General features: G+C 46.8%; 2 long non-coding RNA genes across 2 annotated transcripts; both read right to left on the bottom strand.

Moving 5' to 3' along the window:
• Positions 1–34,786: 34,786 nt before the first annotated feature.
• LOC144168442 (uncharacterized) lies at positions 34,787–37,582 on the bottom strand. Its single transcript, XR_013322181.1, has 3 exons — positions 37,513–37,582; positions 36,640–36,705; positions 34,787–34,892 (listed from the first exon to the last, which is right to left on the bottom strand). It is a non-coding gene; the product is annotated as an uncharacterized LOC144168442 (long non-coding RNA).
• Positions 37,583–37,648: 66 nt separating this feature from the next.
• Positions 37,649–38,006, bottom strand: LOC144168435 (uncharacterized). Its single transcript, XR_013322180.1, has 3 exons — positions 37,938–38,006; positions 37,794–37,859; positions 37,649–37,718 (listed from the first exon to the last, which is right to left on the bottom strand). It is a non-coding gene; the product is annotated as an uncharacterized LOC144168435 (long non-coding RNA).
• Positions 38,007–72,089: the final 34,083 nt, after the last annotated feature.

Raw genomic sequence — 72,089 nt, 5'->3', positions numbered from 1 at the left:
AGACCGCGCGTGCCGTGCTTTAGGGATCAAGGCTAGCGTGTGAATACTTCTTTTTCTTCATTGTTTGCTGATTTTGCTCTCGTGTTGCACATGTTAACTGAGTAAACAGTGCTTTGGCAGGCTGACGTGCGGAAACATTTCCGTCTTTTCTTTTAAAATTTGATCCACGCTCGAGGACTTTGCAGGTCACAATTTAACCCGACAATATATTTAGATAAAAGCCCGAGCCCGGCCCCTGCCCGACAGAATTTAATACAATAAGCCTGAGCCTGCCAGACTGTTATTAAATATCAGTCCGCGTACGACAGCCTGAACGTGAGCCCGAAAACGTTTGCTGTTTCCAACCTAAAAACGTAAGCATTGAGCGAGTAAATTGAATTAATTTTTTTAAAAAGCTGGACCGAGCTCCGTACAACATAAATATTCTGACAAAGAAGATGAATTTTAGAGAATATCGGCAAAATATTTTTTAACGGTGCCGTAGCGACTTCTCTACTTTCACTTATTTTATTTTCATTTAACCTAAACGATCAATAAGCAAACTTTTTGGTATCAGCAATTGAGAATCTGCCATACATGACTCCCGGGCCTCAGACACTGCATGCATGCTGCCACGGCCCGAAAAAAAATTTGTAGAAGCCCTAGCACGGCCCAGGCCCGAAAAAATGCGTGCGATATGGTTGCTGCTGCAGCCATATCGCGTATCCGAAAGTTGGACGGAGCTCCGATTTTCTCAGGCCGACAACGTAGATAAAGAGGATTTCATAAAGCGAGTTTTAGCTGACCATTTTTCACGGTCCGCTCCGCTCCGATAGTCAAAAATGTGACATAAAATGAGGCACAAAAGAAAAACTGGGTGCAGGCGAGATGCTGCAGTTAACAAGAGTGACAAAGAACACCAACATAGAAATCTGAACCTGAAAGCAAATGGCAACTGTGAGAATAAAATAAACGAATGACAAGACTGGAACCTGATTATAAAATCAGATACATGACCATTGTTACAACAAAAAGCCTATTAGGAGGACTTATCACGAACCACCTCGTTTCGTGTAGGTGTCGGGCCCAATCTGCAGATGGGCGAGGCAGGCAGCAGCCACTGTTGCAGGCAGCGCCTTTTCTGCAGTCTCTGGGCCACTGAAACATTGAAATGTATGTTAGGGCTAATCGTTTCCCAGTGAATAGTTAACATACCTTTCTGCCTTTTTCGTGAGCCTTGGGGCCTTTCTTGCCTTGGTAACTGCTGTCCTAAGGAAAAGAAAATAAGATCTAATCAATACTGCAAGGGATTTGAGCTATCTGCAACCAAGAGAGAAGTGTATTCCACTTTTAAAAGTAAAATGTATAAATAAGTACTGCACAATACTACTGCCCATTTATTATATTATAAGCTTACCATCCGGCAGAAGTGGACGGCACTGACCGCAGCCCAGTGCTCATTAGCACAGACTCTGAACTGTTCCGGCTGTATAAAAAGAGAGACATTCTTTTTTTTCACCACGGCACAGTGGAGATACATCTGGCTTGAAACACATCGCAAGCGGTAATTTCGACTGTGCAGTTACCCGTGAGCTTGTTCTGGGCTAGCTGGCTGGAGGAGGACACTCGGCAACTCCGTGACCTGCTCAAGGGAGCCATCACTGTCATCGGATTCCACAACTTCAAGGTCCAAAGCAGCGATGACATCCTCCTCTTCCATTTCAGTCGGTTTTCTGTAGCAATGCACAAAATAACTTATAACCTATATTGACTTCGCTGACTCTTCTCCCGCCTTCAAGAGGCCTTATATTTTCCTACTGGCGTACCAGTCACGAAGCGTCGCATGTGCGCTTGTGCAGCGCTTGTGTGAAGCGACCTTTGACTTGGAGCTAGATACAGTGTACAAACTAACCAATTAAAGAAAGTCCCATTCTTCCATTCACAAACGTGTCCTGGCTTCGTTTCAGCTGAGCGAACGAATTGCGACGACCCGTCGGCGGCCGGCGGACGAAACGCTGGGCCGACTGACTCTGTTGCAGAAGTTCGGCGAGCCGTGCAGTAGCGCAGCCAATTGCGAGCTCGGCTCCTCGCGACGTCACACGAAAACGCCGCAGAAAATGGGCGAGCGTAAAGAGAGGAGGACAGCATTTTCGAATTAATTTTTCTACTAAATAAAATCGCGTAAACGCGCCCAGAGTGGTCGTAACATGGCCTGGGGACTCCGGACTACAATTGGCGCAAGTAATCCCGCAATGTTTACATATCACTTCAGTGTCCCTTTAACGCGCCGACGCATCGCAGGCAATGAGGCGCGCCGTAGTGGAGGGCTCCGGATTAATTTTGACCACCTGGGGATCTTTAACGTGCGCCGAAAGATATCTTGGACATAAGGGATGAAAAAACACCACGTTCTACCACACCACCTAGTACAAAGTCAACAAGGCTGCGCCTAATATCGCGCAAAACAGTCCTGAACAACCTTCTGACAGCTGGATTAATTTGGTTGGCAACCGGATTAAATTGGTTGGCACTTGGATTAAATTCACTGGCACATGGATTACATTAGACGGCACTTGGAATTAATTGGCTGGCGCCTGGATTAAATTGTATGGCAATCGGATTAAATTGAGCAGGAAAACCTGCAGATCAGTGTACACACGAAGCATTTCTTCAAAAGCATTAGTTGATTTTTGTGCTCAGCCATGCATTAGAGGGCACTTGTGTCAACATTCGTGGTTGCAGGCGACTGTAGCGTCGGCCTCTTGCGCACCGTGTCACTTTCGTTGACAGCTGCAGTTTCATTCTCCAGTGATGCGAAGTTCTTGAGGGCAAGGAGCGCTACCGCATAACGTGAGCGCGATGAAATAATGGATCTGCTAACACCACGGCCAAGAATCATGTTGAAACGAGGCAGACGACGCTGTACGGTGTTTTTTTCTGCAAGGTGCAGGCGCAGTGCACATGCGCAGGCACAGCGGCACAGACATGGCAGTTTCTAGTGTTGCCAAGCAAAGAAATTGCCTGGTAGAATTTTCAGTGAATGCCATCTATATGCTCCCCAGGGAAGCAGAGTTGCATGTCTGATTATTACGAGCCGCCATGCCGCCGTTTCCACTATGGCAGGAAAACCCACTTTCAGTGCTGTGCACAAAACTTTCTATAGCTGCACCCTATGCTTCCTGCTGCTACGGGTGTGACCCTAGGCCACAGTCGATAGTGGGCCACATCTTTGGTGACTTGCTCCGCTTTGCCAATATTCGGCTTACCACAACCCACAAGGTAAGCAATAAACTGATATTCTCAACATTTATGAGTGCATTCATATTTAAAGGATTTTCGCCCTAATGTCTGCCTAATAAAAATACATGAACCATGCAGAAGACATAAAACTCCGCTAGCGAACAACTGTGACGAACAGTCACTAACATCTATAAAGAACTGACTCGAGAGATTCAAGTTGGGAGTCAGGTGACCCAAGATTTTGTGAGCGTGCTCTCTTCTGATCACATGATTAGCTCGAGTGACTGCGTAGCTGCTTGTTGGTTTACTTTCCATTAAGTGTGTGCATGTGCGTGCGTGCATGCACGCATGTGTACGTGCATGTGTGTTCGTGCATGCGCGCGCTTGTTAACTAAACAGAAGTTGCGCCTTAGGGCGCAACTACTTTTTCGCGCAAAAACAGCCTACTGCCGCAGCGTACTAAAGCAGGAAATGTTTGCTTTTTTTCCACACAGAAGCAGCCAGCCTCTGGATGAAGTTTCTTCCTAAGTCTGCTATCCATAGCCTCTTTTGCGCAGCAGCAGTAATGGCTTGACAGCAACACCTGATATTGAAGCACTGAATAAGTAGTGCCATAATTTGACTTGATTGCCATCAAGAAAATGCGCTCGCCATAATGGGAAACTGCTAGAATGCAAACATGAGACAGGCACAAGACTGATCTGAATCCACCGCCCGATTCGGTGCGTGAGACCTGAAGGTACAACGAACTATTGAGACTTAGATGAGATCGGCTTCAGCGAAATTGGTACTTGACGTCTCAGCGAGCTTGGAGCTCAGTTTGGTAGCGACAGCTTCACCTTGGCGGCATTTGGCTGTAGTGAAAGCTTCGAGATCGCGGATGCACCGCTGGAGACAAAAAAGGACATTTTGTGGACAGCTTCACAAGGATTGACGTTAAGGACTGGAAAACAAATTGTTACTAAGATGGTAGATTGATTGTTCGGCGTGCGTACAGCACCGAACTTATGGCCAGATAGGAACGTTGTGGGGGTGGGAGTATGTTGAATCTCCCAATGGTTATGAGCCAGTCATTACCATTGTCATCATGAAAGCACTCCTGTCATTAAAGTGATCGTCCCTGTAACGGGCAGCCATGGCTCTGGTCTCGCTTTCGTCATTCTAACATTACAGTGGATGCTGTGCAGCTACATGTCTGCATCAAGTCAGAAAATAGTTTAAAGTTCAGAGCTAAAGTCATCTCATTTTTTATAAAAGACTTCTCACTAAATGAACAAGACTTCAACCAATCAATAAAGAAGTATTTTCACCCTCCTGTGCTTTCATCAGTTAATACGGTGGGGAAACGTTTTTTAGCAGAAGATATTGAGATGTCCATAATAGGGGGCCGCATAAACGCGAGTGCTCCCCTGATTTTGCTATCACTCATGTTTATATATAGCCAAGCCTTGTCAAGCTTAACACAGTCGGGAGGTTATTTTTTTAATGCATAAACATTCCTTGCCCAGTACCCCTGAGCACCAACTGTCTAATGCCATGCATGAGCACAGAAATGTTTAATTTGAGAAGTTCACACATTTAATCGTTATAATATTGAGATAACTGGTCAAAAAAGATTGAAAAATTGAACTAACAAAATTAAAAATGTCTACATAATCCACTGCACTCCCACTACTAATGCGAAAGAACAAAGTATTGACCAAAACAAAAAGAAAAAACTGAAAAAGCACCATTGCACAATGCCTTGTATATGAACAAAAATGCATTTTTCGCAAACTCAAGACACTGAATCCATTGTTAAAAAAAAGAAAACATCCCCCTCGCGAGGGGCACGATCAAATGCAGAGCATTTCTGCGGGGGGGGGGGGGGGGGCGCCTGCAAGTCATATGGATTACGTATTGGTTGTTGTTGTTGTAATTGTTGTCTTCCAGCGTAGACATTGTCGATGAAGTCGATGGTAAAACGTGCCGTGAACCCCGGCCGCGGCTATGACGCAACGTGGAGCGGCTATGACGCAACGTGGCGCGGCTATGACGCAACACAATCCAACACAATCCACTTTAATCCAGTCAAATCCAAATCCAAGCCAATCCAATCGAATCCAATCCAATGCCCCTCGCGAGAGAGTGTTATAGCGCCGAAATCGCCACCACGCGAACGCGTGATGCTGACGTCACGATCACGCCACAGATGTTAGCGACCGCAGCGCGCTTAAACGCATGTCGTTTAAGCGCGCTGCGGTCGCTAACATCTGTGGCGTGATCGTGACGTCAGCATCACGCGTTCGCGTGGTGGCGATTTCGGCGCTATAACACACTCTCGCGAGGGGCATTGGATTGGATTCGATTGGATTGGCTTGGATTTGGATTGGATTGGATTAAAGTGGATTGTGTTGGATTGTGTTGCGTCATAGCCGCGCCACGTTGCGTCATAGCCGCTCCACGTTGCGTCATAGCCGCGGCCGGGGTTCACGGCACGTTTTACCATCGACTTCATCGACAATGTCTACGCTGGAAGACAACAATTACAACAACAACAACCAATACGTAATCCATACGACTTGCAGGCGCCCCCCCCCCCCGCAGAAATGCTCTGCATTTGATCGTGCCCCTCGCAAGGGGGATGTTTTACTAACCTCTACTGCTGCCCAATTCACAGTTTGGTGCACAGCGCCACTGACGACAGCGGATTGCACGGGAAACACGAGAGAAAAAAAAATTTTTTTCTCTTATGCTTAAGCCGAATTGATCATCTTTGCTTTTTTGCAAGAGCGAGAGTGACCGATATAGAGAGTGTGCATGAAGATCTTATATTTCTTCCTCCTTTGCCGCGCCAGCGCCCTGGCACTTGAACCGCGGCGAAGCGTCAGAATCAGAAAAACGTTTGCTCCAGTAAAAACAAACACGGCCCAATAAAATTTGGAAAGAAATAAGAACATGTGAACTGAATATTGAATTTATAAATAAATAGTAAAGAATAATGTTCAATGTCGGAGTTTAACGCACTGAGGCTACACCTGGGCTAGGAAGCGCACCGCAGTGGAGTATTATTTTGACCACCTGGAAATCTCGGCGCACAGTCTTTTTTCGCTTTTCGCCTGCATCTAAAAAGCTGCCACCGCGGCTTTTTTCTTTATTGCGTAATCCCCCACGACAGGTACGTTAAAGAATACATTCGTCCAATTATAAGATGACGCTATCGAGTAAGCTGCAGAGGAGCAGAAAAGGCGCCTGCAGGAGTAGAAAAGAGCTACCCGCTCCTCCCCTCAATTCACTGCCACACTAGCAAATTCCCTTGTGTGAGTTAGGGCATTCAGGAAGGTGCACAACCTGGACAATCCCTGAACATGCTGCATGCAGCCAGCACATCCTACGTATCGCTTTGTGCAAGGAAGACGACCAGGCAACCATAACATCAACAAGATGTGAATACATTTTTTTGTGAATTCCTGGACAAGTATATTATGATTTATTCCATTTGTGTAATTCACTTGCATTGCCCCTTTCATTTGTAAATTTTTTATCATTGTTTTCGCGAACAATGTTTGTAATTGTTCATACCGGCGATATGTTTTTGTCTGTGGTCGGCGCCTGTCGTTGCCCAAGCTGGCCGAGGAACCCTCAAGCCGTCGCTCAATGGCTTGTACCTCGGACACCTTAAACTCCCATTGGAAACATCCCCCTCGCGAGGGGCACGATCAAATGCAGAGCATTTTTGCGGGGGGGGGCGCGCCTGCAAGTCGTATGGATTACGTATTGGTTGTTGTTGTTGTAATTGTTGTCTTCCAGCGTAGACATTGTCGATGAAGCCGATGGTGAAACGTGCCGTGAACCCCCTGCCGCGGCTATGACGCAACGTGGAGCGGCTATGACGCAACGTGGCGTGGCTATGACGCAACACAATCCACTTTAATCCAATCCAATCCAAGTCCAAGCCAATCCAAGCCAATCCAATCGAATCCAATCCAATGCCCCTCGCGAGAGAGTGTTATAGCGCCGAAATCGCCACCACGCGAACGCGTGATGCTGACTTCACGATCACGCCACAGATGTTAGCGACCGCAGCGCGCGCGAACGACATATGTGGTTTAGCGCGAACCGACCGCGGCGAGAGAGCGCGATGCGAGCGCCCCACCTGTTCTTGCGCGCGAACCTAACGCGGCGAGAGAGGGTGTTGCGCACGTCCCCACCTGTTGTGCGCCCGAACCGAACGCGGCGAGAGAGGGCGTTGCGAGCCGAGAGAAGGCGAGGAGGACGCGGGGGAGAGGGCGCACCTGTGGCCGACGGTTGAATGAGTCAAGGATATAAGGCACGTTCGTAACCTTCCGTTCTGTGTCGGCTTTGTGGCTCAGTTGGTAGAGTTCCGTGCACCTTGCGTTGCACCCGCAGAGTCGTGGGATCGAAACCTGGCGCCGGCAAATATTATTTTTTTATATAGTGTAGGGGGAGCGATGCGGACGCGGACTACGGACGCCAACGCGGGTGACGTCGTGAGTTACTGAAATGCTCTGCATTTAAAACGAAACAGAAGAAGTTACAACAGGAATCCACATGCAACAACCAGTCACAGCTACTTATAAATGAAAACTCAAAATGCAGAGGAGTAGTGCCACAGGAATGGTTATACATTAGTACACAATCAGAATTTATGTACATTTTCTTGCCCCTTTCAACACTTGATAAACCGGGTGGATGCCCTTTCACGGTTTATTGAAGCGTGCCATTTGGTGTGCTACCACAATGTCCTTGTCTTGCCACAGCTGAGTCAGCTCAGGCGTGATGGCAGGCAGAACTTTGCTTGGAGCCTCGGCAAATGTGGGTACAACTCCCAGAGCTGAAGCACTTTGTTATGGGGACTTGTAAGGAAACAGGATGCTTCTCTCAGGGAGGCAGCAAATCGAGCGGTTCCACCTTTACTTGTCGGATTGTGACTCCACAACCAAGTAACTTAAGATGATGATCATGTACAGATGACGATTATAATGGTTATGTACAGGTGAGCGATTGCCCACATTGGTGGACGGTGGATAGGCACAGTCTACGACAGTTCCACGATGCACTGAAGTCCATGAGGTGCATGAGTAAGTACACGAGTAAGTAATATGTAATAAACAGAAACAACAATTTTATGAGTGGATTGACGCGTGAATTGCGCTCTTTCAGGTCGTGTAATACATGCGCGCTGTGGCACATCAGATGAAGACCAAGTTGCCTTTTCTTGTGTTTGTTGAATGCTGGGTTCAGATATTATAAGGCGTACCTTCTGCCTGCATGGCAGTGTCATATTATCTATGCTAAAGGGGCCATGAAGACCGCATGCAGGCACCTTGGTTTGATTAAAGTTATTTGGTGTTTCATAGTGCCCTCAGCACTTGCCTGGCAGCAAACGACAGTTTATTCACGATGAAATGTAACAATTTAGGCTGAAATTTCAATTGTCCCACTGCACTGCATGTTTCGCTACACCAGTGGTGATGTATGACAGGATGGGACTTAGATTGTATACTTAGTATGTTTACTCCATGCAATGGCCAAACACTGCTATCTGACAGGAACTGTAACTGAGACTGACCGGGGGCCATGTGTAACGTTCGTGCAGGCAGCACCAGAATCTACTTCAAAGGTCAAAGGCTTATCGTTGATTGGCACGTTCACTATGAACTTCGGCACATTTGCGGCGTCCAGCATGTTGTTGAAATCGTGCGTCGTCGGCGTGCCTGAGCCTGTGACGTCGGAGTCACGTGTGGCAAAGGGCGTCCGCAGAACGTTTTGCAAGGGGGGGGGCATCTATTAGCTGGGGGGAAAGGGGGGGTGCGGTTGGATAGCACCAAAAAGGCTCTATTTGTGGTTTAAACTACGCATATGAAACAAAAATTGCAAACAGGAAATTAGAACTATAGTTGGAGAATATACGTTGGGTATATTATTACTGAACAAAGAAATAAAGTTAAAGAAAATGCGAAAAGTTATTGTCACTTCGTGAAGAAGAGTGGGCAGTCTCGCTGTGTGAGGGTTCTCCATGCCAACTGATCATCAGCACACAGCACAATACGTTCACAAACATACAACTGCACTCCGTCAATCTTCCTTGAATAGCAGCTGCAGATGCCTCGGATTTTTCTTGGCAAATTATGAGATGGCATGTGTGATGAAGTCATTCTTATATGTTTGATTACACGCTCTCGGTGCACACTCATCATACAAAGGCCGTCCAGCCTGTCATTTGTCATTGTCGACTGTAGCCAACTTTTCACTCTCCTCATTGTACTGAAGGAGCGTTCGACAGTGCATGTGGTAACTGGCAAGGCCAGTGCTACCTCAATGGCTTTTGCGACAGCGGGAAAGAATAATTTGGCCTGAAGCAAAAGTTCGCCGTAAGTTATTTGTGAGAGGTCCTCCGTTTTGTTGCGCCACATTTCGTACCAAGAGATGCCTTCTCCCTTGAAGTTTTCAATGCTGTAAAAGCCTTGGAGTTCTCCAGCAATGGCATGAAATTCCACACAGCTCAAAATGCTTCATTTTTGCTGGATGCAGCTGGAGAAGGCTGCATAAATATAGAGTTTAGAAAAAGAAAACGCCAAAACTTTCAGAATTTTTCGCTATCTTCAATAGCCAGTACATGCAGTCTGTTTCACTGCCGTGACATGACCGACAATGTTAGTGCAATGTTGACTCGCAGTCCGGAAGCGCGTTCCATACGGATATGCAGGACCTGAGTGCGCTAATCATTTGAGTAGCGTGGCTTGTTAGGTTAGTTGGTTCACGTACATAATTAAAAAAAAACTTTGCCCTATAGGACGGGACAAACGAGAGAACATCGGTGTTGTTCTCTCCTCTCTTTCGTCCTTCAGGGCAAAGTTATTTTAATTATGGGCCAACCAAGCTGTGCAGCTTTTTTGTATTGCATAAAATATCCTAAACTCCAGGAGGGGGCAGTTGCCCCCCCTTCCGGATGCCCATGCGTGTGGCACATGTTGTGGTAGCTCCACGTTGTGGTTTCTGTGCGAGTCTTCTGCGTCTCTGTGCTTCTTGATGCAAGCCTCTTCAATGTGTCTGCATTTCTTTCAACAGCTGCAGGAGGAAGTCTGGAACTTGCAGGTATCCAGGCTGTGCTGTGCATCCCATCACCAACAGCACTGAGTGTTCCTGTGTTTCGGTTGCTTTTTTGAGACGTAATGATTCCTTGCTGGGGAACCCGTTGCGCTTGCCTTGTTCAAGTATATAGCTAGGGAACTGCTTGTCTTGTGCACATCTCCGAACTTTGCCATTACTTTTTTACGGTCTTTTGCAGCGCTTTCTGCTCGTAACGCGAATTTGTAGGCCTTCTTGAATGTCAGGCCTCGTTCAGAGAATAGACGTTGTATGTTCTCATTCCTTAGGCCACAAACAAAACAATCTCGGAGCATCACGTCCAGAGGCAGGAATATAGTGTTTGTTGTCTGGTCTGAGCCCAACCCAAAACTGCATTCTGGCGCAAGTTGCTTCAGTGCCGTAATGTAGGCAGTCGGGGTATTTCCCTGTTCTTGATTCTGACGTCAAAATTGTGCTCGACAGTAGAGCTCCGATGGCTGTGGGTCGAAGTGAGCTTTCAGGGCGCCCACAATCTCTTCAGAACTGACTTCTGTGGGCTGCTTGGGCTGTAGAAGGGTGCGGACGAGGTCATAGATCTCTCTCCCACACAACGTTAGCCGGTGTTTTTTTCTTGGATGTGTCTATAACGCCCGTAGCCTCGAAGAAAAAGTTCAGGTGGCCGTGCCATGATTTCCACAAACCTGGTCTGCTGCCAACACTGGAATGCAGGGGAAGTCAGACGTTGCCATGGTGTGCGTAGCGCAGCCTTTGTCACTGTGCAGTGATGTAGCCGCTTTACTTAATGTGCACTACTAACATCAACATCATAATTACGTATATATACTACCCCTGTCACACGAGCACTTTCATTCCGGATTGAAGTGAAGCGTGCTCAAAGCACCGCCGCTGCTACATGGCTTGTTTCGACCGATCTAGAAGTTGCACCGGTTGCACGTGACTCACGTACGCCAGACGGCACTAAAAATGTACTTCGCGGCCAGTGTCTGGTAACTTTGCGCTAGTTGGTCGTGCTTTGCGCGCTCATACTTATAGGGAACTATATACATGATACTGCACGCTTATTTGGGTAAAGTTATTTGATACAATTTGCGGCGTTAGTTGAAGTTGTCACCTTCTCTGCCATTACTCCGCGGGGACTAGAGTACCGTATTTACTCGCGTAATGAACCCTCCCCCCACCTGTCTTCCTGAGAATTTACGTTTTTGTCACTTTGAATAAAAAATGCAAGGGGAATATGTTTTTATCACAGCATAGTTGCTGATCTCTCAGACCACCACAGTAACTTGATATCACACTACATTATGCGCAGAAATGCTAAAACCACATTCCAACAAAAAGAAATCGCAACAGTAGCAAAAGACGTGAGCGCGAATGCCGTGGCTCGCAATTTAAAAATTGCGTGCTTGCAGAGCGCCACCTGCTGAACGCAAAACAAACCTTCTTGCGCTGTAAAAATGTTCCTGCGTGTGAACAAAGCAGGAAACGTATTCCGCACTCCTTCCTTGCTCTTTGTTGCTATGGCTGGTTCTGGCGGCATGCGAACAAAGCACTAAACGTACTCCGCACTCCTGTGCTCTTGAGGTTCCGCGATTTCGCCATTACGCTCGTGGTTTTGTTGTTCAGCTGTGTTCGGACCACGGAGAAAGAAGTATTTCAGGAGGGGAATCTGCTGGGCTTAGGACAGCACGGGCGGGTGGCGCGTTAATGTCACTGTCTGGCGATGAGTAAATGCAGCTTGCGGAGCAGAACAACAGAAGGCGCGTCAAGCGCGTTGCCATAGTTTACATGTTCTTCTACGGACGCAATGCACAAAAATCGTAATATGATCGAATATATCGTGAAAATTGCCAGATTTCTTTCGGTAAAATAAATAAATAGAAGTGCTGGGCATTTTAGCAGCAACTATTAACTCTTTCACGACGGCGCCATAGGCAATCTGAAGCTGGCGTCCGATGATTTTAAATCTCCCGCAAAATCTGAAACCCGCGCTCCACAGACAACTATCGTCATCTGGTGTGTTCATTGGCAACTTCTCTTTCAATTTCTGTTTCGTTTGTTTATGTGCGTAGCAAGACAAATTTGAACCGAAGGCGAAGGGAGGGAGGAGGAAAAATGGCGTCGGGTTCGCGCCGCGCTCCGCACAGTCCGACTGCTGTACCAGGCACTTCGGCAGCTCCTGCTGTCGATTTTTTTTATTCCAGCAGCAGTGAGGGGTCAAGCAATGATGTGGGATCTTCAGATTTTAGTTAGGACGACGAAGCTCCGGTTCAGGTGCCTCGCACTTCAACAAGCGCTGGCAGGTAATTTCGTTGTAACTCCGCGCTGTATTTATAAACGAAACGTACTTCTTATCTGATGACTGCGGTTTTGATTTGGTGTTTAGGGTCTCGACAACGTACGGCCAGGATATTTTGCCAAATGCACAGCGCCATATCGCGCTATCACCTTCAAAATAACCTGGCGCTCGTGTCAGATCAGCGCTGCAGCGTTCAGGTGCGACGCTTGTCGAGAGCGCTCGATTTTTTTTTCTTATTTTTTACCACCGAACTGATAAAGATTTTGTGTGAGAACACAAGAGTATACCGTAATTACCAGATTCTAACGCGCTCCCGATTCTAACGCGCACCCGATTTTCCTGACAAAAAACCGAAAAAACTTGCACCTCCGATTGTAACGCGCACGGAACTGTGCGAGCAAGAAAAACGAATGCGAGAGAAACGGGTGATTTATTTCCCGAAGTAATCTCACTCATCCCTCTCCTCGTCGCTCTGCGCTGACCACAACATCTCGTCCTCGATGCCGTCAAGCACGTTCGCGATGCCACACTTCATAACGAACGTTCAACCATGGTCGATGGGATCGTGGCCCACGCCTTGCACGCCCATCCCGCGAGCTTCTCCAGAGACGCACGCTTCAGCCGACCGCTCGTTTTGAACGCGTGAGAGCCGCTGCTGCCATTGCTGTTATCAAGCGCGCAAGTGGAACGATTTGACGATTTGTGTGAATGCCGATAGAAAAGCCTAGGCGCCTATGCTTCCTGCGTCTGAAAAATCGTTGCTAAAAGCTTTAGCGCCATCTTGACATGGTGATGGCGATGGGTGGGACGAAATTTCCGCTGTTTCGGTTTCGGCTTCGTATCCGATTCTAACGCGCATGCAATTTTTCGACCTATTTTTCCGGAAAAAAAAGTGCGCGTTAGAATCGGGTGCTTGAATGCACATTTGGATGCACATTGGACTTGGTTGCACATTTTACGGAGACTCATTCACCCTTTAGTGCCCTCGCGGCGTGGTACAGCCGTCAGTTGCGCTAGGTTGACGGGCCCTCAAAAATCCAAAACTTGGTGTACACTGTTGATTTATATATTGAATCATAGCCAAGGAACGTAGGAACAATTTGTATATCTTAAAATACCTGAAATAATTTTTAGTCTTGGTAAAAGCGCCGATTTGTGTTTTTCGTATACTTTTCTTGGGGGCTTTTTTCTGATTACTTGACGAATAAACTGTATGTAATTGTACCTTTAACAAAACTGCTGCTTTGTGTAAGGAAGAGCAATCTATAAGCTACAATTTCATGCATAGCAAGGTTACGTGTGTCCAGTAGCTCAAGAGAAAAAAAACGTTTTTGTGGAAGCACCTAAAATCGGCCCTTTTTCCGCCGTAACGAAAGAGTTAATAAATACTCCCCTAGTTACAAGCCGATCCGTGCTTGAAACGAAGCACTAGAAGGAATCCCGGAGCAGACGACGTCTGCCGACACCGCCTTCCCGCCACGAGTGGTTCACTCACCGCTCCCGCGGGCAGGTTCTGAGATTTGCGCGCTCTTTTCATGTTGCACAGGCAGGGCGGCGAAGTTAGGACAGTCTGAATATGAACTAATGGCACAGAGGATAAGAACCATCATTCACTGGAACTAATCATACCTAGATTCTCAAGCACAGGTTTCTTTTTGTGGGTTTCGCGTTCTAGAAAAATCAAAGTCCCTTCGTCTTATGACAACGATGTTTGATATGCGAAGATTTCTTCCACCGACCACAATGAAACTTCAGTCGCGCGAAGGATTCGTCGGCGTCGTCTGCGGCCTGCCCACGACGACAGCCGGATATGCACTGTCTGACCTTGAACCGGCCTGCCTTTTCCCTTTGGCGCCTCGCGACAGAGGGCTTGTCGGTGCCGTGCCCGGCGCCGTGACTTTATCGCGCCGCCGGAGCAAGCCCTGTTGCGCCTCCTGAATAATTCTTGCTCCGTGGTTCCGACCTTTTTTTGTGCTCCTAGTGCGCACCGTGCGATGGGCCAGTACAGGAGCTACACAGCCGGATTTAAAATGAAGGTGGTGGAGCATGCATTGATGCACATGGAAACCGCGCGGCTGGGAGGCACTTCGTGTACGCTACGGGCGAAAATGAGGTTTTTGGACGGGGAACAGGGTTGGCCGTGTGGTTCGTGGGTCCAAAGAAGGAAAGTTTCCCGGTGTCGGAAAAGAAGTTTTGGAGTTTCTTGACGGCACACAAGACGGTGCGCTGTGGGCCAACAACAAATGTGAGGCGGGAAGCGACTTTAGCAAGGAGGACAGCTCCATGGCGAGTAGGGACCCACTAGCATGTTGCGAATAAAAAAGAAATTTGATTATGTAATTATCTATGTTTTTTTTACAAAAATGGCAAGGCTCTGACAGTGCTTCTCTTAGCAACTTTATTGTGTGAAATTTCAACCTTTCAAACTGTTGCAATTTTTTCTCGCATAATGAACCCCACTCCCCCCCCCCCCCCCCAAATTCGTGCCAAATTTTCTGGAAAAAAGTGGGTTCATTACACGAGTAAATACGGTATCACCGCTTTCGTCTGATTGCGCTTGGAACTCTTATCACGCTTGAGAAACCAGGATTGAGTTCGAGCGGGATCGGCCTAGATCGCGATTCAAACTTCCTTGTAGCAGCGCCCGATCCGCATTGAGCTCGATCTGGATCGGCTTAGTGCCCGTGTGACAGGGGTATAACATGATTTTTTTAGCTTAACACTGAAAGCATGCTGGTTTGTATTAGTAATTGCCGTTTTGCTCTTGTAATGTTTAGTCAGCATTACAGAACTAAGTATAGATGATATTCACTGCAAAGCTTTGCTGTTGTGATGGTAAATCGACATTCATCACGCTTTCGTGTGCTGCCGGACGAGAACGGACGCGACAGAGACATTGTAAAGAGGGAAAAAGAAAATAATATGTTTCTCTGTCCGACTAGTCCTGAGTTATTGGAGGAAGAAAACAAAATACATCGGCATTTCACATCAGTCTCACATGACAAGTGACCCCAAAAGACAGTTCGGCAATTCTTGAGCTACTGGATATTCTCCCCACACCAACGTTCCTCGCGAGTAGGGTTCAGGAATATTAAAGGTGTCATCTCACGGTCAGGTCCCGACGCTTTCTCAGGTTTCTCGTCGTCAGTTGATGTGGCCGTCGAAGTGAGCGAGGGCAGGGGTGGCACGACTGCTGCGACTGGATCGTCGCCGGCACACGGCTGCTCTACCGTGTGTGGCGCCTGCCACGGGACAGTGCGCCGATGTCTGCTTCCACCTCAGCTCGAGGACCATGTCCCACGAGTGACCCTGGAGATGAGCACCCCGGTAGCGTCGGCCAAGGCCCCGCACTCGGCAATTGCACCCTGACAGGAGCCGCTCGGCAGGCCGCCTCTTGGTCCTGGGCCAGGCCACCAGAACCGGATAAGGTAGGCACGCCCTGTCCGAAGGCCCGCAGCAGGAACGACGGCAGGAGCTCTTCCTCTGGAACGTCGCCCAGCCCGTGACTTGGTGGCACGAGATCCTTGATCCTTGGCATTGGTAAATTATGGTGGTACCCACACCATTATGTCCCCTAATGGTCCCATTATGGTCGATCTCACGGACTGCAGCAGCGGTGTGGGTTTGCCTTTCACAGGGTGCGTAGTTTCTTTTTAATCGAACTATTTAAATTATTTTATAGGTATGCACATCCACTTCTTCGTAATGCAACACACAAAATAAATGAAAAAAAAATTCCCCCGCACCTCCCCGAAGGGAATCGTGCAGAAATGCGAACGCATTGGGTGCACCGATGAGTGTGTTGCGAGTAATGGCGTAATTAATGACGAGAGTGTGAACGTAATCATTTATTCATCAGCACCTGTTTGTGTTATCGTTGTACCTGACGGCCACAATCACTGGCCTTCTGATCGCTAAAGTGCACAGTCAAAGGGTCTTTGAGAAGCATACGCGCGTCACAGTTTCGCGTAAAGACAAGATCAATGCAACTCCAGTGAATGGTAGTGGGGCACGTGTCGAAGCCGGCAGAGAGACAATGCATAGAGTGCCTGGTCTGCATGTACTCGACCAGCCACTCGCCACTCTTCTTGCGCACGTCAACGTTGAAGTCGCCAACCAAGACTATGGAATCAGTGGGTTTGGAGCGCACGCGCACACTTTTCATAGCCGCGTCCAGCTGCGCGGCAACGGCGTCTCGAGCGAGGTTGGGCTAGGGGCGAGGAGGAGCGCGGAGAGATAACACCTGCGGGCGCACGCCGACGGAGCACGACAACCCCCGACTAAGAAATGCATTCGTATTTACGAGGACGACGATGACGAAGGCAGAACTACGAGGCGCGCGCTCACGTGCGCTCGCGCTGGAGGAATGCAGGCGCACGCCGGCCAACGGAGCAAGACAACCCCCGGCTAATAAATGCATTCGCATTTAAAAGACTGGAATGACAAAATAAGACCTCTTGCCGCAGGCGCAATGCCAGTTTTGCGCACGTATGTAGCCCATACCAAGAACAAAGTTGACATTGCTCAAAACAAGGTTTTTGACAGACACAATTATTAATTGATTAGGAGTAGTAAAAGGAATGCTTTTTCATGTAAATTCATCAATGGTACGTGTGGCGAATGCGCGCTGTAATAACGTTGAGAATGCTATTAATATATCCAGGTCCTTGTGGAAAAAGTATATGTAGTTATGTCATGTGCATTTACTGTTTTCTCATTTTTTTATCACATTTGGCCAACCAGACCATCTAACAAACTGTCCTCATCATCAACTCATACCCCTTATCTATGCCCCGTGGCAAAAGAAACGCTCTAAAAAATAAAAGAAAGAAGCCCGCGCGTGCCGTGCTTTAGGGATCAAGGCTAGCGTGTGAATACTTCTTTTTCTTCATTGTTTGCTGATTTTGCTCTCGTGTTGCACATGTTAACTGAGTAAACAGTGCTTTGGCAGGCTGACGTGCGGAAACATTTCCGTCTTTTCTTTTAAAATTTGATCCACGCTCGAGGACTTTGCAGGTCACAATTTAACCCGACAATATATTTAGATAAAAGCCCGAGCCCGGCCCCTGCCCGACAGAATTTAATACAATAAGCCTGAGCCTGCCAGACTGTTATTAAATATCAGTCCGCGTACGACAGCCTGAACGTGAGCCCTAAAACGTTTGCTGTTTCCAACCTAAAAACGTAAGCATTGAGCGAGTAAATTGAATTAATTTTTTAAAAAAGCTGGACCGAGCTCCGTACAACATAAATATTCTGACAAAGAAGATGAATTTTAGAGAATATCGGCAAAATATTTTATAACGGTGCCGTAGCGACTTCTCTACTTTCACTTATTTTATTTTCATTTAACCTAAACGATCAATAAGCAAACTTTTTGGTATCAGCAATTGAGAATCTGCCATACATGACTCCCGGGCCTCAGACACTGCATGCATGCTGCCACGGCCCGAAAAAAATTTTGTAGAAGCCCTAGCACGGCCCAGGCCCGAAAAAATGCGTGCGATATGGTTGCTGCTGCAGCCATATCGCGTATCCGAAAGTTGGACGGAGCTCCGATTTTCTCAGGCCGACAACGTAGATAAAGAGGAGTTCATAAAGCGAGTTTTAGCTGACCATTTTTCACGGTCCGCTCCGCTCCGATAGTCAAAAATGTGACATAAAATGAGGCACAAAAGAAAAACTGGGTGCAGGCGAGATGCTGCAGTTAACAAGAGTGACAAAGAACACCAACATAGAAATCTGAACCTGAAAGCAAATGGCAACTGTGAGAATAAAATAAACGAATGACAAGACTGGAACCTGATTATAAAATCAGATACATGACCATTGTTACAACAAAAAGCCTATTAGGAGGACTTATCACGAACCACCTCGTTTCGTGTAGGTGTCGGGCCCAATCTGCAGATGGGCGAGGCAGGCAGCAGCCACTGTTGCAGGCAGCGCCTTTTCTGCAGTCTCTGGGCCACTGAAACATTGAAATGTATGTTAGGGCTAATCGTTTCCCAGTGAATAGTTGACATACCTTTCTGCCTTTTTCGTGAGCCTTGGGGCCTTTCTTGCCTTGGTAACTGCTGTCCTAAGGAAAAGAAAATAAGATCTAATCAATACTGCAAGGGATTTGAGCTATCTGCAACCAAGAGAGAAGTGTATTCCACTTTTAAAAGTAAAATGTATAAATAAGTACTGCACAATACTACTGCCCATTTATTATATTATAAGCTTACCCTCCGGCAGAAGTGGACGGCACTGACCGCAGCCCAGTGCTCATTAGCACAGACTCTGAACTGTTCCGGCTGTATAAAAAGAGAGACATTCTTTTTTTTCACCACGGCACAGTGGAGATACATCTGGCTTGAAACACATCGCAAGCGGTAATTTCGACTGTGCAGTTACCCGTGAGCTTGTTCTGGGCTAGCTGGCTGGAGGAGGACACTCGGCAACTCCGTGACCTGCTCAAGGAAGCCATCACTGTCATCGGATTCCACAACTTCAAGGTCCAAAGCAGCGATGACATCCTCCTCTTCCATTTCAGTCGGTTTTCTGTAGCAATGCACAAAATAACTTATTCCAGTATGGTACAATTGCAGCAAGCACGTGAGGCACTATCAATTGCAGTTGATAATAAAGTTAGTTGGTATCAACTAGACGTGGCTGTGTAGCAGAATTTCACGAAAAGGCCAATTGTGCCTTGAATGTTGAGATGCCTTTTATCCAAATCAGCTGTCAAACCTTTAACTGTGTAGGAATTTAAAGACAATGTATGCAGTCTCTAGCAGAAATGAATTTTTGTGTGCAATTTGCATGGCAATATTTTCTACTGTCCTTTTCCTTGTCATCAACCTTTATTGTGCTGCGCACTGTTCTCGGTGTGCTCTGTGTATTGAACATGTACTTGTATATACCATGTGCGTGCTTTGATAGTCATGTAAGCACCCAAATGTACGGTACCTAAGGAATTCAAAGATGATGTGTGCGACCTCTAGCAGCCATGAGCTTTTTTAATTCATTGTTTTGAAAATTCTGAGCTCTTTTTTTCGCCTTTTGTTGTGTTACGTACACTCAGGATTGTGGGCAGTTTGCAATTCTGTTTTGTAGCACGTGTTTTCTCTATTCTTATTTTTCCAGGTTCCACACTGTTTTCGGTGCGCTTTGTGCAATAACACATAACTGAAATGTCCATGTAAGTGCATTGATGATAGCCTTGTATAAACACTGAAATGGTGTACGATATCTGAAATAAAATATCCTGCCCCTGGCTTGGCCAGAATTTCTTCAAGCCTGCTACAATTATCTGTGTTTCCATTTATGCAACCATAACAAAATAAGAAAGCCGCAGTACACAACTTTAACACTCCATATATCCAAGGTGCTGCATTGGAGGGAACAACTGTACTTGTAAACTATATTGCAAACATAGTACAGCATGTTGTTGGGCTAGTTGGTGCAGCATCATGAAAGTAGAAAAAACTGCGCGTAAAAGACAGGACCGTGACAAGTAGACAGGACAAGCGCTTGTCCTGTCTACTTGTCACGGTCCTGTCTTTTACGCGCAGTTTTTTCTACTTTCATAATGCAAACATATCTTGTTACTCACTGTTGTGATTTGCTGAACGTGATGTTGGAGCACGTACTGTAACAGAAGTTTTGAAATTTTAGTAAGTTGCAAAGTAAGTGTCTTTCTGTGTACTAAAGCAACACACATTTGACAGAAAACAAATGCGATCTTCTGTTTAGGACAAGTACATTTTTATGCATGGACACAACATGGACACAACATTAATTTCTTTTCCTTAAATTGTTGCTGCATAAATTGTTCCTCGTGCACTATTTTTCGTTGGCAATATGCAACTCCAACAGCGGCTGGAAAAAAAATGTGAAGCTTACGCTGGTCTGTCCGAAATTTCCATTATTGAGACCATTTGCTTAAAATATCGCCATTTCACTTTTTTAATGTCTTTGGCTCCTGACCCACTCTTGTGGTTGGCCTTCTCCAGCTGCGCTTTAACTCTTGTATACGTATCTTTCAGGTTCTTGAATTTCTTTGCCACATCGGCACCTGTGAGAAAGAGTTAAAATTTTAATTGTTTCCTCTTTCAGACATGCAGAAAGCAAAGCCACGCACGCAGCTATCAGGAATACAGTCTATCACCAGGTGGCACACAAAAAAACCCTTAAATTTGTTATAATTTCAATATTCCATAATTTCACTTCCGCAAGGCACTCCTTCAGAATTGCAATCGATTTGCATGTACAGACGGCGGGTCTCGCACATTAACGTAATTTTTAATGAAAAGGCCATAGTAAAAAAAAATACAATTGGCCAGGGGCGACACAGCAGCTTGGCGCTGCAGATCTGTAGAGACGAAATTTCGAAACGAGACGTCTGCACAATAATTTCTTTGTGCGCGGAACCCACTGTGCCCCGCTGGCGCGAAGACACCCGCATACGACAGCTGTCAGAACAAATAGAACACTCGAAATAAATTCACCAAGAGAGAATCTACAAAAAAAAAAAAACTCCTGGTGTCGTTTCGCAACTGCAACTGATCAGTCTGTCTTGATTTTACCAGGTCGGGTAGGGGGGTGATTTGGCAACGCCTCCGAGGACCTTGCCAAAAAAATAAAGACACTGCCGAAGAGCATACTCATATGCCGTACCTCGTTGGGTAGGGGGCCTCCCAATCGACGATCCACGACGCACTGGTTGCCTCGCCGTAGTAGTCAGCCATGTGTACGCATCCCGCAACGAAGCACGTCCACGTTATCGACGCTGGCTTTGCAGTCTAACTCGAAAGGTTGGTCGCGCCCGCGCATGTCATAACGGCTGAAGAAATTAACTGCTACTTCGTCGTCGAACTAGAAAATGAATAAAAATATAATAAAAAGGGTCGGGCGGTGGCTGCGCGAGGGACCATAGTCGGTGGCTGCGCAGGCCCAGCGTCGAGGAGCAAGCGAGCCTGAGTGCGACGATTACCAAGTGTCCCCGTTGTCGTTTAGCGACCACTGTCTCGTGTCGGTATCACTTGGTAGGATCGGAAAGCGAAGAAACGCGTTCTCTTGGGGATTGTGGAAATTTAATAACAAGTTGCTTGAGGATGAAGAATTTGTTGAGGCCGTCGTCGTATGTGGACGGGAGTATTTTTGTAGTAATGACAACGTTAACTATGCTTCTAAATGGGAACATTTTAAACAGAGGGTTAAAATGAAAGCCCTTGAAAGATCGTCTGCAATGAAATATGAGGAGAAAAGGAAAGAGGCCTGGCTGCGGAGTAGTCTGGACGTTTTTGTAAAGGAAGAATGTAAATCACCTGGCATGTTTAAAGATGATATTCTAACTCTAAAAGCGCAACTTGAAGTCATCGACAGGGAACGCTATCACGGTGCAATTGTACGGGCAAGGGCTGAACGTTTCTTGCTTGGCGAAGCGCCAACAAAAAGAGCACTTAGTTCGGAAAAAAGATACGCTCGTAGGAATGTGATAGCCGAAATTGTGTCCGATGGGGTAGTGTACAATGACCAGAGCAATATTGAGCGGTGTTTCTTTGAGCATTATGAAAAGCTATTCGCGCGTCACCCTGTCGACGTGGTTAAGTTTAAGGAGGAGTTCATATGTTTAATGCCAAAGTTGGCTGAAGAAACCATAGAGTCTCTCGCAAGGGATATCACCGTAGAGGAGGTGAGGAGAGCCATCGACGAGCTGAGCACTGGAAAGACACCGGGCCCCGATGGTTTATCCGCAGCCTTTTATAAAAAGTTTAAAGAAGACCTTAGTCCGGTGTTGTGTAGAGTGTATTTGGAGTCTTATCAGAATGGCGTGCTTCCGCCTTCATTTTTAGAGTCGCATACCATTTTCATCCCGAAATCTGAGGATGACGCTAAACTCAGAGAAATCTCTGGGTATCGCCCCATTAGCCTGACGAATGTCGACTACAAGATTTTGATGAAAATATTGGCTTCCCGCATGCAGACTGTGATCAAAGACATTGTTGGACCGCACCAAACTTGCGGAATAAAAGGGAGGTCGATTGTAACGAATGTTCACACGGCCCGGAGTGTTTTGGAATGTTGCGATAGCGTCCAGGGAACTTTAGCAATGCTTCAAATTGATCTGGCAAAGGCCTTTGATCAGGTTTCGCACGAACTTCTTTTAAAAATGTTAGAGCAAGTAAATGTAGGGTCTGTTATTCTTGATGGTGTGCGCATGGCGTATACAGGGTGTACAACTAAGCTCGTTGTCAACAAAACAATTGGAAAACCCATCCCAGTTCAACGGTCTGTACGCCAGGGTTGCCCGCTGTCGCCGTTGCTTTTTTGTGTCTACATTGAAGCCTTTTGTTTGAGTATTATTAAGAGTCAAAGGTTCAATGGTTTTCTACTCGAGTCATGCGAGGTGCGTGTTTTGGCGTATGCGGACGATATTGCTCTCTTTTGTGTCGATAGGAGCAGTATAAGCGTTGGTGTAAACACGCTTAAGACTTTCTGTAAGTACAGTGGCAGTGGCGTAAACTGGCAGAAATGCTTGGGTTTTTGGCATGGCTACTGGGACACTACACCGAGTGTGTTTGAGTGCATTAGCTGGCAGACGAAGCCAGCGAAGTATTTGGGAGTGCCGTTGGAAAATTATGTTGATAGTGATCCTTATTGGCACAGGCAGGCTGCTGAACTGCGAGAAAAGGCCGAGAAATGGAAAGGCTCTGGCCTTTCAATGTTTGCCAGGGCCTCAGTGTGTAACGTGTTTTTTATGAGCAAACTCTGGTACGTTCTTCAGGTACTTCACTGTCCGCGTAAGAACGTACAGGCTCTGCATCGTGTGTTTGCAGTGTTTATATGGGGGTCCACGTGGGAGCAAACGAGCCGGACGAACTTGTTTCGGCGGGTGCGCGTCGGGGGTCTTTCTCTATCGCATTTGTTTTTGGGACAAGTTGTCAATCGGTTTTTGTTTTTGCGTGACGTGAATGATCCTTTCTTGCGCACTGTGTGTCAGATGAGGCTAGCTAGGGCGCTACCTGATTTTGTTGTTTCTTCTGCGTTTTTTACTTTTGGTGCACCCAGAGGATATTTTCGGGAGGTGGTACTGGCAACAAAGTTTTTACGGGCCCGCTTCACGCTTGAATACTTATCAAACGTGACGCGCAAAAGACTGTATCATGACCTTGCGGATATTGTTTTGCCTGAGCCGATGTACAGATCCATGTACCGTGCAGGGCCTGGGCAGGACGTACTTAAACGAGTAAAGAGAATGGCAGTGCCGCCATGGGTTAAAACGTTCTTTTTTAAACTTCACGTGGGCGTCCTTCCAGTAAAAACCTGGCAAAAAGAGAAAGGTCTATACATTCCATGGGGGGTACACTGTTACCCATGCAAAAAACCCGAGACGGTTGAACATGTTTTCTTGGAGTGTTGGGATGAGGTCTTCTTTTGGGATGTGCTTCAGCGCACATTAAAGAAGGACTTCCCCCTGGATGCCTACGGGATCAGGTTTCTACCCATTCAAAGCGAGGATGGGGTACCATATGACCTCGTCATGGTTCTGGCCCTGCACGGCATTTGGAAATCGCGCATGGCCATCCGCCATCGCGACATCGATGCGAAACGGTCCAAAGAGTACTTTTATGAGTCTGTTCGTCTGATTACCCGCCGCGGTGGCTCAGTGGCTAAGGCGTTGCGCTGCTGAGCACGAGGTCGCGGGTTCGATTCCCGGCCGCGGCGGCCGTTTTTCTGATGGAGGCGAAAAGCAAAAACGCCCGTGTGTACGAGATTTCGGCGCACGATAAAGATCCCCAGGTGGTCAAAATTAATCCGGAGCCCTCCACTCCGGCGCGCCTCATCGCCTGCGTTGCGTCGGCGCGTTAAACCCTACAATCAATCAATCAATCAAAATCTGTTCGTCTGATTATTGAAGTGTGGAGGGCTCATCCCGAGCCTCCGGAATGGTTGCCCGTGTTTGAAACTTTAACAAACATGAAACAATTTTAGCCATTACTCTGTTAGTCAGGTGCTGGCTAGCGTCTTTAAGAGTGTAGTGTTTTGTTTGTGTGTCAAAGTATGGCAATAAAGAAAAAAAAACAAGTCGGTTTCGTGGCTCAGTCGGTAGTGCGCCGGGCACCTTGCGTTCCGCCCGCGGCGTCATGGGTTCGAAACCGTGCGCCGGAAACTGTTATTTCTTTTATAGTGTAGTGGCCTGGCTGCGGACAACGACAAGGCGCGCCTGTGGACTACGTACGACAAGGCACGCCAACGCCGCGTGACGTTGTGAGTGACTAAAATGCTATGCATTTAAAACAATACTAACACGTGGGAAATATGTACGCATACGTACCGGTCATTCAGAGTTCGGCTTCGATCTTGTCAAACACGACGTCCTTTAATTGTACATTTTTATATTGAGCGTGCTGCTTATCGTAAAGTAGGCGGTGATCTTTAATCTTATCAATCATCATCTCCACAGAGTACATGGCGGCAGGCGCTTTCGGACAAAGCCTCCGCTGTCGTTTTATTTATTAATTTTTTTATTTACAGTATACTGCGGTCACGGAGGACCATGCAGGTGGGAACATGGTGATGCAGATATACAATATATGTGGCACGGCAGTAGCCACATGGCGCACAAGCACCCTAAGTAACAAATAGTGAAAGAATAGACGTATCGGCATAACTAGAAACATAAAAAACGGTTTAACCCAGCCAAGGAACAAAATAACACACCTTACAGAAGGGTTCAATACACATTACATCAAGAAGACACCATAGAGGTCTCCGAAAACAATGAAAGGTGTGCAGAATACTTTACTGCTAACAACAGATAACAGGGCATCAATAAAACATCAGCATTTCAAAAAAGACAAAATACAAAGGAACTGTGACAAGGTCTTTAACTGGTTGACTGCGTTTCCAGATCAGTCAGCAGTGCACTCTCAAAAAAACTTACAGATTCCGATGAAACAATTTTTTCAGACAACGAATTCCAATCAACAATAGTTCTAGGAAAGAATGAATATTTAAAAAGGTTCGTGCGAGTTTGATAAGGAAGGATGTTATGCGCATGCCGATTTCTGGATGTGCGACTCAAGAAAGGCTGAATATATGCGCGCGCATTTACGTTCAGTTTGTTGCGATTAAGTAAAAACAAAAATGTAAGTCTTGCTATTTTCCTACGCTGCTCCAGGGAAGGAATCTTATTTACCAGCATAAGGGATGACGGGGAATGTTTTCTCTTATATTTGTTAAATATAAAACGAACCGCCCGTCTCTGCACCATATCGAGTCTATGCTTATCTTTTTGATAGTAGGGGTCCCACACGACGCTCGCGTATTCAATTTTAGGCAAAACAAAAAATCTGTAGGCCAGAAGTTTTGCATTGGATGGCGCATTACGCAGTTTATGTCTAAGAAGTCCAAGTTTCCGAGTGGCTGCTGTACAAATGTTTTCAATGTGCGTAGACCATGTAAGTTTGTTCGTGATTGTTACACCTAAATATTTGTATTCGGTGGCTTCTGTTACGATATCGTTATTAATTTTGTACGTGAAGGAAAATGGTTGCTTTTTATTTGTTACGCGCAGAAGCACAGTTTTCTCAGAGTTCAGAGACATTGACCAGGTTGTGCACCATTCGTGTATTTTCGCTAGACTGGAGTTTAAAGAAATTTGATCGGCCTGGCATGTCACCTTTTTAAAAATAAAACAATCATCTGCAAACAATCTAATCTCAACATCAGGACATCAACATCAGCAGCAGTGATATCGTTTACATACATGAGAAAAAGTATTGGTCCTAAGACGCTACCCTGGGGCACGCCAGACGTAACTGGTAAACGCCCGGAGAAGTGCCCATTCACATCCACAAACTGAGTTCGGTTGGACAAGTACTGCTTTATCCAATTGATTATAAAGGAGGGGAGGCCAAATCTTTGAAGTTTTATTAAAAGATTACAATGGGAAACCCGATCAAAAGCTTTGCTAAAATCCAAAAACACTAAATCAACCTGCCCGGATGTATCAAGGGCTGAAGCGATCTCGTGAATAGTAGTTGTGAGCTGAGTAGTCGTTGAAAGGCCTTTGCGGAATCCATGTTGGTAATCAGATAGCAATTTATTACGTTGGAGGAAGTCGGCTATGAAATGTGCAATGATGTGTTCCAGTATTTTGCAGGAAGATGAAGTCAGTGATATTGGGCGGTAGTTTTCTTTTTGTAAACGGTCTCCTTTTTTATGAACTGCAACTACGCGGGCGATACGCCAATCATCTGGGATGATAGCCATATTTAAGCATGAACGAAAAATAGCGGCGAGAATATGTGACACGGGCTCGGCATACCGGCGCAGAAAAGCATTTGGAATGTTATCCGGTCCGCCTGAAGATTTATCTTTTAAATTTAGTAAAAGTGAAAAGACGCCTTCTACGGAAATAAAGTTATGATCAAAAAGGGAATCACCAAACGACGGAATGTCACTATCAGGCGGAGAGAATACGGAATGAAAATATTCATTTAAGACGTCAGCTACGCCCCTAGGCTGCGTTATAAGCACATCCGCGTTCTTTATTTTGTCTATTTGTTTAGATTTCGAGCTTAGAAAGCGCCAGAACTTGTGAGGGTTTGTTTTAATAAAACTAGGCAAGGTAATTTCGAAATATTTGTTTTTTGCACACGACAATGCGCTCTGCAGTTCTTCACGAAGATGGCGAAGTGATTCAACATTTGTAACTTTTTTCTTTTTTGCTCGTCTAATTCTGCGTTTCAAATGAATAATGCTCCTATCAATCCACGGGTTCTGGCGATTTGTCTTTATACGCATCGAAGGAGCAAAATTTTCAATGCATGTTTTAATAGTTACCTTAAACTTATTCCACAGATCAATAGCATCATCTTTATGCATGTTATCTACAAACCACCAGAGCTCGTCGAGAATCGCGTTGTCATTTGACTTACTGAAGTTTTTAATTGTTTTACTCTTTGGCCGATTCTTCACACAGCTGCCTAAGGTGCAAGAAAAAAGGACTAACTTATGGTCGGATATGCCATCCTCTACGCGCACAGCATAATCAGTAATACTTCTGCTGACAAATACAAGATCTAGTGTTGCGCCCCCACCTTCAGATTCACGGGTGGTTTCATGAACAACCTGAGCTAAATCATTTGTAAGCATGATATCTTGCAATGTACTGTCAAGTAGGTGGGATGTGATGTTGCTAGACCAGTCAAGTGTCGGCAGGTTAAAATCTCCAGCCATAATCAACGATCCATTCATATGAGCAGACATGTGATTAGATAAAGCCAACAAGAATTCAGGGGGCGAAGAAGGCAGCCTGTACACAGCCGCCAATGTAAGTGCATGTCCCCAACAGTTTATTTTCAAAAATAGGCTTTCGTGGTTTTCTATCTGGGGTAGTAGCGTAGCGGAGAGCGTGTTTTTTTAAAAATTACTGCTATTCCACCCCCCCCGGGAAATACGATCACGTCGGAAAATATGATATGCATCATCAACTATTACTTCGTCTGGTATATCATCGTGCAGCCAAGTTTCCGTTATTACTGTAATATGGGATCGTGGGTAAGGAGGAGACATTCAAGTTCGCTTATTTTATTCACAATGCTACGTGCATTAAGGTTCAGTACTCGAAGGCATTTTTGCTTGGCGCATGCATGCTTTCACGACTGCCTTGCCTCTGGGCTCTGGCCGTGTTCTTCCGAGTTACTGCTTGCCCCCATGCTATCCCGGGTAAACGTTTTCGGTGATAAAACAACACGATCGTTTCTAGCTTCATTCCATGCGTAAAGAACGCCATCTACTTTTAACTTGTCGTGGGTAAGAATCACCTTCTTGCCGTTATCCTTATCAATCTTCGCAGATTGCCACAGGAGCCGCCTCTTATGCCGTGTCGAATAACTATAATCATTACTGATCGATATGCTAGTGCCTTTTACTTTTTTGCATTTCGAAGCACGGCCTCTTTTTCTGTGAAATCTTGGAAATAGGCAATGACTGGCCTATTTCCTTGACGCCTACCAAGACGGTGAATTCTGGCCACGGATCTGCAAGTCTGCCCTAGTTTTCTGCCAAAAAGACCGTTAACCACCTTTTCTCTCAAAATCTGCTCATCTTCTTCGCATTCTTCACTGATGCCGTAAATGACGAGGTTGATCTGCGACTACGGTCCTCAAGGTCTACCATCTTTTCAGCCTGCTGGCCTATTTTTTGCTCAAGTGAGACGATTTTCTCCTGAAGGGTTTGAATTTGCACATTTTTTTCACAAATATCTGCCACCTTTCTGTCTAGTTCATTCCAACGATTGCTTAGGGCAGTTACGGTGCTTTCGGTAGCTTCTAGTCTATTTCTTATAGCGCCAAGTTCTTCTAGTATTGTTGATTGGCCCGTTTGAAGTTGCTTGAACATTTCCTCTACGGTAGGTCCGGGATTTTGTTCAACATCGCCGCAAAGAATCAACTTGCAAACACACAAACAACTGTACGCCATCAGAATACACTTCCGTGGGCACGGCACAATCAGTAACATACGGTCGTCACTTCGGATGGTAGAAATGTTTGAACAAACCTGTACAAAAAGCAGGGACGATTTCGTTAGCTGCATTGCTCCTACCGCCTCGCCGTGCCCACTGCCGAAGAACCGCTGCTGGCTTTCTTTTATAACCAGATCTTCTCACGTCGTCGATGACGGGTTGAGAGGGCGAGGGCTGGGAGTCATGCGCAGAAAGGCGCCCGCCGGCGCCTTCGCGCCGCGGCGCCGCTTCTGGCACACAGCAGATAGGCTAGATGGCACACGCCGTCACCCCGATTCAAAGGGGAGGCCTTTAATCATCATCATCAGCATCCGGGTGCTCTGGCAGGATATGACGTCAGGAAGTCTCGCCTCCTGCTTCCGCTTCAAAAGCAACGACGCGACAGAGGCGACAAAATTTGGTCGAGGCCGATCGCTTTCGTCGCGCGACAAAAGCGATGCCAGGCGACGGAAGCGACAGAAATTTCCGCCGCTTTCATTGCTTTCGTCGCTTTCATCACCGGTAAAAAGCGCAAAGGTTCATGGGTACGTCGTCTGCTACCGCCACTTCCGGTTCGAGATCTCTCCTTCCCTCCCGTACGCCTGCGTGCGTCGGCGGCTGTCAGGCGCGTGTGTGCGTGTTGTTTATTTGTCACAGGGTGCTTACCTGCATAGGCGTGCGCACAGGGGGGGCAGGAGGGGCGGCCGCCCCCCCTAATCATCTGAATGGGGCGCCAAATTGGCCCATATTTTGCCAATGTAACACATAAAGTAAGAATTTCTGCTCAGAAATATTTTGTATGTGTTGCAATTCCATCACATTGAAATAAAAATTTTATAACCATCCCTCTTTGCACGATGTTCGGACCGCTAGGCCTTCAGTGGGAAGAGGTCGGGTGTTGCTGTAAAGGGGGGGGGAGGGGAGGGGGGCGCACGGTAAGACTTTGCCCCCCCAAATCGAGAACTCTGCGCACGCCTATGCTTACCTGTCAGATAAACCCCTAGTACGGTCAATCGTTGTTATTTATGGAATTCCCGATGCATGAACGGTTTTTTTTCCCGGTGGAAACAGATAAACGACAAGCACACACGCGCGTGAAAGCCGACGGCGTACGGGAGGCCAGGAGAGCTCCCGAACCGGAAGTGGCGGCTCTCCGCGGGAAAAAACAATCCCATCCGTATCTGCCGCGGTATTTTTGGGGACCTTTTCCTCTGCTCTTTTCCATTTCAGCTTGTCCCCATCTATCTCTAGGCATTCCGGCCTACCCGCCGCGACATCTCTGTGTCGCTGCGGGGCCTCTTCATCCACCTCACCGAACTTCTCCGTGATGATTTTGTGTAGGTATGCCAATGCTTCCTCTCCATTGAGCATCTGCCCCTTCTCGTTTTCTATAGTACCGCCTTCTGTGGGACTCGTACGTTTCCCTAATGCCTGCACATGGTTCCAAAACCTTTTCGGCGCGTCTCTACCCCTTCCTCGTATTTGCGCTACTCATCGCGCGCTGTCCCCCTTTATTTTCGCCTGCACTCCCTGTTTCATTTGCTTATACTACTCGCATTTTAGGTCCACCTCCTCCTGATGTCTCCCCATCCTCATGGCCTGCCTGTGCTCTCTAGACGCCTGTTTACGCCTCTCTATCGCCGCCTTGATTTCTTTGTTCCAGAAGCTTTTGGGTGTTTTTTTTAGGCTAATGGCTAATGGCGCCGCCTCGCGGAGTGTGTCGGAGTTAGCAAAATTACACCGCTCACCTTGCTTCCGCGCCGAATGGGACGGCCGGAGCAACGGCGCGCCGTCGGCAGCAAATCGCGGAAGCCACGAGCAGAGGGAGGTTCCCGTTTGAACCCATTCCCATTTCATCCTTCCCGCTTGTACCGTTCCGCTTCAACCCGGCGCGAAACGACCTTCCCGTTTCGCCCTTTCCCACTTGGCCCGTTCCCGTTTGAACCCGTTCCCATTTCAACCTTCCCGTTTGTTCCTTCCCATTTCAACCCGGGGAGAAAGAACCTTCCCGTTTCGTATTTTCCTATTTAGCCCGTTCCCGGAATAACGTACCCAGTTTATGAAACGTTATAAAAACATTTTCATATTGTTTTTCATTTATTTCCGTTTGTTCACAGCCGCTGTGATAGCATGCTCAGTACATCCAGAGTCCTTGACAGCTTTTCAAACCTGAGCTTCACTTTTTGAATCTAGAGACGCGACATTTGGTTACAATTCGTTATACCAATTAACAAACCTTTTAAATTAACAAAGCCTAACAAAAAATTAACAATTAACAAATTATTAAACAAGTCTTTTAAATTAGCAAACAAGTCTATTAAATTAACAAACCAAAAAATGATAAAATCAAAAAGCCCAGAAAAGCGCCGCGGAAGCACAAATAAAAAAATCGCAAAAACACCCTCACTTTGAAAGAAATCGTATTTGGTGGACTAACATTGATTGATTGATTGATTGTGGGGTTTAACGCGCCGACGCAACGCAGGCGATGAGGCGGTCTCCGGATTAATTTTGACCACCTGGGGATCTTTAACGTGCGCCGAAATCTCGTACACACGGGTGTTTTTACTTTTCGCCTCCATCAGAAAAGCGGCCGCCGCGGCCGGGAATCGAACCCGCGACCTCGTGCTCAGCTTGGTGGACTAAAACATTAAGTTATAATAGCGCAAGTGTACATCAATGTCGAAAAGAAACAGATGAAAACTATAAAAGATAAAAAAATGTATAAAAATAAAGTAACCCTATGTATCTGGATACACATGCCACATCTGGCTATAAAAAATCGCAGTCATGAGAAGCGGCGAAAATTATAAACTTAGCTTTGCGTTTTATTGATTCTGTTTATTCCCGTCACTCTAGCGTACTCAATTTGCATAATAGGGCAAACCTTCAAAAACTTAAGCAGCGCAGGGTCGTCTCTAGCCTAAATTTTCTTTACTACAGAAACTTAAAATTGTCGTTGGAACACTATCTCCAAGGGCCTTTCAGACGTTCAGAGAGAAGACATCAACTCGGTATCGTTAGAAGAATTTTCCCCACGTATTGTAAATATGTCTTCTGGTTGAATCGTCGTATTTTAAAATTGTAATACATTACAAATGCATATCCGTGTTCGGACCCCTTTGCGTCTATTACATATTTATGTCTTTTACTTATTTGTGTGGGTCGTTTTTAAACTACGCCAACCAATACTGATGTGTTTTTATGTTCACTCCTGCATGAGCCAGACCAGGCCGTAAAGTATCAGTAAATAAATAATTATATCTGCCCATTACTCACGTAGGAAAGGCATTTGTATCCATTTCTGAGATTTTTGCACATGTTTTTGCCTTTTTTAAAGTCTCTCCTACGGACATCTTTGATCTATAGATCTCCCGAACCCGAAGGCAAAGCTATGCTCCAAACAATGAGCATAAGAGCGGCTGATAAATAAATTTCAGCCGCACGTACGAACACCAACAGCAAAAAATTTAATGCGTGCGTTCCTCAAGATATTGGGTATCTTTATAGTACACTTTCGCTGTTACAAATTTTGTGTCAAGAGGGCAGTATCGGCCTAAGGCATTCGGAAACTATCATCGGCCGGAAATTTCGGTCGATTCCGGAAAATTTGGTGCATACCAGTTTTTAGTGCATGACCCGTTGCTTGTAAGCACATTTTGGGGAACAGTTTCAAAGACGGTAACGCATATTTTCAGAAATTCAAATGGGTTGCAACGATGCGGGTTCAAATGAGAAGGGCGCTTTGGGAGCGGGTTGTAACGAGAAGGGCGTTTTGGGAACGGGCTGAAACAGGAAGCGCCCGAACGGGAAGGTCGTTTCGGGAACGGGTGCACACGGGACCGGTCAAGCGGGAAGGGCGTTTCGGGAATAGGTTCAAACGGGAAGGGGTCAAACGGGAATGGGTTCTTTCGGGCTACACCCTTATGAAAGGCCTCCTTAAGGCATAATTTAAGTATGTTTTCTGAATACAGGGGTAAGGAGCGTCTTTTCCCAACCAACGTCACGACAGCTTAGCTAAGGTGGCAAATTTTGTGCATTATCATGAGAAATTGATACAGCTGTAAAGGACGAAGCGCTTTCTACACACAAAAAATGATCACATCTGCGTGCAAACTGGGTGACATGTGGTGCGCCCAGTGCCAGTACCATGGCGCTCCCTCCCAAGGAATGAGTGATAAAGGCATGTGGGGCAAGTTTGTTGCCACTTGGCAAAATGTAACCAACCGCAAGAACTAAGTTCAACATGCGAAAAAGGGGATCATAGTGAGGTAGAAATTTACGTAACGAATAGTCATTCTGGCTAGTCGAGAAAGTTCCAATCAAATATCTTCCATGATGTCAAGCAGGGGACCAGCCACTGACGCAGCTGTGATTCAATGGCTTCAAAACTGGCAGCACAGCAGTATCCTTCCCCACTGGCCCACCCAGGTCCCACCCACACGCTATATGCAGATTGGAGAGTTGTGTGTCAGCCGTGTTTGCAGGAGCCCAATTTGCTCAGGAAAGGGTGCTTCTGATAAGGATGCCTTTACTCTTTCGTGACTGCGGGAAAATTGATATTTTTAGGGGTCCAAGAAAACATTTTCCTGCTGCAAAAGAAATTGGTTAGGCACTAATTACAGGAACAAAAAATGCACATTATTTAACGGCCTTTCCAATAACACAAGTTTTGAAAATGTTTTCATGCATCATAGTTGCAAAAACATATCAAAATCAAAATTTTTGCGAGGTTGTCGAAGAAAATAATAAAAAGGAGTTGTGTATAACAAACCCCCGGTAGCAGAAGAAAAATAATATATTTTTTATAGGGAAACATTTAAAAAACATGCCCTAGAAAAAAATGTAGACTTGCACGGAATAGTTTGTCAGATATTAAAAAAAATTTCAGCACGCGTGGCGATCGTGCCTGGCAGTGAAGCCTAACCTCCATTTTGAATGTGCAATTTCGGGTGGTTCCCCGGAAGAAATCTGGCGGTTTGACATTATCAAAGGCACGCATTCGCCCCCACGTAACGTAAAAACATCTTGTCAATGACTGACTTTTCATTTACGGCCAGCACAGTATTTGGGACAAGCACGCAATGCAGAAAAACATGCATGAAGTTGAAAACGAAACTCTGTGGTTGGTGCTTGTCGCCGTTCACTGTCAGTTATCTCTGAAAACATAAAGTTACACTTCATCTCCCAAGGTATCATTCAAATTGAAGGATTCTGAATAGGGACAGTCTTGAAAGAGTTAAGAAAAGGTTTTGAAACTTGTAACGGCCTCTTCTCATTCTGGTTCCTTTTCAAACTTGTACAAAACACTGCCTCGTGGCATAAGTTTTATTTCTGAATACAAGGGGTCAGAAACAGTATAAGAGTGAAGAAGCAGAGGGCACAGGGTGACTTTGGACACAGTCGCTTCACTGGACACATGCAGTTACAGCCAATAGAGAAAGGATGATAATGAAAAGGCATATTTGGCAATTGGACACAAATGGTTTTGCATTTTCTACACCATGAGGAGTGATTAGGTGCCCTAGAGACCTCTATTGGCCACACAGTTAAGCAGTGCAACTTAATGCATAATTCGAGTCCAGTTTACAATATTTGCACACGCTTTGCTCCTTTTTCTTTGTATTCATATGTGCGTACAGTACAAGTTCTTACAGCAGCCTACAAAAAAAAGTGTCAGTCACCTTGCCGTCGGCCACTGTAAACGAGCTTTGAAGAGGTGCAATTGAGCTCTTGCTTGGCCAGCGCCAGCGCCACCCCGTACCGCAGCTGTGGCTACAGCAGCTACTGCAAACACAGAAAGAATGAATCAATGCGTATCATCTCGTCTCACTTTCGCCAGATTTAAAGCATGCCCTTAGAGACAGAACAGTTAAGCTACTATGTCACCAACATAGTAGCTACAGATCATTAAAAAATGCTGCACAGTATTATCAACGCTGGTTTCCCAGAAAAAATGTCTACAATGCAAGCCATCCATACTAATGAATGTTTAAAAAATAAATAAGTGCAGCAAAAACACAACTACTGTTTCTTCAGTGAAAAAAAAACGAAGTCAAGAGGGTTTTCTTTGATAAACTTAGCTTCACTTAGCATGTAAGAAGTGCAAATGACATCACTTACTTAAAGTGCCCGTTAACATGGTTCCTGCATCCAATGTGGGCGCTATGCTATGGAAAACAACTCCTAGTTCAACATCTGATCCCGCCTTTTCATCGCCTGCTTCTGACCGCACAAGGTTTTCATCAATAAATGGGCTTGCTGAGCAAATTCGTTGACAAGCTCCAAAGTGCGCTCGTCACTGATTCCCGAACATTGGAATCATCGATCGATTATTTTTAACAAAGCTGATGCTTTTTCTGGAAGGCCAGAAGGTTATCTTTTATTTTCCTTTTCCTTAGCAGAGGTATTGCCGACAATTCTTGCATGTCACCAGTCATTCATACTGGTTAAATTTTAAGTGAATTCGACACCATCTTCAGATCTTCAGTTTTCGAAGCTACCACCTGAAATCATCAGTTCACAGTACCTCATTTCTCACACAAGTGCAGCAATGGCCTACAAGTTCACTATTGTGGTGTGCATTAACAGCAAATAACTCATTGTTGCGAAGGCTCAATTTCGGCAGTAATGTTCGGGGGCAGAGAGTTCAACACACCTTAAAAACTCGTACCGAGTGATATTAAGCATTGCCCAACTACAGATTCACCTTTCTCTTGGGCGAGCTAGTATCACATAATTGTTGCCCTTTTGGAGCTTCACTGGCACCACACTGCAGCCTTTTTGCAATACAGATTTCGTTCCTGTTTAGCTGTTGAAGCCCAAAAAAAGAAATGAACGGAGGAGAGCCATAAACAATATAGAAATCTGAGAATGCACTGCAGCCTTTGTAGACATTTTTTTACAAGTGTCCACAGTAATGCAATGGCAATGAATGCACTTAGCCATTCATACAAAAGACCATTCCTAGTTTGGACTGCATGTTTCAACTAATGTTATGAAGCCTGACACTGAAAGTTTTGTCCACACTGTCAAGTGCCCACATTAATGAGACAAGGCCACAGGGTAACATAAGTTTGTATAAAAGACTATTGATGGCTTGAAAAAAGTTTCATATTCAAAAATAAAAAAAAAGGCTGAACTGACTAAAACGTCTGAACTCATCCACCTGCAACACTTTAGAAAAACTGATATGAACGATCATAGTTCACTGGTACTGAAGATTAAGAGAATGCCACAACAGAACATCTTCAATAAATTAGTGACCATAGAGAAAAACACCCTGTAATGACAGTTGGCCTCATGCCACAGCTACTCATGATATGTTCCCAACCCCAGCTTTCTGAAGTGAAAAATAGACCTTGGCCTTAAACTCAGCGTAGTAGCAATAAAAGCACAACTTGCCATGATTCATATAACTGTCACTAAATAGATGATGTTTGGCTACATGAACTACATACAGCTGATGACCCTAGCTTGAACCTAAATGAGGCGCCCCAACTAAAAATGTACCCGAGTGAAACACCACGCTCACCTGCTAGTCCCCGGGCCTCGGGCCGCTCGGCAAGGCTGGTGGGCGGAACTGCCGCAGCACCCCGGCCTGCATAACATAATGAAGTGGCCCCCCACCAAGTACGTTAAAGGAGTACTGACACCAATTTTCGGCGTTACTATTATAGCACTGTTCGCTTCCTTTGCTCAACAGAATACCCTGGCTGAAATATGAGGGGCCTGCGACGCGAAGAACACACTATGGATCTCATTTGTCGCGCCGACGGAGACGCGCGCGGAGCGGCATTCAGCAACTGGACATCAGCGTGACATCACCCCGTGAAAGCCAAAAAAAGTGACGCGACAACGCTCGTCAAAAAATCATGACGTCACTTCACGCACACGGCCCCGCGAGGGCCGAGCGGGCGCCGGCACATTCACAAACGGGTGCACAGAGCCAGAGCTAGAGGCATAACTGCTGCCTAGAAAGGCACTGTTGGAAAAAAAGTTCCACACATGGGAAAGGAATCGATAATATAGCCCAGAATCGCAATTGAAGTCGCCATCAGGACTTTTATTGAAATCAGTAATCGAGCTTGTGCTGCAATGGTAGGCCTAGCACCTTCAGGCAGCTCAGCCGAAACAGCATCCCCACCGGCCTCCCCATTGTTTTGACATCCGCACAAAGCGGTGAGGTCACGCCGGGATTCTGTCATATGCGCAGTTCGGGATGAAAGTGCAAGAATTTAAAACAAGCGGTTTTCAGGCCGTTCAATGTAATTAATTTGAAGTATTTGAAGCGCTGTTTCGGGTTCGCCAGACCATTAAGCATCAATAAAAGCAATAAAAGTGGAACATCAAATTTTCGTGTGAGTTCCCCTTTAAATTCTGTGCATGAGCGAAACACCACGCTCACCTGCCAGTCCCCGGGCCTCGGGACACTCGGCGGGGCTTGTGGGTGGCACTGCTGCAGCACCATCACCTGCATAACATAATGAGGTGGCCCCCACCAAATACGTTAAGGAATTCTGTACATGAGTGAACCATTAGGCTCACCAGCTAGTACCTGTACCTCGGGCCGCTCAGCAAGGCTGGTGGGTGGCACTGCTGCAGCACCATCACCTGCATAACATAATGAGGTGGCCCCCCACCAAATATGTTAAGGAATTCTGTACATGAGTGAACCATTAGGCTCACCTGCTAGTACCTGTGCCTCGGGCCGCTCAGCAAGGCTGGTGGGTGGCACTGCCACAGCACCATCACCTGCATAACGTAATGAGGTGGCCCCCCAACAAATTATATGTTAAGGAATTCTGTACATGAGTGAACCATTAGGCTCACCTGCCAGTCCCCAGGCCTCGGGACACTCAGCAAGTTTGGCGGGTGACACTGCCGCAGCACCATCACCTGCACATCATAATGAGGTGGCCCCCACCAAATGTGTTAAAAAATTCTTTCGATAAGCGAAACACCACACTCACCTGTTGGCCCTTGTGGCCAAGGGCACTCGAAGTCGCTGCTCACTGGCACTGCAGCAGCACCACTGCCTGCAGAACACACCACAAGCAATTATAACAGTAAAATATGTACTGCGAAAGTAACAGATACAACACACCACTCACCCAAAAGTGATGGGCCCTCTTCATGCGCAACCGAAGTGCTCAAAGGCACGCAGAATTCGATGCCTGTAGAGCGAAAACAAAGAAGCACTTAATTCAGCCCCCCAAAAGACTAATGGTTATGTTCAAAGAGGATTCACTAAAAGCAAGCAGCGCTATTCCTCTGCAAAGTTTGATGTTTTAGTATAAAGCCCCAGCCCCAAAGGGGGCTGAAACCAAACCGCTTGAGGACACATTTCAAAACCAGGCAATGTGAGTTTTACTCACACAGTGGGCTAATTAAGCTACTATTCGGATGTACTCCTGGAAATGTGCACGGCCGTTTCATTGCTGTAGCTAAGGCATCCAGCTCTCATTTGTTAAGCTTTTCAACTAGCAAAGCGGTTTCAGACTATATTTCATGACAACACGGCACAATGTTACAGGACCAAGAATAAACAGAACCAAATATGGCTGCAAGTCCTCCACATTGCATATGAAGCTTAAAAGCTCTGTTTGTGTGTCGTCTCTTCGCTTGCAGACTACACCTGATGGCAGCTTCCTAGTGAAACAAGCGACACCTTTGAAAAGCAATCATTTTGTCAGAGGTGAAAGCACAGATTCATAAACACGAAAGCCTACAGTTCATACCGCAAGCTGCATGCAGCACTGTGGAGGCTACATTGTTGTCAATAGAGTGCCCACTGAGGGTGCCTAACTCACCGCGAAGGAAAGCGAGAATAGGTGCCGGTGCCTTGTGTTACAGAATCCCACGCAATAAGATCTACCCAAAATATACCCGCTCGCTCACTTTCAACAATCTGCAGCTGCTAGTGGGTGTACACTGCACACGCAAAGCATGCCTTTCAGATGTGTTTCACCAGAAATAATTCAGATGAGTTTTGAATTGACAAACATACCTCGATCATCATATAGAGGCTCGTCCAGCTCCTCAATCATCTCCCTTGGGAGACCTGAGGCTGTGAAAGTTGACACAAAAGCTTAATACTAGATCTCAGTAGCCACAATTACCAAAACATTACCTGTATCCAGTGATGGCAGAACAAACTCTGCCACAACCTCGCCGGCATGTTGTCGGCACTGGCACGCCGGCACATGAGAGCTTGTACCAGCAGCCTCTGCAGTGACAACAAGAACAGAAATTACAGTATGCAATGAGCAATTGCATAACCAGAACTAATAGAAAAATTGAAAACAGCACATAGTAAAATAGCTGTCCCTGGTAATTTTAAATGATGAAAGCCCCATTACTTTTACACTCATCCAGTTGGCTTTTCATGGCCGCTAACATGCACCAGTAACCGTATTAGCAGGCTAACAGTCATAGGCGTGACCCCCCCTAATCATCTTGGGGGGGGGGGGCGCCAAATTTGCCCCATACCTTTACTCAATCGAACCTGTTCCGTAAGGGTATGACCACGCGTGTTTTCACGGTAATGGCAGCCGAAGAACTCTCACGTTACCTTCCAAAAGCTGTTTACTTTCAGTACCGGAAAGGTGGGGATCGACCAGACGCAGGCTGTTTGAGAAACACGTTATCACATAATTTTAAATTTTCCATCTATTGCGGAGCTTGTCCTTTTTCTACTTTTCCTCGTAAATAACGTGCGCAGCGCTGATCAAAAAAGCCGCGCAAAAGCGAGTTTCAGAATAGACCATATTAAGTTTATAAATTCATACGCATTTCTTTCATTTCTTCTCAATGGATCTTATAAATTCTTACACATGGGAAGAGGTCAGGAGTTGGTGGTGAGGTAGAGGGGGAGGGGGGGGCGCTGCGGTAAGACTTTGCCCCCCCTAATCTATAACCCTGCGCACACCTATGCTAACAGTGACCGGCCAAAGGCAAACGCAAGAGAAACTAACAAAAATAACCAGTCAAGCTTAAATAAGTTGGGCTATTTAAAATGTAAGCCCTTGTGCACGGAATAAATATCATGCAGGTTTTTGCGACCACCAGTTCACTAACCACAAAGCCGAAGCCTGAATGCAATACTGGCGGTCTTTTGGGTGCAGTCTTTTGGGTGGCTCACTAAAAGACCAAAGCAGCTGGTGTGCAAGAAATAATTGGAATTTGGCATGGCACTCCTCTTGAACTTGGCAGTGGAAAATAAAAAAAAACCTTTTCTCGCTCACATATAACTACAATCGCTGGAGACCGCAAGCTACCACCACTTGCCGAGTTGTCTTAACCTGAATCTTTTGCTCTCAGTGAACAAAATAGCAGGTAACGCAGTAACCCGTTTTTATCATGTTCCGCCAGCACTTTCAGCCACTATAGCATCCCGTTGATTGTGGGGTATAATGCGCCAACTGTACTCAGGCGATGATGCGCGCTGTAGTGGAGGGCTGTTGATTAATTTTGACCACCTGGGGATCTTTATGTGCGCCGAAATGTCATACACCACTATAGCATCCTTTCTTCTGAAAGGCAAGAAACAAGCACTCTCCCTTAAAACAAAAATGCAGCTCTTGTCCTCTCTACTTTGTGCTCACTGTCCATGAGTTTTCACTGCACTACATACCAAGAGACTTCAACTAGTATAGCAGAAAGTCCTGCTTGGCCAAAAACTTAAACTTCGTCTGCGAATAGCAAAAATATCTCAACAGCAGCTGCAAGAAAAAAACAAAATTCCACATAAAGGTTGTGTGAATTTCAGTGATGTAAAGAAACAATGCATGAGAGGTTGGTTGTACACACGGCGTTGCTTGGGCATCTTTTATAAGCAATGACACTCGAACAGCCGAACAAGACGCACGGAAATGCGTAACAAAATTTTCAATGCAGAAAAAATAACACCCAATAAATCGTGACAGTTTAAATTTAGTCGTGGTACAGATTAGCCAAGTGGCAATCCTATGCATTGTCTTTATAAGTACAGTGTACTGCAGAATGGCATAATGCTTCAATGTGGGCACATTACCAAGATTTAAGGCATAGTTACCTATTCTATTCAACAGCACGTTGGTTAGCCGTTGAACCTGTGCCTCAGCTATGTCCAGCTTCTTTTGAAGCTTTTTCATAGCTTGCCTGGTCCGCCGCAGTCGCGCACCAAGGCGAGGTCGTTTTGGCTCTGCTGTAGACTGTAAATTATGAAAGCAGATGCAACTAAAACACAAACGGTGTCCTGTAATTCAGTTTTACTATTGGGTTTGCGATTATACCTATTGAGACACTGTGTATTAGTAATAATAAGCATGGCAATCAACTGTACTTTTGCCAATGTAACCACCAGGGCTTCTTCACGAATAAGAACATTGGATCTCACTACTTGTTGCTTGATGAGGTTAAAGTTTGTAGCTGCAATTATGTAAATTTTTCGTTGCCCATTCCCAATGTTACCTAGAATTTTTGCCTGATTTGCTGGTACTCGAGCAAGCCACTACAACCTGAACTGCCATGCAATATTCAATCAACTGATCCAAAATAAGTGTATGTAATTAACCATGGCTCAGGCATATGCAACTCCTTTTGTTGTGTAATAAAACATGTTATGAAAGAACACATACCCTCGCATCCGGGCTTCGGTTCAACTCTGCCATGATATTTTCATGGAGAGCTTCAGTGGCCTCCTTTTTCCTCTTCTTCGCTTGCTTCTCGATGTCCTTGGTCTGGAAAAACAAGCAATAACTTTGCACTGATACTAACATTGTTTCCTGTTTGGTGCCACAAGTTTTCTTAGCCATCACCCACGTCCTGATAATTGGACGCCAGCATGTCTACAACTGTTTTTAGTCACGCTATTTAGCAGGGAAAGGAAAAGGATAAAAGAGGGTCTAACCAGCCTTCACGTGAAGTTTCATGTGATGTGAAATGCCATCTTAGAAGGTTTCCCAGTCTCTTTTGTATTTTGCTCACACTTTCCACTTCCTTCACCTTTACTCACATCTGTCACTGCTCCAAATAACCAGTGGACATCGGCTCAGCTTTATTGCAACATGGGTTTTGGTACGCCAGCCTTTCACGACCACTGCTACAATGTTATTGCTATCGACCCCCAATAACCACTAAAAGCCCCACAACTTTGTTGAGGTCGCCCGTGAGCGGCTATGCGTGGAGAACGAGTGGATCAAAGTTACCATGCTCGGCAGGTCGTGATCGACACTTAATTTAAGCAAGTCTTCATGGTCCCAAGTCATGGCCTGTTCGTAAGGCGGTGCGTGGCAGCTTCCAGATCTCTATAACACATTTACTCTGTTTTCTAATGAAGAGCTTCTCTCACTGCCACACTTCTCACAACCAATGTAGTGTCTACAATCCTCTCCCGAGCCTTTCTTCGTGTTAAAGGAACAAGTTTGCCAAGAGGAATTTGCAATTACTAATTGTTAAATTGCCTTAGAGAGCGGCCAGCTGCCCTTTTCTTGGATGCAGCTGGTGTGGTCGTTTCTCTTATGCCCACTCCAAGAACCCTCGGGAACGGCTCTCGCATGCCTTTGGCCTTCAGCCGAAGTGAATCCAGGTTTTCTGGAAACATGAGGGCACCGAGTAAGAACTAAAATCACACAAAAAACCTGAAACTCATCCACTTATATTTTCTTAAAGGTGACACTAAAGACAAAATGCAAGTTGCTTTAGACCTCACTGAGAACACTCTTATGAGCAACCTTTCTAAAATAAGGTAGCAAATAGCGAAAAATGAAGACAGCTGTCGCTGCCGCTGGCTATACCATGCAACTTACACCGGAAGTGGTTGAGATTGCATGAGAAGTATTTTAACAATACGCCTTCAGAAATTTATAAAATCTCAACTGGAAGTTTTTGTAGTGCCGTGTTTAATCATCGAAGAACAAAATGAAAGCCAGAAACCAAAAGATCCCACAGCGACTCCAAACACTTGTTTTGCTAGTTTGTTTTGATTTTGGTGCCATACCTGCAGCAATATGCAGCCAGATAATTGTGCAATCTGTGTACAGTATTGTGGACACAGCAACAGTTGTTTTTATATCGCTATACATTGTTGTGCCTTCCTTTTTCGTGGCTGCATACATAAGCCACATTTTTGGTGTAGTGCGATTGCACAGTGAATACCATGCTTAAAAGGGACATGACAGGCCACAATTTATTTTATTACGTTCCAGCAATGAGGAAAGCCAAGGAAGCGCATTGTTAAAACATGGGTAACAAGATGAGTGAAAGCGAAATAAGATTCTAGTGAAATACCAGCTACAACTTTTGAAAAATCCAACCCTAACCTTAGCTAGTTTTGCACATTCCCGGCGTTTCGAATCCTATATGCATTGTACGAGGGGCAGAATTCCGGATGTGGAGTGAAGAAACTGCACGAAGCTGTTGACCTTCGCCCACACATGGCACCGAGGCGTACACTTTTAGACAGCATATGCAAGTGCTTGAACACTATGTCACAACATGTCCATTTCTTTCAAAAGTGCACAATGCACACGACTTCAGCCTGAGACGACGTGCTTGAACATAAAAACGAAAGCAGTGGGCACGGGCAACTGCTTTGACCATTGAGTGAACGTGTTTCTACACTGATCGATGACAACGTGAACCCAGCCAATCCTCACTGATTACGCCGGGCGACGTATGAAATACAAAAAAAGCAATTCACACTTCAGACAACGGCCATTCTCCCTTCTCACGCCCGGCAAACGCTTCGCGAATTGAAAGGCGAACAACCACCAGTGACCAGAATGCAAACCCGCGACTTCGTGCTTAACAAAACACAAGTTGTTGTCAGGATTCAAAGCGCCGAATAGGCTTGAATCAACGCACAACAATCTAAAAATCTTGTATGCCACGACATTTCTGCTTTTGTTTGCACGAAATGAACGCATGAGAAGGTAGAAGTAAATCTGTGGCATTTGCGTTAATGTATGAGAAGGCAAGCGTTCTTACCGGTGAGGGCGACGACGCGGCCGGGATAATACCCTTCCACGGAACCGTCTTCGTTCGTCCAAAAAGCTTGAACCCTCTTCGTGCTATCGAAGTCTGTGTCATCATGCGGGTGAAAATTCTTAATTAAATGAACAGGCACTATTGCACGTAGCTTATCTTCATATTTGACATACGCCAGCATGGCTGTTCGATGACTACAAACACCATGAAATTTCAACGGATGCGCTGCAGGGGCTGGTCAGGGAACGGATGCTCTGCAGGGGCTGGTGAGGGATGGGTAAAGGGGCACCCGATGGTTATATATGGTTATACACTGCTTTTCTAAGAATTGCCAGATTTCCTCGTTTTCTTTTTCATTTTTTCACTAAAACCCACAGCGCTACATCTGTTCTAGAGGGGTGTTAGCAATGTCAGCACCGCAGTACGCAGAGTAAGTATGTCTTGGTGCGCCACTACTACAAAAAAAGAGAAGAAAATTAACATTTGTTTTGGTCATACTTCAACAATCAAACTGTTTACAGCAAACAAAGTAATTATTTTTGTTGCTGAAAAGTACAATGGCCCATTGAGACGTGTGTGTTCGCATTTATAAAACGCGTTTTAGTACAAGAACTAGTGTGGAATAATTGATATTTCTGAATGTTCGATACAGCTTGTGATTCATCATTAGAACATGTCTTTTGAAAATTTGTCTGCCTAAAGCAGCTTTGAGCAGTTCCTGGGTAGCCCAAAACTGCTTCCGCCATAGAAATTCAATGAAAAATACAATACGGAGCTGCTCAGAGCAGGCAAATGTCAAAAACCGATCTCCACACCACCCATACAAAAGACACTCGAGCCCTGGCAACTCATTCTGCCAATATATTCGGCTCATGGTGCAGCTTTGAAGCGTTTATTGACACCAGACTTGCGCAGAAATGCCGAAATATACAAAAAAGCAGATTGTTGTGTCCCAAGCGGGATAGTGGCAATGCACACACACGATGCACACACACGCACACACGTGCGTGTGTGTGCATCGAGTGGTAGGTGTTGATACCTTTATCTCCTTTGCTAGGTAATATCAGAGTCCCTTAATAGGACTCTGGTAATATCAAGGTATGCGTGGTTTCGTCACGAACCAAGTACTTGGTTGCAGCAGTTTCATCAGTATGACGCAAGGAAAATAGCTGCTCTCTAGCCGGAACAAAGACATATGTAATATACATTGAACACAAAAATTCAGTTCCAGGTTTTCTTTTCTCGGTGATTGGCGTACCCGAGTGATAGGGTGATGGTCACCTCATTCATCAGCCAGATGTGGTCGGTTTGGCCGCTAGCAGTTGCTTTGCTAGCGACTTCAGAAATAGGAAATGCATTAAGTTATATTCGAGGCATTTGCATGCATGAGGTTTAACTATTACTGTTCATACGACCTCCTGTTTAGTCTGTTCATCATTCTTGGTTTGATTTTGGTGTTGAGATCACATGCAGCCATGAAAACTTTGTCAATGTGCATTGTTGTTTTCCTGTTTTCGTCATTTTTTGACAGACAACCTTTCCGACGTACATTATCTGCGTTCATATCGAAATACTGATCATGGTTATATTTCGCATAAAGTCCCTCTCTGATGAAGGGACTTTAATTTCGCAATAACAAATTACGGCGCCGTGACGCTGTAAGTGGCCTTATCTTCGAAAAAAAGTTCCATCATCAGGCCTAGGTGACGCGTTCCCACACCTCCATGTTCGCAAAGGAAAAAGGATTAAAGGTGCGCGTTGTGATGGTGGCCAGCTTCCGCTTTTGATTTGATAACAACCATTTATTTCTAACTAGGCATCCTTCAATTTTTTAATCAGTTTTCAGCTGTACGCTCGCTTGTCATGTAGGCCACAGCACGAACATACGAGTGCACATGGTGGGACCTAACGTTAAGGCGTTCACGGGCGGGACCAAACAGAATGAGCAGCGTTTGCTGGGCCAGAGCCTTGCTTCAGGAAATTGACCTGAACACTTGAACTGACCTTAATTTCTTGCTGACCCAATTTAAATCGTACCATTAGCTGCCAGCCATTATTCACTCATGTATAAATTTAACTTTGATACAGAAGCAAAAAAAAAACCAGTTTCAGCAAGCAGTATATTTTGCGAGGTATCTAAATATACTTTTGAGATGCAAAAAAATATTTTTTTTGCCAGTTTTGCAGCGCCCTCTGAACAAATTGGTTGGTTTCTGCAGTGTTAGTGCGTTTTTTTTTCTTTTTTTCTTTTGACGGGCCCGCGCTGCCGCAAGCATTTGTTAGATCACAGCGCAGCCTTCTTGCATAGGCGCATTCAAATACTTTTGTTTTTCTGTGGTTGCAACTATGCGTATGTGCTTTACCATCTGATGCCTGCGGACACGACCAGCCATGTCCGACAGCCCTGCGAGAGCGCGGCGGAAACGGTACTTGGACCGTGACAGTTATTTTTATGTGCCGGCGTCAACAAGCTGGAAGCGGGAAAAAGACTTCGAAGCTTCAGCGCTTAGTGCGACCGCATCTAACGTTGAGCCTGCAAGTGACGCACAGGTCGCCTCCCAGGAGCACTCGGAAAGCGATGTCGGACCTTCAAATGCAAGCAATGAAGGCGGCGCGGCTGATGTCGACGCGGCACCTTCAACTAGTCAGGCCGAAAATGATCAGCTGATTGACGAAGGCGACCATGACAGCGAGTATTGCGGCTCGGAGTACAGCTATGACAGTGACGATGAGAGTGACAGCGGGTTTTTGGACGTATCAGATGAGGATGGCATGCTTCATTCCCGCTTTGCGCAGTTTGATGACCAAACATTGCCCAATTCCCAAGTTACAAGGTCGGGTGCTATAGCAGCCATTATGTCATTTGCTGTTGCCCATGGGCTGACATGGTCAGCCCTTGGTGATCTAGCGAAGCTGGTCAACTTTCTTTTCGGAACGGATGTATTGCCCAAGAGCAAGTATTTGTTTAGGCAGCTCTGGTCCAAGGAAACACAGGATATAGTGCAACAGCACTACGGTTGTTAGAAGTGTGAGTCTGAAATGGAGGCACAAGGGCTGTCAGCTCACTGCCCCATGTGCCAACACACTGATCGAATTCAGACATTGAAAGACCGTGGCCTGTTTTTTGTTATTCTTAACATGGAGAAGCAGCTCACCTTTCTTCTTGAAAAAACAAAAGCGGACCTTCATGAAAACCTCAACAAGCTTCAGCAGCCCGAAGAACAAATTACTGATGTGACCAGTGCAGAGTGCTACAAAAGGCTGCGAAAGGCAAGAAACCTGAGTAAGGATGACTTGACACTGCTCATCAACACAGATGGAAGCCTTGTGTGGAAGTCTTCAAAGACTTCTATCTGGCCCCTTCAGTTCATTGTTAATGAACTTCCACCCCACGTACGCTTCAAGCATCCCATTCTTGCAGGACTGTGGTTTGGGAAGAAGCATCCCAACATGCAGTTGTTCTTGCACACATTTGTGAAGGAGCTCAATGGCATGAAGGCAATCAAGTGGAACCATGAGGCTCACACGCATGTGTCCAAGGTAGCTGTCCTGGGGTGCTCAGTTGATGCTCCAGCAAGAGCAGCCACGCTCAACATTGTCAACTTCAATGGCTACTTTGGATGCCCATGGTGCCTCATTCCTGGGGAGCACACTGAAGGTAAGCCATGTTTATCTTGCAGTTCTTTGGCATGGCCTGTGGAAAACAGTAAACCAGTTGCCTTAATATTTGCTTTCCCAAACACATTGCAAAACTTATTTATCGCATGGATAAATGCAAACAGCAATGCTGCCCACTTCACGAAAGCAGAAGGGTGCACTGAAGGGCCTGTTGATACATTTTAACTTCAAGAAAACAGCGCAGATGGCAGGACTAAGCAAGAAACACAGAGTACAGGGGCTGACGAACAATTGAGTGCGCTTTAATGCGGCAGGAAAACACACGTGAAAAGTGAGGAAAAACGAAGAAAGCGAAATAAAGTTTTACATAAAATGTTTTCAGAAGAATACTGTTTGTAAAAAAATAGTAAATTCTGTGCCATGCTTGTAGTGAGGACATTGTGTGACGAGTTTTTATTTTTCATTTAAGGGAGCATGCGGTACATCATATATGAGCCACCAGAAGCAAGGACATCTGAGATGATGGTTCAAGATATGAAACTGGCTCTTCGGTTTAAGGACACCATCAATGGCATCAAAGGGCCATCTACTCTTGTGAACTTGAAAGGTAAGCTAGCCTTTAATCTCCTTTTATCGGCTATAGGTGCGCTTAGTGATTTTCATGGCATGATACAAAAACAGCAACCTGAGCACGATACAAATGGAAACATTCTCAACCCTGAGGGTGAAATTATTGAGCAAAAGGTTGTGTAATTTAAGCCAAGGGTATGACGGAAGCCCATTTGTTCGGGATGCATTTTGAAGAAGAAAGGCCAGGACGCCGACCACGTTATTTCTTGTTTAAAGGAAATTAACGTTTCGGCTTCCACACTGAAGCCTTGGTCACAATAAAACCTTGAAGGGAAATAATCGCCTTAAGTACGCTTCACAACGCTGCGCAGGCAACTTGCGTAGATTGGCGGCAGATTTCTGGCGTTCCTATTCAGTGTGTGTTCCGTCGTCTGTATGTGAAGTGATTCCAGTAGCAGGCGTCAGGTGGCATTCCTTTCTTTTGCGAGGACACATGTAGCAGACCAGTAGATTGTGTGCGATGTGGTATCGCAGTGCTCGGCAAGGGTGCTTGTCGACACGTGGTTCTTCTTCACATCATTTTGATGCTGCTGCAGGCGCTTCGCAAAGTTTCCTGACTCGCCAATATACACGTAACGGCAGTGTGCACAAGGAATGACGTAGACAACTCCTGGATACCTCTCTGTCTGCAGTTTATCCTTTACGTTTACAAGTTCATGCCTTAGTTTGCGAGACGGCACGGGCGCAGTTTGCACATTGTATGAGCGGAGTATGCGTGACAGAGCATATCTGATGCAGGGCACGTACGGAATTGCTGCGTGCTTTTGAAGTCAGACGCCGGCAGCATGCGCAGGGCGAGGGCGTTGTCGCTGAACAGAGTTGATGAAGCCCCTAGGGTAACCTCACGATGAAAGCTCGTAGTGAGCTCGCGTAGTCGTGAATTCACGACTGTGAATTCATCCAATTCACGACTGAGGAAGAGGCCGACAGGCATCTGGCATTCCTGGACGTCCTGGTGAAGCGTGATGGTGTGGGGCTGTCCTTTACGGTGTTCAGAAAGAAGACTCACACTGGTCGGTGCCTACACTTTAATTCGGTGCATCCCGCAGGAGAGAAGCAGTTTGTGGTGGCTCGCGTATTGTCTGCCACCCAGTCCTCTGGCTTGCTGGAGGTCCTGTCAGCTCTGCAGAGAAGGGAGGCCACCACAAACTGCTTCTCTCCTGCATTTTCTTGGCTCATGATTACTTAAGTTGCAATTACTATTTTTAACTATATGTATTGTAGATTACTGAAAGCTGGAATTGCCATAGAAATATATGCCGCAGCTTCGGGATGCAGAGAATAAAATAAGGGTGGATATCAATGTAGATTAATGGGTCCATTATAACTGGTATTTTTTTTTGCAAATATACTCTGACCTGAATTGATTTAAAGTATGTGGCAGTACTTTGGTTGAAGTGGAATTAAGGCTACTGCATGAGTGACGTTCTGGGCTATGTGCACTTCACTCATCCAACAATACTGGGTTAATAAATGTGCTTGAAAGAGTGGGGATCGTTTCCTGCAGCTTCATACAAGCGTGGACTTATATATAACGATATTGGTGGAGTGGTGGATTCGTAAAGCTTTGCTGCATACGAAAGATTAAGTCCTGGCAGCGCGCCCCTTAAAAGCCCGAATCAAACATAAGCACAGTAGAAAAAAAATTTCAGTGCTGAAGCGCTGAAAATTTTTTTGCTTAATGTCTTTGCTCAAATTTGCTTGAAAAAAAAAATGCTTTAAGGCAGGCTATGCAGTTTGCTCTCCAGAAAAGAAGAAATGAGGGCACGTGAAACCTTCCAATATATTCAGATTAGAAGCATGTTCCTCGAAGGAGGTGCTTGTACAGAGTATCCCAAGGCTTCGGCAACTGCTTTTCTACTAAGGAAATAAACCATATGTTATTTGCTCAAAATACAGACACCATGGTGAAAAAAAAAACTTCGTGTTTTTAGCACGCAGTACTCTCACCGAACACACTACAAGAAGTACCCGTACATTTTGTCCTTTAGGAACATCGCCTGAGGAGTAAAATCGAGGTCAACAGGCAAATTATCTTGTAAAAAATGTTCGCAGAAGCAAAAAAAAAAGTGCGGTGAGGAATAGCTCAGTGGAGGCTCGAACCATGGACTACCGCACCAAAAACGCGCTTATAACCACTGCGCTAACTCCGCGGCGGAGTTGATAGTAGAACATGCAGCATACAAAGCACAGTACTCGTCAACATTGCATTGTCAGATAATCGATCTACTTTCTGTCGTTTTTGAGATATTCTAGCGTGATGCGCGTCCAACAAATTTCTATCGCATCGGACTCACAGGTGGGTCCCGTCTGCCTAATACTACCGGGTCGCCTTTACTTAACTGATGAAAGAGCCATCGCAATGAAATGAGATATTTGAGTGTCTAACAGCTTTCGAATAACAATTGATCGCTTGATTGAATTTGTCTTCGGGGCATACCAATCGGCTGGATAGGCGAGGCGCTTGACGCGTAAGTACCGCGCGCACAGCGCCCCATCCGCAACGAAACAAATAAAAGCAGAGCGGAAAGAATGATTGTTTTGAGGTCGTGTTTTGAGGGCTCGCGATAATTTTATCATATCGTTACCGTGTTTGCGCTACGGTTTACCGTGTTACCGTGTTACCGGAAGCCGCTGGCGACGGTGAAGCCTGTGCCAGTAAGTTACCGTTCGCGGTAAGTCTCGCGCTGCGCAGTCGACTCCCGAAAACACGGTAAACAGTAACGAAACACGGTAACGATATGCTAAACCGAGCTCTCTATTAGCTAGCTCTTCTGGACAAAGAAAACGGAGAAAAAATTTGACAGATCGAGTCAGCTCGAGAATCAGAAACGCTAATCGAAGCGGAATGTATAGGTGAAGTTCATCCTACACATAATAAAGTCTGCCTTCCTGCCCTTCATCACACTTTACCATCATCGACTCAACCATCGAGCTTTCCGTCACTTCCATCTTCTATCACCATGCCGATATGTTATCCTTCCAGCAAGCGAGATTTACCATCGCGCAAGCACCTTCCAATGCGGACACAGCGCGCCTACCATCACCTGCCTGTGTCTCTTCCATCACACGCAATCAAAGTTCATTTGTGCATCAAACATCAAAAAGGTAGTTTTTGTAATTTTCTCGAAACGTTCGATGCCACCGCTATGTTTCTGTTATTACAACCGCTTTGCTCTCGAATGAATTTTGGCTTGCACGCTGCCGTAATTCATTCGGAAAATGCCTTTCCATCATCAATTCAGCAGTCAAGCTTGCCATCACGCCAAAATCTGCCGCCATTGCGCCGCAAGCTTGCCAGCATGGAGGAAGGTGGTGGAAGACGATGGAAGGCATGCCACCATGCCTGCCAGCACCTTCCAGCGTCCCCTTCCAGCAGCTTCCATTACAGTTTCTTACGTACATCAAGCTTTCCGAGGCGACCATCAAACGCAATCAACCTTTCCAGCAATGAATCTTGATGGTTGGTTGATGGAATTTTCAACAGGGGAAGCTTCTAAAACCTCCAGTATGGTGTCGTGCGCTGCTCATGGTCCAAATTTCAATGCAGCCAGAACCATGAGCGTCCACACAACAATTTTTTCAGCAGAAGCGTATGGAATTTTACTGATTGTACGACACATTCTTGAAAATCAAATCCCCAATTCAATCATTTATACAGATTCTTTGAGTGTTGTTCGGGCACTGTCATCGCACAAGCCCCCCAAAAACCACATAGTTAATCTTGTATTCAGCACTATGATGTCCGTGTATGCACAAAAGCATGAGCTGGTCCTCTGCTGGGTCCCAGGACACGCAGGGATCGCTGGGAACGAGTTGGCAGACGAGAGGGCCGCTGCTGCTGCACTCAGGAACACTGTGGACATTACAACGGTACCCTACACAGACCTCAAGCCACACATAAGACAACACCTGCGCAGAACATGGCAAACACACTGGGACGAACAGACAGACAACAAACTTGGGACGGTACACAGCTGACTCACGCAACAGACACACGGAAGTCGCCTTGGGTAGGCTGCAGATAGGGCACACCCATGCGACGCACTCGTATCTGCTGACGGGATCTTCTAGACCCCAGTGCAGCAGGTGCGGAGAGGCCCTATCCGTAGTGCACATACTAATCACATGCAAGGCACTTAACACAACACGACACAAACACTTCAGAGAACTCTACAGACAACATATTTCCTTACATCTATCGTTTTTTCTAGGTGACGATGCCATGGTTTCCGTGAAACGTGTGTTTGAGTACATGTCAGAAGTCAAGTTTTTAAACCTCATTTCCTACCATGCATAATCAAATCTGGCCCTATACACCAGCCATCACCATTATCTTTAATTGATTTTACTATGTTCGGTTTACACGTTTTTTTACCTACCCTTTTTGTTGTAACCATGCACTTCCCTTCATTAAATAACCTTTTCTCTGGCGCTCTTTGCCCTTAGTCAGCCTTGCGCCATAAAAACCCAACCATCATCATCATCATCATCATCATCATCACCATATGTATCGAACACTAAGAAAGCACTTAGCTTGCGCTAATTAGTGCGGAAACAAATGAGTCGTCCGATCGCCCAGCTACCTATCTCAACTAGGCGACGACGAGTTGATTGTTATTTAGGAGAAAAACTATGGTTGTGAGGCTCTACTTCGAATCGAACTGAGCAATAGTCCCTAAACCTAGCAAAGCGCTAAGCGCAAGGCGCAAAACGCGGTCACGTTCGCTTGCACAGATAGATATTCGGGCACCAGTTGCAATTGGCCGCGAGGCCCACCACTGGAGAGGACGGCGCTGCGATCGTTTTGACGTCACTTGTAGGATCACCCACGGCCGGACCGACCGTGGATCACCGTTCCAATCTTGCTGCGTAGTGACTTGCAGCGCGTGACAATTCGCTTAGGAAGCTCGTTCTAAAAGTATTTTCGTGTTAATTCCCTTCGTTTGAAGTTAATTTTCAGTGCGTCAAGCGCAGTTTGGCCTCATGGGGACTTTATAACTGTATCAACTGTGGTAGATTATCCGCAAACACCAACCATGAGCGTGGTGGTGTATTACGTATGCTACCGAAGTGTAAGCAGCGGCTTGTTTCCCCGATCAACAATGTGGACTACGACGATCGCGAAGTTAAGTTTCTAGATTTCCCTTGTTTGCAAGAAATGTATAAAGCAGGAAATCGTAAAGCGTTAACTGCTCGCAGAAGCCCACGCACCAGCCGTGTCTGCCCGCACGGCCGACGGTGCGGCTCGAACCGCCGCAGGTCGCGGCAGCAACAACTTGTCGCCGCTTTTTATAATCACACAAGTCGTGGAAAATAAGTTCCAGATTGGTGAAAGTGGATGTTAGTGTGAAGAAAAATTCTGATAGGTAGTGTCATCAGCTGGGGTTTTCAAAGCGATGCTCAAATATCTGCCGCGATTTACGCCGACCGGCCGCGTAGGTCGGTCCCGGCAGCGCCTGCCTGTTCACGCACGGTGCGGCGAGCGGTCGAAGGATGGCTATGCTTGCGGGCAAGAATCGGCTGAGGCCGTGTAGGTATCTTGATCGTCGATCGCTTCAACGGAAATCACCGCGCTCACATAGTTCCCATCCCGGTGAAACGTTCTGTTAGGGACTGGCACTCGCAACTCTAACAGTGATGAGGGGAAGCTGTTGGGGAAGGCCCTCTCGTCGCGCACGCGCGTGTTGCATTTGGGTTTCTCTAGCTCCTTGGGGGCCCCCAACGCTCGGTTCTTCTATTCTAAATCTCCCATTACCCGAAATCATTATTGACGTGTTTCGCCTCGTACGCAGCCTCGCCTTCTGTGAGCAGTCGTGAATTTCGAAACTGATGCTTGAGAAAGGCCGGCTCACTGTAAGCATACAAAACACGCTGCATTTATAAATGACCACGCCGAGCACCTAATGAAAACTAAATATAGCCTTGTACAAACCCGCTCGAAGGCGTTAAAAACTCGCGTTCATACCGTTCATACATTTCGGACAAGTTGTCGCCAAAAGTAAACATCATCCGTGCGGAGTACAGGCTACGGCAGTGATCGTTAATTTAATCCGGGCATGACTATAAAAACATTGTGGAGGGAATAGGCGCTGATTAAGCCAAACTGCAGACCATAACAATACTTTTAAGCATGTGCGGCGAGGCAGTCTGATCACCGTTTTCACGGTAGTCATTCATTTACCAGGCCAGGCAATACGAGCAGTTCGCGCGGTGAGATCATAAGTGAGGGACGCGTTTCCGTCGCTGTCACAAGGTGTTTCCTTTCACACACATCTACCGTCACAAGTATTTCATAATGAATTTACAGCGTACTTTTCTCGGCATCAGCTGCATCGTCCTTGGCGTTAGCTGACTGCGTATGTAAGAGCTGTGGGTCGCGATGGTAGCAACTACCTAAATGCGGCGGTATCGCCGGGAATAAGCGAGTCGCTGATTGCTGGCCTGGATTATTTGGTTCACAGACAACCTTTTTGGTAATTTGCATCAAATCCACAAGGAGGGGGCGAGACGGTAGCCACAGCAAGAAAACACGCTTCCGCATACGCACGGGAAATGTGTTGTAGCAGACGACAACACGATTCGGCGTCCTACAAGTGACGTCACTCGTAGGTGGCGCCACGGTATGTCCTCGAGGCCAATGGAGCTGTTGCATTATGCACAGAACTACACGCTGTACACTTGAATATTATCTACTGCAGCTGCCACTTGGCGGCGTAGTCCAGCGTATAGCGTGTCGGGCTCCTTGTGCTTATTTCCGGACGTCAGGGGTTCGATCCCTGCCGGTGACGAAGTTTTTTTCTTTTTCTGCACTCTACGCAGTTCGTCCTTGGGGAGTATCGGAACGGACCATCCGGGTGGGGGACTAACCGTTCGTCCCCTCGCAGTTAGTCCCCAAATGGACTAACGATTGTGGCAGAGGCCTTTAGTCCCCGAAGGACGAACTTTTAGTCCTTTTTGCCTAAGAGTGTACGGACGCCAAGAACGGGTGACATCGTGAGTTAAAGAAATGCTCTGCATTTAAAACGGATTGTTTTGGAGCCATGCCGTAAGCACTGCTCCCGTGCCCACTGAACTTCCAGAAGCCGAGCCGGCTATTTATGTTGGAAGCAATGGGCGTGGAGGTTGTCGATTGGGCTGGTGATGCGTAGATTGACTGCGCAGTAGCCGTTCCGCCCACCAGCGGCACGCAGTCGTGGTAAAGACGATCCGAGTTTGGCCATTTCTCTATGGTTTGGCCTCGGTCGTCGTGGGGTGCAGACGTGTTTTTCGTTCGCTCCTGCGCGGCCGGGGCGGTATCGCGATTATGCCGGCCACGCGTCGCGAGCCATGGGTGTTTTCTTCGGGCGGCGCGCGCTCTGCTGCGTGGGGCCGTCGAGCACCTGCTCCTGCTCGCCAGTAACCGCTCGTCTGCCTGGAACTTCACCCAGAAACCTCCCCTCACTTCGGACCACCACGCACGACTTATCGCAGTACAGCCTCGCCTCTACGCTTCACCGCTCCCGTCGAGAACTTCTCCCGAACGCAGCATGACGCCAGGACCTGTGTTTGTGGTGTGTAGTACTGTGCTCGTTGGCCCCGAGAGACTGCGGCAACGCTTCTTTTCCTCGCGGCGGCTTAACTTTTTCTCTCTTTACATATCTCCTTTTTCTATACCCTATCCTATTCACCCCCTTCTATATTCCCTACCCCCCGGACTGGGTTGTATGCCGGTGAGCCCCTAGATGGGCTCAAAATCATCCCCAGTCCATTTCTTTTCCTTTTCCATCGAACCACCTAAGAAGAAGAAGAAGTAGAGACGATCCGGGCAAGGCGAGAGCAGAGGCGTAGATAGTCGGTCGTGATCCACAGGCGAAGCCGATAACGGGGTGACGAAGAAGGCAGCAAGCAAAGCCTGCAGCAGAAAAACGGGTTGTTTTGGAGCCATGCCGTAAGCACTGCTCCCGTGCCCACTCAACGTGATTTGACGTGATTTGATTCGATTTGATCTAAATTAACACTTCAGCGGATCGGGACAACCTAGAGCCGAGAGGAAACCAGGTGCGGTGAGATCGTTCAGATTGTGGCAATCCCGCAATAGTGGCGGGGGACAATCTCACGGGATGGACATGTGCCGGCTCAGGAAGATGTGGGGTGAGACGAGCTAGGTTAGAACATGGCGAACTCAGCCACTGATTTTTGGTTCCAACCAACCAACCGACTCTGCTGGGCGAGGTGTGCGCATCCGGATTGGCTGAGCAGTGGACCTTGGCGGAGCGGGACTCCCAGTAAAGGTGTGATTGAGGGGGCTCAGTGTCTCTCTGGGGAACCGCCGCCGGGTGCAAGAACCCCGGTACCACATTTGGCGCCCTGAACGTGGGGCCGGCCGTGGTTCCTGGGAAGGGCATTGTGGTCTTCTTTCTTGTTTTGGTGTTCCGCGGTGGGCATTTTGTGGGGAGAATTACGTTGGCGTTTTTCAGTGGCTCTCGGGATTTTTCGGTAGCCCTCCTCGTAATTTGAAGCGCCTTTGTAGTGGCTTCTGTTGTTTATAACCATTTTTTCTTCCCGTGTTCGCTTCGCGGCGCGCGAGAGCATTTCGTCCCAGGGACATGCCTGACCGTGGAGCTTCTAGCCGTGGGCGCCCGCTCCGCGCGAGCCCGCAAGGGATGCGGACGCCACTGGGCTCGTCGGCGTGCTCCACCCAATCATGGACCTCTGCGAGAACCTCACGAACCGGCTGGCAGGTCTCGGGCTAGAACGCAGTGGGTCCGAGCACGGGCCATTGTTCCATCCGAGCATTGCGGTGCGACGGTTCACGGGCTACGATGACCGCAAGACAGTGGCGGACTTCCTGGGCGACCTCACCGTATACAAGGCGGCGTCGGGTGCCTCGGACGAGTTCATCCTGGCCCGCGTCCTCTCGGTTGCTCTGGAGGGATCCGCCGGTCGCTGGTGGCGTCTGCAGGCTCCGTTCGCGTCTTGGGCCGACTTCGAGGCGCGCTTCCGCGAGGAGTTCCTGCCTCCCGACTACGACTACCGCATCCGCCGTGAGTTAGAAGCACGTACGCAGCACCCGCGCGAGGGCTTGCTCGAATACATTCGAGCTATCCATGGGCTTTTCAAACGAGCTATCCCTGGTGCGTCTGACGCAGAAATGGTAAGGCATGTCTTACGACGATGCCACCCACGCTACCGACCTTACTTACGTGGTCGTGAGTACTCGAGCCTGGAGGAGATGGCACGGTCAGGCCAGTATATCGAGGAAGCTCTCATATCGGAGCTGAATTATGTAACCCCTCCGCCAGTAGGGGAAGCTATCGAGCCAGCTTGTGCATGGAGAGACACCCTTGAGACTTCGCCAGAGCGAAGTCCACAGCTGCGTACGGCAGCGGAGGGCTTGAATTCCCCCCGTGCACTAGATCCTTCTGCCCTTGGTGACAGGCAGTTGGAGCGCGGAAGACCACTAGATGGTGCAGCCCATGGCGGGAACTCCCCGCAGAGGTTTGAACCAGGGTTCCTGCGTTGGGAAAACAGGCCCTCTATACTGGCAGGCTCACCGCTCCCCGACCCGAGTCTCTCCCTTTGGGGTCGGCAACGAAATCCCCTGAACTCCAGAGGTCCTTCCCGTCCAGTTGTCGAGACGGGAGGGTCGCGAGGCTACGTGCCTGACGGAAATAAAGCTGGCGGCTGTTACCAATGTGGACAGCCAGGACACATCCGTCGTTAGTGTCCCCGTGTGATGGCTGGTCGCCGAAATACAAATAGCCATGGAGATGAAGGAATGCAGCCCGAGGCAATGATGGTGAGTAACCCATCGCTGAGTGGCCCAGAGTTGGCTGGTGGCGAGGACTGGTGCTTTTTACCCACTGCTTGCCGTGTTGAAGCACGCACACTGGAGCGGATGTTTCTGCATTGGTTGATACCGGCGGCAGTTTGTCGCTCATTGGTGATACCGTCTTTGAACTCTGCCGAGCACGTGGTGTTATGTTGCGTCAATGCAACACCCGTTTGCAAGTGGTCAATGGTGCTGTTGTTGAAGCACGTGGTGCTGTGTGCTTGCACATTTCTTACGCAAGCAGACGGTGTCGGCAGCGCTTTACGTACTGCCGTGGCGTGGCGGTGCCCATGATTTTGGGCCGGGATTTCATTATTCGCGAGGGCCTTCTGCTTGACTTGACGGGAGGTGGTTACAGATTGGGCAATGACGCAGAATATACCTTTTCTGGCGTCAACGCATATCTGTACCGTGGCACGGTCAGCCGCAGTCGCAACGAAATCCGTGTTGCCTGAGCGAATCAGGCAGTTGCTTGAGGAGTGTCCTTGCAGTGACTATGAGTGGGAGCAGCTCGCCTGTGTGCTGGAGCCGTTTGCTGAAATGTTCACAGAGGCCCCTGGGTGGACAACCGTCCTTCAACATCGCATTGACACGGGAGACGCCCCTCCTTGGAGCTGCAATCCACGGCCGCTCAGCATCCAGAAGAAGGCGAAACTGAATGTCACCCTTGACGAGATGCTGAACACGGGGGTTGTGCGGCCGTCGCAGAGCGCCCATGCATCTCCAGTCGTGTTGGCGCCAAAAAAAGACGGCAGTGTGCGTCTCTGCGTGGACAACCGTCGTCTCAACGACGTTTCTGTAAGAGACGCATATCCTTTTCCTGCCGTAGAATCCATCATTTCCTCGCTTGTTGGTGCCCGCGTGTTTACCACTCTAGATTGCTCACGCGGCTTTTTGCAAGTTGAAATGCACCCTGATGGTATTCCTAAAACAGCTTTCACATGCTACAGGGGTCTTTTCGAGTTCGTCCGCATGCCGTTTGGGCTGAAGAACTCCCCGATTTCGTTTCAAAGATTGATGGACATCGTCCTTGACGATGTACGTTATAAATACGCAACGGCCTATATGGATGACGTCGTCGTCTTTTCGCGCACCTTTGAGGAGCATCTCGTGCATCTCAGAGACGTGCTCGACCGCATGAAACGCGCCGGCCTCACCATCAATCCCAAAAAGGTTCAACTCGCGTCAAGCAAGGTTGACTTGCTGGGCTTTGTCGTGGACAACGGAGAGCTTCGTCCTAACGATGTCCTAACGGGCACAGATTACAGAGTATCCGTGCCCGCGTGACTTCTTGGGCATGATAGTTTTTTACCGTAGCTTCATCCCTCATTGTGCGGAGCTGTCACGTCCGCTAAACCAGCTACTACGAAAAGGCGTGAAATGGCAATGGGAGGAGGCTGAACAGCAAGCTTTTGAAGCACTATCTCGCGCGATCGCGGAAACAGCGGCGCTAAGGATACCGGACCTTAACAAACAATTTGTCTTGCAGACCGATGCTAGCGACTATGGACTGGACGCAGTGCTGATGGAGGAATTTGAGGGCGTTCTCCGTCCGGTCGCATTTGCTAGCCGGAGTGTAATTGCGCTCCGGATGAGCGCAATTACACTGTCACAGAACGTGAGTGTCTAGCAATTGTGTTTGCAGTAAAGAAATTTGACATGTATCTTGACGGTGCCTCTTTCACCATTCAGACAGACCACATGGCATTACATGGCTGCAGCGTTTGCAGAACCCTGCTGGTCGTCTTGTGCGCTGGGGGCTTGCGCTTCAGCGCTACGATTTTACTATCCAGCACAGGAAGGGTTCGCAGAACCAACTCGCTGACGCGCTATCGCGCGCGCCCCTGCGCCATCTTCGGACGCGGAAGCGCCGGGGCTGGTGGCTGCAGTGGATGCTGACGCACGCTGGGGTACGCTGGTGAGCAGGGAGATCTTCTCGTGGCGCAACGTGCCGACGGACTCTGGCGCAAGATCATTGAGCACGTCGGGGCACAGGGCGCTGCTCCCACCAGCAACAGCGTTGAGTTTGATACATATGTGTTGGCGGAAGACGGTCTCCTGCTACGGTATATCCCGCAGGACGATGACGAAGCTAATTCCCCAATCCGCGCTGTTGTACCGCGTAAGCTTCGGAGGGCTTTCATCCGTTACTTTCATTAATCAGCACTGGCTGGCCACAGCTCTGGCAGCAAAACTTATGAGAAGTTATGTCGGACTGTCACGTGGCCGGGAATGAGGAAGGATGTGCTGCGGTACGCCAGGAGCTGTCACGTGTGTCAGAAAGCGAAACCCCGAGTCGGTTGCCCGCCCGGACTGATGCAGTCTGTTGAGAGTAAGAGCCCCTGGCAAATCGTTGCTTGCGATATCATGGGCCCTTACCCCCGCAGCCCGCGTGGTAATTGTTATTTGTTTGTGGTGACGGACCATTTCACAACGTGGGTAGAGCTGTTCCCGCTACGTACCGTCAATACACCGAATGTATGGAGGTGCCTAATGGAAGTGTTTTCGCGCTTTGGGTTCCCCGCACGGGAGGTTCCCGTTTGAACCCATTCCCATTTCACCCATCCCGCTTGTTCCGTCCTGTTTCAACCCGGCGCAAAACGACCTTCCCGTTTCGCCCTTTCCCACTTGGCCCGTTCCCGTTTGAACCCGTTCCCATTTCAACCTTCCCGTTTGTTCCTTCCCATTCCAACCCAGGGCGAAAGAACCTTCCCGTTTCGTATTTTCCCATTTAGCCCGTTCCCGGAATAACGTACCCAGTTTATGAAACATAATAAAAAAACATTTTCATATTGTTTTTCATTTATTTCCGTTTGTTCACTGCCGCTGCGATAGCATGCTCAGTACATCCAGACTCCTAAACTGCTTTTCAAACCTGGGCTTCACTTTTTGAATCTAGAGACGTAATTTAACAAATCATTTAAATTAACAAAATCTAACAAACAAATTAACAATTAACAAATTATTAAAATAATCTTTTAAATTAAGAAACCAGTCTTTTAAATTAAGAAACCAAAAAATGATAAAATCAAAAAGCACAGAAAAGCGCCGCGGAAGCACAAATAAAAAATCGCAAAAACACCCTCACTTCGAAAGAAATCGTATTTGGTGGACTAACACATTTATTCGTTTAAATAGGGCAAGTGTACATCAATGTCGAAAAGAAACAGATGAAAAATACAAAAGATAAAAAGATGTATACAAATAAAGTCCCCCTATGTATCTGGATACATATGCCACATCTGGCTATAAAAAATAGTCATGAAAAGTGGCGAAAATTATAAAATTAGCTTTGCGTTTTATTGATTCTGTTCATTCCCGTCACTCTAGCGTACTCAATTTGTATGATAGGGCAAACCTTCAAAAACTTAGGCAGCGCATGGTTGTCTCTAGCCTAAATTTTCTTTACTACAGAAACTTAAAATTGTCGCGGGAATACTACCTCCAAGGGCCTTTCAGAAGTTCAGCGAGAAGACATCATAGTAAGACTATTAGGCAGCCAATCAGCTGAATTACTATTCGAAAGTTCTCTTTGTTTCCTCGTGCAATTTCTTACTGGAATAAGTTAACTGAACGAACAGTGAACTCGGTATCGTTAGAAGAATTTCCCCCACGTTTTTTAAATATGTGTTCTGGTTTAATCGTCTTATTTTAAAATTGAAATACATTACGAATGCATATCCTTGTTCAGACCCCTTTGCATTTATTACATATTTGTGTCTTTTACTTATTTGTGTGGGGCGTTTTTAAACTACGCCAACCAATACTGATGTGTTTTTATGTTCACTCCTGCATGAGCCCGACCAGGCCGTGAAGTATCAGTAAATAAATAAAAATATCTGCCCATTACTCACGTAGGAAAGGCATTTGTAGCCAATTCTCAGATTTCTGCACATGTTTTTGCCTTTTTTAAAGTCTCTCCTACGGACATCTTTGATCTATAGATCTCTCGAACTCGAAGACAAAGCTACGCTCCAAACAATGAGCATAAGAGCGGCTGATAAATAAATTTCAGCCGCACGTACGAACACCAACTGCAGAAAAATCCAATGCGTGAATTCCTCAAGATACTGGGTATCTTTATAGTACACTTTCGTCGCTACAAATTTTGTGTCAAGAGGGCAGTATCGGCCTAAGGCATTCGGAAAATTTTATCGGTCGGAAATATCGGTCGATTCCGGAAAATTTGGTGCATACAAGTTTTTAGTGCATGAACCATTGCTTCTAAGCACATTTTGGGGAACAGTTTCGAAGACGGTATCGCATGTTTTCAGAAATTCAAATGGTTTGCAACAATGCGGGTTCAAATGAGAAGGGCGCTTTGGGAGCGGGTTGTAACGGGAAGGGCGTTTTGGGAACGGGCTAAAACAGGAAGTGCCCAAACGGGAAGGTCGTTTCGGGAACGGGTGCACACGGGACGGGTAGCGGAAAGGGCGTTTTGGGAATGGGTTCAAACGGGAAGGGGTCAAACGGGAATGGGTTCTTTAGGGCTACACCCCCCCCCCCGCACAGCTCATAACGGATAATGCTACGTATTTTACGAGCAAATTGTTTGAGGACAACTGCCGAGCTGTCGGCGTGAAACACAAACGTACGACCAACTATCACCCTCAGGCAAACATAACTGAGCGTGTGAATCGCAACCTCAAGGCGATGCTAATTGCTCATACGGAGCAACACAAGGACTGGGATGCTAAGCTGCCTGAGATTGCATTTGCCAGTCGCACCATGGTGAATCGTTCAACCGGGTTTACGCCGGCCTATTTGAATTACGGTCGGGAGATGCCATTTCCTCTCGACAGGACACTTCCAGAAACGGACGCGGGTTCTGGTCTGTCGTCTCATGCTGTGGCCGTCCGCCAGCGCCTGCGTGACGCGATACAGGCTGCCCGGGAGCAGCTTGACGTTGCTCGTCTCCAGCAGGCGGAGCAGTACAACCGGGGTCGTTGAGATGTTCAGCTTGCGGTTGGCGACATGGTTCTCCGGCGCACTCATCCGCTGAGCGACGCTTCACGCAAGTTTGCCGCGTCGCTAGGCCCTAAATGGGAGGGCCCTTTTACCGTAAGCGAGAAGCTGTCTTCCATAACGTATCTTTTACGCCACAGTAGTTCCGGTGAACATGCAGGCCCGGTTAATATAGCAGACCTTAAACAGTACCACGTGGACTGATCTGCTTTTGGCCGCAACGCCTCTTGTTTCTCAATGGCGTCTGCGCACCCGTCATGTTAACTTTTTATGGGATGTTTCTAGAGTATCCTTTTTAGGCATTTTTTTTTGTTACGGATTACCTTTTCTTGGCCCTGAATTTGATGCTTGATCAGTCCCACGTGATGTGCTTCTTTATTTTTTCATTTTTTTCCCAGATAGAATTGTGTTTGTTCAAGGGCGTTAATTTTTGCTTCTTTCACGTCCAGAATCCATTTTGGCATTTGCTAAGGCTGCGCCCGCATTCGCCGCCGCACCGTTTGGAGGACTTTCACCACTGCCACATCAACATGCGCGCTGGCATGCCCCGGTGGCATCTTGACCTCCTGTCTCCCTGGCCTTGGGGCCACCTCGGTTCCACGGCACTTGCTCCCGGCCGTTCCTGCTCTCTCCTCTACACTGTGTTGCCTTGGCGGGTGTGCTGTGGGCCTTGAACCGGACTTTTCGGTGGTGCTCTCGGTTCCACTCCGGCGCTTCGTACCTCTGGCCGGGAGGCCCTATCTCCTCCCTCTGGTGCTGTTGAACAGACCGTCATCGGTTGGTGGGATTCCTCCAGTAGCGCCAGCGATCCAGCGGCGTGCGTGGCTGTTCCTGGGCTGATCTGATCCTGTGGCTGCTGTCCCGGAGGATGTACCGAGTTTCAAGCTTGCTGTTGACAGCTGTTTCGTGGACTGTGACGTCATCTTGGGGCTCTGATGCCGATGCCTTCGAATTACTCTTTGTCTATTCTTGGTTGGCTCGAGGACTGTACGTTGGCCTTTTGTTCGGAGGGGGGGAGAGTGTGGCAATCCCGCAATAGTGGCGGGGGACAATCTCACGGGATGGACATGTGCCGGCTGAGGAAGAAGTTGTGGGGCGAGACGAGCTACGTTAGAACATGGCGGACTCGTCTGGGCGAGGTGTGCGCATCCGGATCGGCTGAGCAGCGGACCTTGGCGGAGCGGGACTCCCAGTAAAGGTGTGATTGAGGGGGCTCAGTGTCTCTCTGGGGAACCGCGGCCGGGGGCAAGAACCCCGGTACCACAAGCTGGAGTTGTTTTCCTGAATTGTAGAGATGTTTCCGGCGCGCAGGCGAAGATTAAGCGTCGAAGGCAGGTGTCGGCATGTCGAAACACCGGAAAGTGCAAATATCTCCCTTGTAAAACTACATGAGCTGTTACATTTTTTGTTGAACAGGCCTTCTTAACCTCAGGTGACAATTTGAAGCGAGTGCCTCGGCCGTTTCGGAGGAGCAAAGCTTCACTGATGGGCGATTTTGTGGGCATGAAAGAATCATGACCCTATAGAAAGACAATCTACTGCGTGGCTGGATTATTTCTTGTTTTAGAGGTTAAAACTTCGTGATAAAGAGAGAATTTGCCTCGGTAGCAGCGCTGCGTAATCATACATGCAAAAGTGCAGATACTTCTTAATGGCGTGAAATTCTGTTTCGCTCTGAGGCGGTGGAGGAGAGGGTAGAGGTCGTCGGTTTAGCGTTCGATCGTTCTTGCACCGGAGTCACCATTAGGCGAATGGGTTATTTCTACTTCGCTAGTAAGCTGCGACAGTCTTTCTATAAGGCCATGAGGCCTTCATCGTTGTGTCAATTGGAGTGTCATGTGTAGGGGAATTGTAGTTGGAGCGCTATCATTAGTAGGAATCCATTATCTGGTACCCGTTACGAATACCAACAAGAACTGCGTGACGTTTGCCAGAAGGTGGGTAAAATTGGGTTAAGTTATGAGCGTGTCTCTGACGATTGGCAAGGTGATTACTCAGAGGTCATGGCGTAGACGAAAAGGGATGGTTTTCGTAGCAAATCTGATACAGTAGTTAATTAGGTGGGCGAGAGTTTACGAGAATCTTGGTCGTTTTGAAGAGGAGCGTACCTTAAAAGAGCAGATGAATGTCTGTGTGAGACCTGTTTTTACCCAAAATATTTTTTTGCCGTGAAAAGGAACGAGCAAGGCGATGAAGGTCATAAGCCGCGGATTACCGCATACAGTTTCTAATGGGGCCAAGTGAGATCAAGTGTTGTATTCTCTTCGCCTGGGTACAGGCCGATTCGCGCCCCATGAAATGGTTTCTTACGGACATAGAAACATGCCCTTCCAGGGGTCCGACGAGAGTGCTGCCTCGAGCGGTTGTTTCGCCGTAGACCTATTGCGGATGAGGGGTATTAAAGGGACCATGTAGACAAAGGACAAGTTATGTTTATTCGAAAGATTGCCTCGTTAGAATCGTACTGACACCCCTTGTAACGCAAAAGTAGCTTAAATAAGATACATAATTAGGAAAAAAAAGGGAATGGCCATGTGGCATCATTAGTTCATTTCCTGCACTTGAACATATGACGTCATATGCACAGCTGTGCGATTGGCTGAAGCCGGGAATAGCAAACGGAAGTTAGGCAGAGCTTATAAGATTGTAGAACGAGTTCTTTTCTCTTAAGTGTAATGCATATTCATTTTACAGCAGTAAGAACGGTAGGGTGAAACAATAGAATTCAGAAACAAAAGTACACGCAAACTGCTCGCACTATGCTTTTTATAGCTGCAGAGAAGTGCAGCGCTTTGGGGTTGTCTCAGACGACACCGGCCGATTGGTGCTAACGACATTGCCTTCTTCTTTTTTCTTCTCCTTGTCATTCATCATCATAATCAGCCTGTGTACGCCCACTGCGGGGCAAAGCCTTCTATCATAGATTCCCAATTATCCCGGTCCTGTGCTAAACAAATAACATCGACCAATTTAACTCCGCTTACTTCTTGATCTCATCTGCCCACCTGACTTTCTGCGCCCCGTTATTTTGCCCTCGCATTACATGCCCTGCCCACGCCCATTTCTTCTTCATCTCTACTATTAGAGAATTTTAGCATAGCTTTACCCGTTGCCGTGTTTACGTTACTGTTTACCGTGTTTGCGGGAGTCGACTGCGCATGCGCGAGAGTTACCGTGAACGCTAACTTCCCGGCACATGCTTTACCGTTGCCAGCTTCCTGATCAGACGAAGTGTACCGTCGCGTATTGATTACAGCAAAAGCAGGGCGCTCAGCGCTTTATGCTTGAAACAGCCAATAAAAGTAATCTTACGTGACGCTGTTTATTACATGTTTCTTGTTAAATAATGCTTAGGAAAGCGACAAACGACGATTTTTCTCAGATGGGCGAGCAAAATGGCCGTCCCTACTCGTGCTAAGCCTTGCCCGCCTCAAATAGTTCAGATAAGTTAGAGAGCTCACAAATGCTTTTAGGCCTCCAAAATTGTGCTGGGCAAGGTAATGTAGGTTATTGAGTAATTACGACGAGATACTGTACTCATTTCTTGCCTAAATATTTAGCGGGGGGGGGGGGGGGGGGGGGCGGCAAATTCTATTTTACCTTGATTCTGACTCTACTCAGTAGATGGCGCCACCAACATGTTTTCTTTTTAAGCTCACAGGTGATGGCTACAGTATTCTCAAAACAACTACAGTAACTGTGATTGTTTCACACGAAAAGTGAAATATTCAATTTACTTTAAACGATTGCTAATAGATATGAGCAACAAAATTATGCGTGATTTGCTGCTTTGAGACTAATTCATCAGATGTCGCTACCTGCGCAACGGCGGCCGGAATACGCAAACCGCAAACGGAGCACTAAAACATGTCCTACCATTTTCAGCGGCAAACGGAAACTCCAGCTTTCGGCAACACGGTAAACGGTAACGCAAATACGGTAACGATATGCTAAAACTGCCTATTATGTCCTTAACACTCGTTCGTTTGTACTAGACGGACTAGTCGCTGAAGTCCCCTAGAAATATTGCAGTAAAAATCTCGGTTATCCGACGCGATTTCATCCTGACCCGCATCATCCGTGGACCCACGCCCAGCGCGCGACCTATCGGCGGACAAAATGAAAGTTCTTCGGCGTGTTCCGCCCAGACTAAGCGCGCTCAATCGGTTCTCCCCGGCATAGCTTTCTTCTTCATCTCATCTTTCGTTTGTGCCCCTCCAGCAGCCGTTCGCTCCTCTGCACAATCGCTTTCCCCCGGCCCTCGCTTGTGTCTCCTCTTGTGGTCGAGGGCAGTGGGCAGGTGCATTCATTGCTCCCACTCAGCAGTGAAATGCCTACGAGGTTACGCTGACAGGCTTAAGCTATCACATGTGTTTGTCGCGATCATGTGTGCCATGATTCGCACTGGCTGGCGGGAATCGCGGCAATGAACTGCGGTACATGCTTTATTAAAACGAAGATGCAGGGTCCTCACTGAGCCGTTGTACTCCAATACGCCCAGCAGGAAAGCCAACTTTCTCTGGCGATGAGGGTGAATAATGGTGGAAGTGAAAGAAAGAAAAAACGCTTCCCGTCACCGGAATCAAAACTGGGTCCCTCGCGTTACGAAGCTGGCGTCTATCCGATGGCTCCATTCCGACATGGTCGAAGCAAACGCCAAGCAACTGGTACCGATTCGCGCCGTACACCCCAAATGCAAACGTTAGGCCTACGGAGTGCATACCCGAGGGTCGCTCTTGATATTCTACAAAAGTGGTGCGTACCTACAGAATAGCACATACTCTGACTGTGGGACTGCAGTGTGGGAGCAGCTTCGCGTTCAATAATCGTCGTCGTTAGACGGAAGAATGCATGATTTTTTTAATACAACGTGATTGGCCCCTGCACTGCATTATTCTTTTCTCATTTACATTTTGTAGTGATCCGGGTTTTCGATCGCTGAAAAGCATTATTTTGTAGTTTAAATTAAAGTTTGTTGCAAATTCGTCGCGAGAAACTGTATTTACAGGCGTAATTGTAGTAATACGCATTGTAGGACGCCCGCATTTTACGACACTGTTTTACGGTACCGAGAAAGTAGAATAATCGGGGAGCTACTGCACTTGTTTTAGGCTCCTAAAATTAGCACTTAAAATTGTTATTAGGCATATAAAGGCTCAATTTATATTTACTTCGGCACCACACTTCAGCAGTACAAAGTTTCTACTTGCCGTGAACACAGTTGACAAATCTTGTATGGTGTTAAAATAATTATACATTCTTCTTGAAATTGAAGAAGATCGATATCACCATTTCAACAGATTTAGTAAAATCTATGGTGATTCTTCGCTATGAGAAAAACTACAAAAGCAAAGACAAACGTGCACTATTTTGGTTTCCCGGCTTGAATTAGTGTCTGCTTTCAGTGGATATTTGTATGCGAAAAAGAACGCTCACCGGCACTGAAGTTGGCGGAGCCTAGTTCTACTTCAGAACGTTGGATGAGTTACTTCCATCTAGAACCTCAGAATGTTTAAAGGGACAGACAACCGATTTTTGTCAAGCATATGTTCTCTACCCCAATTAGCAGGGCATCCCTTAAAACACTTTAACGCGAAAACGCGAAACGGTTTTGCAGATAGCGCCCTAGAACTTATTAAATCGAAATTTTTAGATCTACAAGCCGTATGTGTCCTCCCAAAAATAATGCGGGATACCATGACATACAGTAGCGCGGCAACATACTTTTGTCTGTATGCGAGATGAAAAGCGGTATTTAAAAACTTTTGCTCAGTTAAAGCTTTGGGATTTGAAGGCTTTCTGGTTCCTTTATGTGTTCTTATTAACGGCCATCAATAACAGCTTTCCGGTGATTTTTATATGGCGTCAGAAACCTTTTTTGTTCCATTAGCGGCCTCTGGTTCCGTTTGACCGTTGCACTTACACGCTAACGTGCAGTTAGCACACTGATAAAAATGCTTCTGGGGATGGCCCATATGAAGTCAGTCTTGCGCATATTAGGTCACTGTGGCGCAAAATTTGAGTTGTTTAATATTTCTGTCATTTTTCGGTTAAGAATACATCTTTCGCGGCCGGAATGGACCTGAGTAAGGTGCCAAAGGATACCTCTCTAAAATTAACCAAAGTTGCATTTTGTCTTAATGGCTTCTTTAGGGGTGTCGCACTTACTAACAAGGTGACACACGTCCGAAGTCACTTAACTGGCATATTCGTAGAACTTCATTGGCGATGGTGACGGCGGACTGTAGTGCTCGCTTCGTCACCATCGCCACTATCACAAGGCGAATATGTCATCTGTCGGGGCGTGGCCAGATCGTGCTTCAGGGGTATAAACGGGCTCTTCCGGACAGCCCTTTGTTTAGCGGACCGCTGGCTTTGAGATATTATGGATAGAAGGTTGTACCGGCGACGTTGCTTCATTTGACGCTTTCATTTTCTTGGTTCTGAAATAGAGCGCGTTGGGCTGAGCCCATGGTTAGGGTGATAATGATTGAGTATAGGCCTGCTGGTTACAAGGGTTATATTTGTAACCTGGCACCCACTTAACAGCCGTTAAGATGGCTGTCTCCCGGAGTCTTCGCGCGCACGCCCTTTTCATTATATTAGTCGTAGTATAGCATCCGGAAGGACCGCTGAGGTCTCAAATTTGCTTAGAGCTGTCCGACTGAGTGCTAATTTCTTTGATAAGACTTCCAGGCGAATTACCTTTCGGGCAAACTGAGCCCCTTCCAGAATGGCACGAAGCTCTTAACTCTGTTGTTACTTGCTCTTGTTCTAGCTGAAGCACATAGAACAGAACAAGAACAAAGTAGTTTATTTCATCGAAAAACATCACAAAAACATGTTGATGAGGCACTTGGATCCATAGCATGTACGGCTAGTATTGAATCCATTACAGAAATATTTTCAAAAATACAATCCTGGGCAAAAATGGTAGATTGTCGCACACAAGTAAAAATAATTGGCACCAAGTTACATTGCTTAGTGTTTTTACAGTAGTGTTCCTTACATTCAAGTTAATGATTCTGGTTTATTGTACTTGAATTCTGAAGTAATGTTTTAGGGAGGGCAACATATTTGGTATTGTTTTGATGGAGTTTGGTATGTTATTCCATATTTTTGCTCCCATGAAGGACAAGAGGCGCTGACCATATACATTATGTACTATTGGTAGGTTAAGATTTTTGTGATCAGCGTGCCTTGTATCTTGGTTGGGTGTAATTAGCGTTGACGAGTGGTACGGATGGTTTGTGGTACGTTTTTTGTGGATAATAACAGCAGTATTAGTCCCTGACTCTATCAAACGGTAATATGTTAAATTCGGCGAAGAGCATAGCTGATGGCTGATTCCTCGGCGCTCCGGCCAATATTCTAATGTCTCTTTTTTGGATTACACACAGTTATTTGCAGTACGACGCGTACGTAAACCCCCATGACTCTATGCAAAACGTCATATGGCTGTGAAACACGGCAAAGTAAATGAGGCGTAAAACATGCGAAGAAAAGTGTTTGCGTGCTTTAACCAGTGTGAAAAAGCCAAATGAAATTTCTTTGTTAGTTGTTCTATATGAGGGGCCCAGTGCAAAGACGAGTCTAGAGTTATACCTAAGTATTTACGGGTGGTAACCTGTTCTATTGTTGTTTCTCCGAAGTTTAAGCTGCATATGCCGGGCTGTACTTTTCCGTTCAATGCGAATACTATAAACTTGGTTTTTCTAGTGTTTAATTCGAGCTTATTAGCGTTAAACCAGCTTAAGGTGTTTCGGAGTTCCTGATTAGCGAGCCTAGCGACTCTGCTTCTTGATAGGATTGACTAGATATCATAAGGGCCGTAATCTCCGCGTACAAAAGAGCATTGGAGTGTTGTCGCCGCTTTTACACCGCCGTCTGTGCAATAGTGCGTCGCTGGAGCATGAGCTTCAAACGGTTCGTCATCAAGGGTTTCGCATACGTAAGAACTTCGTATTCCCAGAGTGAAATCAGCGGGGGGTTTGTTCCATAAGTCGCAGTGGTTGTAGAATCACCGTATTTTAACAGCCGGCCCCGTCCTTGGGGCGGGATACTGCGGCGCTCCTCCACCTCCTGCCCTCGGCTCATGTGCATCGCGGTACTGTGGGCAGGCTTGTGTACCGGTAGAACTCTTTTACTTTAATGTAATGAGGGAGCCGGTGAATATGCGCAGTGCAGCCCCATACACAGCTTCAAGTTGCGTCCTTTGCTTTTTTTTGTAAGAATAAAGGACACTTTGCAAAAAGCAGCCCGTGACACAAGGACGGCATGCACTAGGGCGCGGGATCTTCACGGCTGCACCTCCGAATTTATTTCCTATATTCCAGATAATATGAATGAGTTACTGTCATTTTGGTTTCGGCTGTGTGAACCATTCGTCTCCAACTCATTTTTCTCTGACGGGAGACCCCAAGATGCGGATTTATTTCTTTTCTGACAGCCTAATTGAGCTGCTCACCGCCAATGCAGAGTCGTATCTTGGCTCCCTCCGTGGGCGTACCTTTAATCATGGTGTAGTGGGTTTCGTTATGTGACACCTGAATGCGCGTAGCGGCAAGTTGCTACTCGAACGCCGGCAGTGCCTCCTGAAGCCGGCAGATGGCGTCTCTAGAGCGGTTCTCTCGCGCTTCAGCACACCGGGCGACGTCGTCAACGTAGGGAATTAAGTGAGCCCCATCAACTTCGTCTACGCGCTGGCTAGTTGGGTCATGACCACGTTGAATATGAGGCGAGATGATTCATCCTTGCGAGATACAAATTAAAAACAGACACCAACCACGAGTGTATATAAAACGCAATAAAGACGTTTCGACTCCCGTACGGGAGTCCTGTTCACAATGAGCTGAGGGGGCGAATCTGATCTGGCTATGTTGGATTCAAGATGTGACGTAGGTAACGTGCGTACACGTGCAGAAAGTTGTCGTAATTTAGATTAAATATGTGCTCTGTGGTCTGGATAGTAAGGGATTCTGGATAAA

Source organism: Haemaphysalis longicornis, unplaced genomic scaffold, assembly GCF_048455015.1.
Source record: "Haemaphysalis longicornis isolate Haplotype H1 unplaced genomic scaffold, Haemaphysalis longicornis Haplotype H1 scaffold_1, whole genome shotgun sequence".
In the NCBI taxonomy this organism is placed as follows: domain Eukaryota; kingdom Metazoa; phylum Arthropoda; class Arachnida; order Ixodida; family Ixodidae; genus Haemaphysalis; species Haemaphysalis longicornis.
The sequence above is the reverse complement of the archived record's forward strand: the minus strand, read 5'-3'. Positions and strand labels throughout refer to the sequence as shown.